We start from the raw sequence: 72,089 nt of genomic DNA on the forward strand, positions 1-72,089 counted from the left end.
TTTTAAAGATTTGACAAGGGGAGTGAAAAGAAAATATTTTTGAATTTAAAATTAAATGAGAATGCACCTAGGCATTAGGGAAAATATTCCAATTAGCTGATGTTGTTATATAATTAATATTGTTCTGAATAGCCTAACCCTTAAAGAAACTCTGAATATTAGCTATTGGCCCCAAAAGATGGGCAATTTTTGATGTTTTTTGAACCTGTCATTTTCAAATTCCAAATGACTGCACACAACAACCAAGTTGTTATTGCACATTTGAGTGGACAGGGAGTCATCCTAGTCATTCACTGTGAAATAATTTTCTTTCCCTATTGTCCTCATACGGCTTCATTTCTAGAAGATATATCAACATTGCACCTCTGGGAATATAATTCATAAAATTCTCAGTAGAGGACTTTTTAGAACAAAGCAGTATCTTGTGGTTAAAGAAAATGAGTAGTAATAATATCTAATAAGTGCTAAATAAAGGGGGAAAGAGAAGGGCTAAGTTTTGGAAAGTTCTTCATTCAAGAACTTGTTAAGCAAAGAATTGGGAATTGGAGGTTCAAAGATGAATAAAAGATGGTCTCTGCCCTCAAGGAAAAAGATTACTCTTTTTTAAAAACATTTTCTACCTGTTTACTATGTAGGCACAAATGGTCCCTAGGCACAGAAGGTAGGGTTTGTCCTACAGGTAAATCAAAACATACTGGTGGATGGTGAATAACACAACCTAACTCCAACTGCCCGGTCATGGTAATTGGAGAAAGTACAAGGCTCAATGTACAAGTACATTGAAAAAAAAATCCTTTATCTGGTCATATCACTTTGATATTTTTCAACCATTCCTCTAAAGAACAAGACTTGAACCTATGATTTTTTGGAAGATAAGTAACTTCACATCTGCCCCTTCTATCTATGAGGAGAAGCTATTACAAAGGACAGAGAAGAGTTTTGAGTTCCAACCACTTCAAAATTATAACTGGTAACAATCATCAATGGCTTGCCAAGGACAACAAACAACAGATGGTAGAGGTGTTACCCACTGAGAGTATAGGGATGGCTGTGAGGGTCTCTCCTTCTGAGGACAGGAGCAGGTCTGTGATATATTGGTGACTTTAACTTGTGTGCCCCTGTAAAATAGACAGCTATCCTCCTCTTCTGTTTTGACCAAGAAGACCTTTTGACTTCCTCTCTTTAATTTATCTCCAGTGAAGTTTCCATTTTCACAAAAATCCAGGATTGGGGAAAATACTGTCTAAATACTAAATATCTTCTTTAAAAAAAAAAAAAAAAGATTATTTATTTATTTATTTTTGACAGAGAGAGAGAGAGAGAGCACAAGTAGGCAGAGTGGCAGCCCCCCGATGTGGGGCTCGATCCCAGGACCCTATGATCATGACCTGAGCCTAAGGTGGATGCTTAACTGACTGAGCCACACAGGAGCCTCTAAATACCTTCTTTTGATCATCGATGGGGTTAAAGGCAGGAGGCTATCCCAGTCAGTGCTATGGACTGAATTGTGTTCCCCCTCCCACAATTCATATGTTGAAACTCTAACTCCCAATGTGACTGTATTTGGAAACAGGGCTTTTAGGAAGTAATTAAGGTTAAATAAGATCATAAGGGTGGAGTCTTAATCCAAAGGGTCAGTGGCCTTACAAGAAGAGGAAAAGAGATTGATGTCTCTTTCTCTTAAGCAAGCACAAAGAAGTCATGTGAGTACACAGCAAGAAGGCAGCCACCTCCCAGCCAAGAGAAAAGAACCTACCTTGTTGGTAACTTGACCTTGGAATTCCCAGCCTCCAGAACTGTAAGAAATAAATGTTTATTGTTGAAGCCATGCAGAGAATGGTATTTTGTTATGGCAGCCCTAGCAGAATTATACAGTGAATTTCCATGGTGTCAAGTTTGAAATAAAGAATGCCTCACTGGAGATGACATAGATAGATACCTAGCCTGCCAAGATGTGGGTGTTGAAATGAGCCCAGAAAGAAAATGATGCCTAATAAGTCAACAAAGATTTTCAAAAAGCTAACAGCAGGCGTTAAATGCTAGGGTGCTCCTAGATAGGAGCAAAACTATTGGATTAAGTATAAGTGGTGGTGGCTCGAGCCTGGTGGCTGAAGAGGAAAACCTGAGTCTAAAGGGTTAGAATTAGGTTGAACAACTCCTCATGTGCCATTTTCTGAGATGTGCAGACTCAAGAAATTCTGGGGTCACCAGGTAGAGACCCATTATGGACATTTGATCCTTTTTCTTTGGGTAGTAGGCTCTAGACCCTCTTTTCCATCCCTAACCTTTATGGTGAACCCAGTACTAGAACTGATATGGATGATGGCAGGATATCAGCGTTTCTTATTTTCTTGCAGGTCTCTCTTTTTATGTGCTGGGCCAAGGACTGGGCAGATATGGAGAGTAGGGTTTTGGTTGCCAAGGCACAGGTGAAAGCAATCAAACATGGATGGATAAAATTTGTAGAAACTTCTCTAGACCCATGTGATCAACCTAGCTGGAAATAGTAAACAAATAGATATGAATACAGAAGGTTATAAAGAGTTCTCTCTAGAACCAGAATATAGAATTGAGACTCCAATCAGAAGTCAGGTGACCAGGAAAGGTGTAATTACTTGATAGACAGAATGGTAGTGGCTGAGACAAATGAGGACTGGTGTGAAGTATGATGTCGCCATCTTGGCAAGAGTATTGTTCCCACAAAAATGGTGTCATGAATTCCTGTTCTGATGTAATCCCGAAGCTTTCTAGGTTGGAAGCAGGTGTGGTTGTTCAAGCCCATAGGGTTCTTCCATAGCTTAAATCAAAGGTATCTGCATGCACGTAGGTGTCATTCCCCTTCGGACAATGCTTAAGCATCTGTCTGGACTTGGTGATGTTGGGACACTAACACTGAGCTTGATGACAGGATTCCCCAGAAGAGCCAACAGAGCTGATTGAGGTAGGACTCCCAGCCCAAGAAGCATCATGCAATGGTTGAGAGCTTGGATGCTGGCATCACACAGACTTCAGTTTTAATATCTACTCTGCTACGTACTTGTTAACTGACCTTGAGCAAGTGAATTAAACTGAGTGCTGGTGTTCTCATCACACTCATAATAGTACCTATCTCAAAAAGTTTGGAGAGGACTAAATGAGATAGTGCTCATAAAACCTCTTCTAAAAATGTCAGGTACAGAAGCAATCATAAACGTTTTATCCCTTGAATCTAGATCAATTAAAGAACAAAAGCATTTAACCTGGTCAGCATTTAACCAATTTCTTCATCCTGCAAGGATATTTGCTCCTTTTTTCTTAACCCCAGATACCAGAGAAAAAAGCATGTGAAGTCTTGGCTAGGGCAATCTAGTTTTGATCATGAGTTGAATACAGAAGTTGATGTTCAAAGGGATTTTTTTTCTATTCTGATATAGCAAAGTAAGCTCCTTTTTAATTTGGTTTGTTGTTCTGTTATTCCATCAGTCACCTTTCATTCCCTCCTTCCCTCTTGGAAAGTTATGCTGTCACCAAGTCATTTACCTGAGAACATTGCTGATTTCCATCAATGATCCATACAGGGAATTTAGAACACTTTAAGAGATTTTTATGGTGTATATTAGCCTCTTTAGTCTATTCTGATATAAAATTTCATTATTTTAGTTTTAACTGTGCATTTTAAAAGTATAAACCTCTTTGTTCACATGAATAAAAGCATGAAATCTACACCTCAAGTGACAGTTCCCCTGCTATCTTGATTTTAGTTAGAGCGACAAATATCATTTCCTTGTCAGCCCAGGCTACAACAATCTGTTTCAGGTATACTCTCTTCAAAATGCTTGGCTTATTTGCCTACCTGGAGCAACAAATCTTGTGATTGTGTGGCATCTAAGTTGTTTCTGTGAGTGCAACATCAATGAAGGGCTTAAATAGTTCAGTGATGCTCAGTTATAATAACCAGTGCAGGACCCATCCTCTAGTCAAACAAGGATCAAGGATCAAGGACATCCCAAACAAAACGGCTTTCCCTTGAAGAGAAAACATTTTCCATCAAATAACTCAATAATACAGGTGAAAGTAAATGGGGGAAGAAACGAAATTAAACATGCATAATTTACAACCAGAAAATCTTTCTACCATCATCAAAATTATATATAAAATAACATTTGCAATTTGGGGAAGTTGTTTACATCCTAAGTATGCAGGAAATGGCGACTTTCTGGGTCAATATGATTGCTTTCTTTTTGTGCTTCTGCCTCCCTTTGAATGTGTACACACAGTATTAACTGTCTGCAGCACTTTTCTGGGGGCAGATCACACAAGGGGCCCACATCAGTCAGGGCTTCCCTTTGGTAAGAAAGTAGATTGCTCTTTTTTTGAAAAGCGCAGTGCTGAAGGACTGACTCAATCATACGAGACATATGGTGTCTCCTCCTGCTCAAAAAGGTCTTCTGGGAAAGCAATTTCACAATCTCCACTGATAACCTGTCTATTGTTAACCTTCTGCTGCTGGAGAGCAAAGCCTTGGTTACAGCCAGCCAAATAGACTCGTCACTGGGTAATAAAATGGAGACTTTCTTGTGAATCCTAAATACACTAAATTCACTGACTTTGAAAAGCCTGAATTTGAGAAGTAACTCTAAAAAGATAATTTTTCTTTAGGCAACGTACTAACTTAGTATCTAATTAGCATAATTAGTGGCTTGATTCTTCAATGAAAATTGGAGATATAAACAAGCCAAAAAAGGAAACAAGAACCAACTGATTCTTAAATGTAACTTTTTCCTTATATGGCTTGGGACATGGATTTTTAAAGTTGTCATAAGAATTTAATGAGAATGTGTGTTGAAAACACTTTGGGGGGCATCTGGTGCCTCAGATGGTTAAGCATCTGCCTGCAGCTTGGGTCATGATCCCAGGGTCCTGGGATGGAGTCCCACGTCAGGCTCCCTGCTCAGTGGGAAGTCTGCTTCTCCTTCGCCTCTGCCTCTCCCCCACTTATACTTTCTCTCTCTCAAATAAATAAATAAAATTTTTAAAAAGCACTTTGGCACAACAATATGTATGTATTTAATGCCACTTAAATGTATACTCAAAAATTATTAAAATGGTAAATTTTATGTTGGTACATTTTCCCACAATTTTTAAAAAATATTGAATTAGGAGGGAGGAACAAGACGGCAGAGGAATAGGAGACCTAAATTTCATCTGATGCCAGGAATTCAGCTGGATAGGGATCAAACCATTCTGAACACCTACAAACTCAACAGGAGATCGAAGAAAAGAATAGCAACAAATCTCTGAAGAGAAAAGCGACCACTTTCTGGAAGGTAGGACGTGCGGAGAAGTGAATCTGAGGCGATATTTGGGAGGATAGACGGCGGGGGAAGGGGCCTCCATCAGCCGCTTCTGTCAAGTGATAGAGCCCCGGAGCACAAAATCGGAACTTTTAGAAGTCTGCTCCGCTGAGGGACGTCGCTCCAGTGGCTAAGCAGGGGTGGAACCCTCGTGGGACAGTGTGGTCTCAGGACCCTAGGGGTCACAGACCGGGAGTGCCTGAGTGCGGCAGAGCTCCCAGGGATCAGAGCGGGGAAGCCGGCTGCAGAGACAGAGCCGAGGAGTGGGCTCTCAGCTTGGGGTTGCAATAAACCGGGATCCGGGGCACAGTTGGGCCACTGCTCCTCCAGCAGGGACCCAAAAAGCGGCAGATCCGGGGAGACTCCCCTTCCTCCCCCAGGAGGAGCGGCGCGGGAGCGCACTGCAGGGATCTGCTGGGTTTGGAGACTCCACACGGGGGCGGGTGTCAGAGATAGAAACGCTCAGTCACAGGCCGGGCGAGCACAGAGTGCGGCTGGAGACTGGGGAGACGGGAGTGACTGACTGCTTTCCTCTGGGGGCGCACTGAGGAGTGGGGCCCTGAGGTCTCAGCTCCTCTGGGGCGGAGATTGGGAGGCCGCCATTTCACTCTCATCCTCCAAAGCTGTACGGAAAGCTTGCAGGGAACAAGAGCTCCAGAGAGCAAACCCGAGCAGATTACTTAGCCCAGACAGGCAAGGGTGGGGCAATTCCACCTGCGGCAAAGACATTTGGGAACCACGGCAAAGGGCCCCTCCCCCAGAAGATCAGCAGGAACGGCCAGCCAAGACCAAGTTTACCCATCAATGAGAATGGCGGAACACCAGCACTAGGGGAATAATGCATATAGAATTCATGGCTATTTCCCCATGATTCTTTAGTCTTTCAAAGTTAAGTTTTTAATTTCCTTTCTTTTCTTTTTCTTTTTTTGAATTTTTCTTTTTCCCTTTTTCAACCAACATCTTATCAATCACTTTTTTAAAAAATCTTTTTTATTTTTCATTTTTAGAGTCATATTCTATCCCTTTATAGTAGTTAACCATATTTTTGGTTTATATATAAGTTGTTCTCTCTTTAAAATTTTGGGATACAGTTTCTTCTAACAGACCAAAATATACCCTAAATCTCCAGTGTATGGCTTTGTTCTAGTCTCCCGCCTGATCACATTCTCTCCCTTTTTTTTTTTTAAATCCTCTTCTTTCTTTTTTCAACCAAATTCTTACCTTATCAATTCCTTTTATAAAATCTTTTATGAAGATGGCGGAGGAGTAGGAGACCTGGATTTCGTCTCCTCTCAGGAATTCAGCTGGATAGGGATCAAACCATTCTGAACACCTACAAACTCAACAGGAGATCAAAGAAAAGAAGAGCAACAACTCTCTGAACAGAAAAGCGACCACTTTCTGGAAGTCATAGTCTATCCCTTCATAGTAGTTACCCGTATTTTTGGCATATATATATAAGTTGTTCTCTCTTTAAAATCTTGAGATAGTTTCTTCTAACAGATCAAAATATACTCTAAATCTCTAGTGTGTGGTTTTTTTCTACTCCCCTGCCTGATCACATTCTCTCCCTTTTTTCTTTCTTTTTTTTTTTTTTAAGCCTCTTCTTTCTTTTTTCAAACAACTTATCAAATCCTTTTTTAAAATTTTTTATAATTTCCATCTTTACAGTCATATTCCATCCCTTCATCATATCAATCCTTATTTTTGTACATATATAAGTTTTTCTTTCTTTAAAATTTTGAGAGGGACTTTCTTTTAACAGACCAAAATACACCCAAAATCTAGTGTGTGGCACTGATCTATAATCCAGCCTGATCATATTTGATCACATTCTGTTTTTGTTTTGTTTTGTTTTGTTCTGCTTTTGTTTGTTTTTATCTTTATCTTTTTCTTTTTTCTTTTTTTCTTTCCTTTTCTTTTTTCTCTCTTTCCCTTTCTTTTCCCACTGCTTCAGGTCTTTTCTGATTTGTTTAGAGTATATTTTCTGGGGACGTTGTTACCCTGCTAGCATTTTGTTCTCTCATTAATCTATTCTCCTCTGCACAAAATGACAAGACGGAAAAAATCACCTCAACAAAAAGAACAAGAGGTAGTACCGACTGCCAGGGACCTACTCAATACGGACATTAGTACGATGTCAGATCTAGAGTTCAGAATCATCACTTTAAAGATACTAGCTGGGCTTGAAAAAAACATGGAAGTTATTAGAGAAACCCTTTCTGGAGAAGTAAAAGAACTAAAATCGAACCAAGTAGAAATCAAAAAGGCTATTAATGAGGTGCAATCAAATATGGGGGCGCTAACTGCTAGGATAAATGAGGCAGAAGAAAGAATCAGTGAGATAGAAGACCAAATGATGGAAAATAAAGAAGCTGAGAAAAAGAGAGATAAACAACTACTGGATCACGAGGGCAGAATTCGAGAGATAAATGATACCATAAGACGAAACAACATTAGAATAATTGGGATCCCAGAAGAAGAAGAAAGAGAGAGAGGTGCAGAAGGTATAATGGAGCAAATTATAGCAGAGAACTTCCCTAATTTGGGGAAGGAAACAGGCATCAAAATCCAGGAAGCACAGAGAACCCCTCTCAAAATCAATAAAAATAGGTCAACACCCCGACATCTAATAGTAAAACTTACGAGTCTCAGAGACAAAGAGAAAATCCTGAAAGCAGCTCGGGAGAAGAGATATGTAACCTACAATGGTAGAAACATTAGATTGCCAACAGACTTATCCAAAGAGACCTGGCAGGCCAGAAAGGACTGGCAGGACATATTCAGAGCACTAAATGAGAAAAATATGCAGCCAAGAATACTATATCCAGCTAGGCTGTCATTGAAAATTGAAGGAGAGATAAAAAGCTTCCAGGACAAACAAAAACTAAACGAATTTGCAAACACGAAACCAGCCCTACAAGAAATATTGAAAGGGGTCCTCTAAGCAAAGAGAGAGCCTAAAAGCAACATAGACCAGAAAGGAACACAAACAATATACAGTAACAGTCACTTTACAGGCAATACAATGGCACTGAACTCCTATCTTTCAATAGTTACCCTGAATGTGAATGGGCTAAATGCCCCAATCAAAAGACACAGGCTATCAGATTGGATTAAAAAACAAGACCCATCGATATGCTGTCTGCAAGAGACTCATTTTAGACCCAAAGACACCCCCAGATTGAAAGTGAGGGGGTGGAAAACCATTTACCATGCTAATGGACACCAAAAGAAAGCTGGGGTGGCAATCCTTATATCAGACAAATTAGATTTTAAACCAAAGACTGTAATAAGAGATGAGGAAGGACACTATATCCTACTTAAAGGGTCTATCCAACAAGAAGATCTAACAATTGTAAATATCTATGCCCCTAACATGGGAGCAGCCAATTATATAAGGCAATTAATAACAAAAGCAAAGAAACACATCGACAACAATACAATAATAGTGGGGGACTTTAACACCCCCCTCACTGAAATGGACAGATCGTCTAAGCAAAAGATCAACAAGGAAATAAAGACTTTAAATGACACACTGGACCAAATGGACTTCACAGACATATTCAGAACATTCCATCACAAAGCAATGGAATACACATTCTTCTCTAGTGCCCATGGAACATTCTCCAGAATAGATCACATCCTAGGTCATAAATCAGGTCTCAACCGGTACCAGAAGATTGGGATCATCCCCTGCCTATTTTCAGACCACAATGCTTTGAAACTAGAACTCAATCACAAGAGGAAAGTCAGCAAGAACTCAAATACATGGAGGCTAAAGAGCATCCTACTGAAGAATGAATGGGTCAACCAGGAAATTAAAGAAGAATTAAAAAAATTCATGGAAACCAATGAAAATGAAAACACAACTATTCAAAATCTTTGGGATACAGCAAAGGCAGTCCTAAGAGGAAAGTATATAGCAATACAAGCCTTTCTCAAGAAACAAGAAAGGTCTCAAGTACACAACCTAACCCTACACCTAAAGGAGCTGGAGAAAGAACAGCAAATAAAGCCTAAACCCAGCAGGAGAAGAGAAATAATAAAGATCAGAGCAGAAATCAATGAAATAGAAACCAAAAGAACAGTAGAACAGATCAACGAAACTAGGAGCTGGTTCTTTGAAAGAATTAACAAGATTGATAAGCCCCTGGCCAGACTTATCAAAAAGAAAAGAGAAAAGACCCAAATCAACAAAATCATGAATGAAAGAGGAGAAATCACAACCAACACCAAAGAAATACAAACAATTATAAGAACATATTATGAGCAACTCTATGCCAACAAATTAGATAACCTGGAAGTAATGGATGCATTCCTAGAGATGTATCAACTACCAAAACTGAACCAGGAAGAAATAGAACACCTGAACAGACCTATAACCACTAAGGAAATAGAAGCAGTCATCAAAAATCTCCCAAAACACAAAAGCCCAGGGCCAGATGGCTTCCCAGGGGAATTCTACCAAACATTTCAAGAAGAATTAATACCTATCCTTTTGAAACTGTTCCAAAAAATAGAAATGGAAGGAAAACTTCCAAACTCATTTTATGAGGCCAGCATTACCTTGATCCCAACACCAGACAAAGACCCCATCAAAAAGGAGAATTACAGACCAATATCCCTGATGAACATGGATGCAAAAATTCTCACCAAAATACTAGCCAATAGGATCCAATAGTACATTAAAAGGATTATTCACCACGACCAAGTCGGATTTATCCCTGGGCTGCAAGGTTGGTTCAACATCCGCAAATCAATCAATGTTATACAATACATTAACAAAAGAAAAAACAAGAATCACATGATCCTCTCAATAGATGCAGAAAAAGCATTTGACAAAGTACAGCATCCTTTCTTGATCAAAACTCTTCAGAGTATAGGGATAGAGGGTACATACCTCAATATCATAAAAGCCATCTATGAAAAACCTACAGCGAATATCATTCTCAATGGGGAAAAACTGAGAGCTTTCCCCCTAAGGTCAGGAACGCGGCAGGGATGTCCACTATCACCACTGCTATTCAACATAGTATTGGAAGTCCTAGCCACAGCAATCAGACAACAAAAAGAAATCAAAGGCATCCAAATTGGCAAAGAAGAAGTCAAACTCTCACTCTTTGCAGATGATATGATACTTTATGTGGAAAATCCCAAAGACTCCACCCCAAAACTGCTAGAACTCATACAGGAATTCAGTCAAGTGGCAGGATATAAAATCAATGCACAGAAGTCAGTGGCATTCCTATACACCAACAACAAGTCAGAAGAAAGAGAAATTAAGGAGTCGATCCCATTTACAATTGCACCCAAAACCATAAGATACCTAGGAATAAATCTAACCAAAGAGGCAAAGGATCTGTACTCAGAAAACTATAAAATACTCATGAAAGAAATTGAGGAAGATACAAAGAAATGGAAAAACGTTCCATGCTCATGGATTGGAAGAACAAATATTGTGAAGATGTCAATGCTACCTAGAGCAATCTACACATTCAATGCAATCCCCATCAAAATACCATCCACTTTCTTCAAAGAAATGGAACAAATAATCCTAAAATTTGTATGGAACCAGAAAAGACCCCGCATAGCCAGAGGAATGTTGAAAAAGAAAAGCAAAGCTGGCGGCATCACAATTCCAGACTTCCAGCTCTACTACAAAGCTGTCCTCATCAAGACAGTATGGTACTGGCACAAAAACAGACACATAGATCAATGGAACAGAATAGAGAGCCCAGAAATGGACCCTCAACTCTATGGTCAACTAATCTTTGACAAAGCAGGAAAGAATGTCCAATGGAAAAAAGACAGTCTCTTCAACAAATGGTGTTGGGAAAATTGGACAGCCACATGCAGAAGAATGAAACTGGACCATTTCCTTACACCACACACAAAAATAGACTCCAAATGGTTGAAAGACCTCAATGTGAGACAGGAGTCCATCAAAATCCTAAAGGAGAACACAGGCAGCAACCTCTTCGACCTCAGCCGCAGCAACTTCTTCCTAGAAACATCGCCAAAGGCAAGGGAAGCAAGGGCAAAAATGAACTATTGGGACTTCATCAAGATAAAAAGCTTTTGCAAAGCAAAGGAAACAGTCAACAAAACCAAAAGACAACTGACAGAATGGGAGAAGATATTTGCAAATGACATATCAGATAAAGGGCTAGTATCCAAAATCTATAAAGAACTCATCAAACTCAACACCAAAAGAACAAAGAATCCAATCAAGAAATGGGCAGAAGACGTGAACAGACATTTCTCCAAAGAAGACATCCAAATGGCCAACAGACACATGAAAAAGTGTTCAATATCGCTCGGCATCAGGGAAATCCAAATCAAAACCTCAATGAGATACCACCTCACACCAGTCAGAATGGCTAAAATTAAGAAGTCAGGAAATGACAGATGTTGGCGGGGATGCAGAGAAAGGGGAACCCTCCTACACTGTTGGTGGGAATGCAAGCTGGTGCAGCCACTCTGGAAAACAGTATGGAGGTTCCTCAAAAAGTTGAAAATAGAGCTACCATATGATCCAGCAATTGCACTACTGGGTATTTACCCCAAAGATACAAAAGTAGGGACCCGAAAGGGTACGTGCACCCCGATGTTTATAGCAGCAATGTCCACAATAGCCAAACTGTGGAAAGAGCCACGATGTCCATCAACAGATGAATGGATAAAGAAGATGTGGTATATATATACAATGGAATATTATGCAGCCATCAAAAGGAATAAGATCTTGCCATTTGCAACGACGTGTATGGAACTGGAGGGTATTATGCTGAGCGAAATAAGTCAAACAGAGAAAGACATGTATCATATGACCTCACTGATATGAGGAATTCTTAATCTCAGGAAACAAACTGAGGGTTGCTGGAGTGGGGGGTGGGGTGGGAGGGATGGGGTGACTGGGTGATGGACACTGGGGAGGGTATGTGTTCTGGTAAGCGCTGTGAATTGTGCAGGACTGTTGAATCTCAGATCTGTACCTCTGAAACAAATAATGCAATATATGTTAAGAAAGAAAAAAAGAAGAAGAAGAATGTAGCAGGAGGGGAAGAATGAAGGGGGGGAAATCGGAGGGGGAGAAGAACCATGAGAGACGATGGACTCTGAAAAACAAACTGAGGGTTCTAGAGGGGAGGGGGGTGGGAGGATGGGTTAGCCTGGTGATGGGTATTGAGGAGGGCACGTTCTGCATGGAGCACTGGGTGTTATGCACAAACAATGAATCATGGAACACTATATCTAAAACTAATGATGTAATGTATGGGGATTAACATAACAATAAAAAAAAATTAAAAAAAAAATCTTTTATAATTTTCATCTTTACAGTCATATTCCATCCTTTCATTGTATTTACCCTTAGTTTTGTACATATATAAGTTTTTCTTTCTTTAAAATTCTGGGAGGCACTTTCTTCTAACGGACCAAAATACGCCCAAAATCTAGTGTGTGGCACTAATATGCACCAACCTGATCATATTTGATCATATTCTGTTTTTATATTTGTTTGTTTGTTCTTTTATCTTTTTCTTTTTCCTTTTTTTATCTTTTTTCTTTCTTTCCATTTCTTTTCCCCCAGTTTCAGGTCTCTTCTGATTTGTTTAGTGTATATTTTTCTGGGGTTGTTGTTACCATGTTAGCATTTTGTTCTCTCATTCATCTATTTTCCTCTGGACAAAATGACAAGATGGAAAAAATCACCTCAAAAAAAAGAACAAGAGGCAGTACTGACTGCCAAGGACCTACTCAATACGGACATTAGTAAGATGTCGGAACTAGAGTTCAGAATGACGATTTTAAAGATACTAGCTGGGCTTGAAAAAAGCATGGGAGATATTAGAGAAACCCTTTCTGGAGAAATAAAAGAACTAAAATCTAACCAAGTTGAACTCAAAAAGCCTATGAGCTGCAATCAAAAATGGAGGCTCTAACGGCTAAGATAAATGGGGTAGAAGAGAGAATTAGTGATATAGAAGACCAAATGATGGAAAATAAAGAAGCTGAGAAAAAGAGAGATAAACAACTACTGGATCACGAGGGCAGAATTCGAGAGATGAATGATACCATAAGATGAAAGTAGAGTAATTGGGATCCCAGAAGAAGAAGAAAGAGAGAGAGAGGGCAGAAGGTATATTGGAACAATTTATAGCAGAGAACTTCCCTAATTTGGGGAAGGAAACAGGCATCAGAATCCAGGAGGCACAGAGAACCCCTCTCAAAATCAATAAAAATAGGTCAACACCCCGACATCTAATAGTAAAACTTACGAGTCTCAGAGACAAAGAGAAAATCCTGAAAGCAGCTCGAGAGAGGAGATCTGTAACCTACAATGGTAGAAACATTAGATTGGCAACAGACCTATCCACAGAGACCTGGCAGGCCAGAAAGGACTGGCAGGATATATTCAGAGCACTAAATGAGAAAAATATGCAGCCAAAAATACTATATCCAGCTAGGCTGTTTGAAAATAGAAGGAGAGATAAAAAGCTTCCAGGACAAACAAAAACTAAAGGAATTTGCAAACATGAAACCAGCCCTACAAGAAATATTGAAAGGGGTCCTCTAAGCAAAGAGAGAGCCTAAAAGCAACATAGACCAGAAAGGAACAGAGACAATATACAGTAACAGTCACCTTACAGGCAATACAATGGCACTAAATTCATATCTTTAAATAGTTACCCTGAATGTAAATGGGCTAAATGCCCTAATCAAAAGACACAGGCTATCAGATTGGATAAAAAAATACAAGACCCATCGATATGATGTCTGCAAGAGACTCATTTTAGACCCAGAGATACCCCCAGATTGAAAGTGAGGGGGTGGAAAACCATTTACCATGCTAATGGACACCAAAAGAAAGCCGGGGTGGCAATCCTTATATCACACAAATTAGATTTTAAACCATTTACCATGGGGGGGTGGAGCAAGATGGCGGAGGAGTAGGAGACCTGGATTTCGTCTCCTCTCAGGAATTCAGCTGGATAGGGATCAAACCATTCTGAACACCTACAAACTCAACAGGAGATCGAAGAAAAGAATAGCAACAACTCTCTGAACAGAAAAGCGACCACTTTCTGGAAGGTAGGACGTGCGGAGAAGTGAATCTGAGGGGATATTCGGGAGGATAGACGGTGGGGGAGGGGCCTCCATCAGCCGCTTCTGGCAAGTGATAGAGCCACAGAGCACAAAATCGGAACTTTTAGAAGTCTGCTCCGCTGAGGGACGTCACTCTGGTGGCGAAGTGGGGGGTGGAACCCTCGTGGGACAGTGTGGTCTCAGGACCCTCGGGGTCACAGAAAGACCGGGGGTGCCTGAGTGCGGCAGAGCTCCCAGGTATCGGAACAGGGAAGCCGGCTGCAGAGACGGAGCCCAGGCGCGGGCTCTCAGCTCGGGGTTGCCATAAACCATGATCCGCAGCACAGTCGGGCCACTGCTCCTCCAGCAGGGACCCAACAAGTGGCAGATCCGGGGACACTCACCTTCTTCCCCCGGGAGGAGAGGTGCAGGAGCGCACCGCGGGGATCTGCTGGGTTTGGAGACTCCACCCGGGGTTGGGTGCCAGATAGAAAGGCGCGGTCACAGGCCGGGTAGCACGGAGTGTGGCTGGAGACCGGGGAGACGGGAGTGACTGACTGCTTTTCTCTGGGGGCTCGCTGAGGAGCGGGACCCCAAGTTCTCGGCTCCTCCGGGGTGGAAACTGGGAGGCCGCCATTTTCACTCTCCGCCTCCAAAGCTGTACGGAAAGCTTGCAGGGAACAAAAGCTCCAGAGAGTAAACCCGAGCAGATTACTTAGCCCGGACCGGCAAGGGCGGGGCAATTCTGCCTCCGGCAAAGACATTTGGGAACCACGGCAACAGGCCCCTCCCCCAGAAGATCAGCGAGAACAGCCAGGCAAGACCAGGTTTACCGATCAATGAGAACGGCAGAACTCCAGCGCTAGGGGAATACAGCACAGAATTCATTGCTTTTTTCCCCATGATTCTTTAGTCTTTCAAAGTAAATTATTTTTTTTAACTGTCTTTTTTTTCTTTTTTCTTTTTTTTTTGAATTTTTCTTTTTCCCTTTTTCAACCAACATCTTATCAATCCCTTTTTTAAAAAAAAAAACATTTTTATTTTTCATTTTTAAAGTCATATTCTATCCCTTCATAGTAGTTACCTGTATTTTTGGCATATATATATAAGTTGTTCTCTCTTTAAAATTTTGAGATAGTTTCTTCTAACAGATCAAAATGTTCTCTAAATCTCTAGTGTATGGTTTTTTTCTACTCCCCTGCCTGATCACATTCTCTCCCTTTTTTCTTTCTTTCTTTTTTTTTGAAATCCTCTTCTTTCTTTTTTCAAACAACTTATCAAATCCTTTTATAAAATTTTTTATAATTTCCATCTTTACAGTCATATTCCATCCCTTCATCATATCAATCCTTATTTTTGTACATATATAAGTTTTTCTTTCTTTAAAATTTTGGGAGGGACTTTCTTTTAACAGACCAAAATACACCCAAAATCTAGTGTGTGGCACTGATCTGTAAACCAGCCTGATCATATTTGATCACATTCTGTTTTTGTTTTGTTTTGTTCTGCTTTTGTTTGTTTTTATCTTTATCTTTATCTTTTTCTTTTTTCTTTTTTTCTTTCTTTTTCTTTTTTCTCTCTTTCCCTTTCTTTTCCCACTGCTTCAGGTCTTTTCTGATTTGTTTAGAGTATATTTTCTGGGGACATTGTTACCCTGCTAGCATTTTGTTCTCTCATTAATCTATTCCCCTCTGCACAAAATGACAAGACAGAAAAAATCACCTGAACAAAAAGAACAAGAGGTAGTACCGACTGCCTGGGACCTACTCAATACGGACATTAGTACGATGTCAGATCTAGAGTTCAGAATCATCACTTTAAAGATACTAGCTGGGCTTGAAAAAAGCATGGAAGTTATCAGAGAAACCCTTTCTGGAGAAGTAAAAGAACTAAAATCTAACCAAGTGGAAATCAAAAAGGCTATTAATGAGGTGCAATCAAATATGGGGGCACTAACTGCTAGGATAAATGAGGCAGAAGAAAGAATCAGTGATATAGAAGACCAAATGATGGAAAATAAAGAAGCTGAGAAAAAGAGAGATAAACAACTACTGGATCACGAGGGCAGAATTCGAGAAATAAACGATACCATAAGACAAAACATTAGAATAATTGGGATCCCAGAAGAAGAAGAAAGAGAGAGAGGGGCAGAAGGTATAATGGAGCAAATTATAGCAGAGAACTTCCCTAATTTGGGGAAGGAAACAGGCATCAAAATCCAGGAAGCACAGAGAACCCCTCTCAAAATCAATAAAAATAGGTCAACACCCCGACATCTAATAGTAAAACTTACGAGTCTCAGAGACAAAGAGAAAATCCTGAAAGCAGCTCGGGAGAAGAGATATGTAACCTACAATGGTAGAAACATTAGATTGGCAACAGACTTATCCACAGAGACCTGGCAGGCCAGAAAGGACTGGCAGGACATATTCAGAGCACTAAATGAGAAAAATATGCAGCCAAGAATACTATATCCAGCTAGGCTGTCATTGAAAATTGAAGGAGAGAAAAAAGCTTCCAGGACAAACAAAAACTAAAGGAATTTGCAAACATGAAACCAGCCCTACAAGAAATATTGAAAGGGGTCCTCTAAGCAAAGAGAGAGCCTAAAAGCAACATAGACCAGAAAGGAACACAAACAATATACAGTAACAGTCACTTTACAGGCAATACAATGGCACTAAATTCCTATCTTTCAATAGCTACCCTGAATGTGAATGGGCTAAATGCCCCAATCAAAAGACACAGGCTATCAGATTGGATTAAAAAACAAGACCCATCGATATGCTGTCTGCAAGAGACTCATTTTAGACCCAAAGACACCCCCAGATTGAAAGTGGGGGGGTGGAAAACCATTTACCATGCTAATGGACACCAAAAGAAAGCCGGGGTGGCAATCCTTATATCAGACAAATTAGATTTTAAACCAAAGACTGTAATAAGACATGAGGAAGGACACTATATCCTACTTAAAGGGTCTATCCAACAAGAAGATCTAACAATTGTAAATCTCTATGCCCCTAACATGGGAGCAGCCAATTATATAAGGCAATTAATAACAAAAGCAAAGAAACACATTGACAACAATACAATAATAGTGGGGGACTTTAACACCCCCCTCACTGAAATGGACAGATTGTCTAAGCAAAATATCAACAAGGAAATAAAGACTTTAAATGACACACTGGACCAAATGGACTTCACAGACATATTCAGAACATTCCATCCCAAAGCAACGGAATACACATTCTTCTCTAGTGCCCATGGAACATTCTCCAGAATCGATCACTTCCTAGGTCATAAATCAGGTCTCAACCGGTACCAGAGATTGGAATCATCCCCTGCATATTTTCAGACCACAATGCTTTGAAACTAGAACTCAATCACAAGAGGAAAGTCGGAAAGAACTCAAATACATGGAGGCTAAAGAGCATCCTACTGAAGAATGAATGGGTCAACCAGGAAATTAAAGAAGAATTAAAAAAATTCATGGAAACCAATGAAAATGAAAACACAACTAACTATTCAAAATCTTTGGGATACAGCAAAGGCAGTCCGAAGAGGAAAGTATATAGCCATACAAGCCTTTCTCAAGAAACAAGAAAGGTCTCAAGTACACAACCTAACCCTACACCTAAAGGAGCTGGAGAAAGAACAGCAAATAAAGCCTAAACCCAGCAGGAGAAGAGAAATAATAAAGATCAGAGCAGAAATCAATGAAATAGAAACCAAAAGAACAGTAGAACAGATCAACGAAACTAGGAGCTGGTTCTTTGAAAGAATTAACAAGATTGATAAACCCCTGGCCAGACTTATCAAAAAGAAAAGAGAAATGACCCAAATCAACAAAATCATGAATGAAAGAGGAGAAATCACAACCAACACCAAAGAAATACAAACAATTATAAGAACATATTATGAGCAACTCTATGCCAGGAAATTAGATAACCTGGAAGTAATGGATGCATTCCTAGAGATGTATCAACTAACAAAACTGAACCAGGAAGAAATAGAACACCTGAACAGACCTATAACCACTAAGGAAATAGAAGCAGTCATCAAAAATCTCCCAAAACACAAAAGCCCAGGGCCAGATGGCTTCCCAGGGGAATTCTACCAAACATTTCAAGAAGAATTAATACCTATCCTTCTGAAACTGTTCCAAAAAATAGAAATGGAAGGAAAACTTCCAAACTCATTTTATGAGGCCAGCATTACCTTGATCCCAAAACCAGACAAAGACCCCATCAAAAAGGAGAATTACAGACCAATATCCCTGATGAACATGGATGCAAAAATTCTCACCAAAATACTAGCCAATAGGATCCAACAGTACATTAAAAGGATTATTCACCACGACCAAGTCGGATTTATCCCTGGGCTGCAAGGTTGGTTCAACATCCGCAAATCAATCAACGTGATACAATACATTAACAAAAGAAAGAACAAGAATCATATGATCCTCTCAATAGATGCAGAAAAAGCATTTGACAAAGTACAGCATCCTTTCTTGATCAAAACTCTTCAGAGTATAGGGATAGAGGGTACATACCTCAATATCATAAAAGCCATCTATGAAAAACCTACAGCGAATATCATTCTCAATGGGGAAAAACTGAGAGCTTTCCCCCTAAGGTCAGGAACGCGGCAGGGATGTCCACTATCACCACTGCTATTCAACATAGTATTGGAAGTCCTAGCCACAACAATCAGACAACAAAAAGAAATCAAAGGCATCCAAATTGGCAAAGAAGAAGTCAAACTCTCACTCTTTGCAGGTGATATGATAGTTTATGTGGAAAATCCCAAAGACTCCACCCCAAAACTGCTAGAACTCATACAGGAATTCAGTAAAGTGGCAGGATATAAAATCAATGCACAGAAGTCAGTGGCATTCCTATACACCAACAACAAGTCAGAAGAAAGAGAAATTAAGGAGTCGATCCCATTTACAATTGCACCCAAAACCCTAAGATACCTAGGAATAAATCTAACCAAAGAGGCAAAGGATCTGTACTCAGAAAACTATAAAATACTCATGAAAGAAATTGAGGAAGACACAAAGAAATGGAAAAATGTTCCATGCTCATGGATTGGAAGAACAAATATTGTGAAGATGTCAAACCTACCTAGAGCAATCTACACATTCAATGCAATCCCCATCAAAATATCATCCACTTTTTTCAAAGAAATGGAACAAATAATCCTAAAATTTGTATGGAACCAGAAAAGACCCCGCATAGCCAGAGGAATGTTGAAAAAGAAAAGCAAAGCTGGCGGCATCACAATTCCGGACTTCCAGCTCTACTACAAAGCTGTCCTCATCAAGACAGTACGGTACTGGCACAAAAACAGACACATAGATCAATGGAACAGAATAGAGAGCCCAGAAATGGACCCTCAACTCTATGGTCAACTAATCTTTGACAAAGCAGGAAAGAATGTCCAATGGAAAACAGACAGTCTCTTCAACAAATGGTGTTGGGAAAATTGGACAGCCACATGCAGAAGAATGAAACTGGACCATTTCCTTACACCACACACAAAAATAGACTCAAGATGGTTGAAAGACCTAAATGTGAGACAGGAGTCCATCAAAATCCTAAAGGAGAACACAGGCAGCAACCTCTTCGACCTCAGCCGCAGCAACTTCTTCCTAGAAACATCACTAAAGGCAAGGGAAGCAAGGGCAAAAATGAACTATTGGGACTTCATCAAGATAAAAAGCTTTTGCAAAGCAAAGGAAACAGTCAACAAAACCAAAAGACAACTGACAGAATGGGAGAAGATATTTGCAAATGACATATCAGATAAAGGGCTAGTATCCAAAATCTATAAAGAACTCATCAAACTCAACACCAAAAGAACAAAGAATCCAATCAAGAAATGGGCAGAAGACATGAACAGACATTTTTCCAAAGAAGACATCCAAACGGCCAACAGACACATGACAAAGTGTTCAATATCGCTCGGCATCAGGGAAATCCAAATCAAAACCTCAATGAGATACCACCTCACACCAGTCAGAATGGCTAATATTAACAAGTCAGGCAATGACAGATGTTGGCGGGGATGCGGAGAAAGGGGAACCCTCCTACACTGTTGGTGGGAATGCAAGCTGGTGCAGCCACTCTGGAAAACAGTATGGAGGTTCCTCAAAAAGTTGAAAATAGAGCTACCATATGATCCAGCAATTGCACTCCTGGGTATTTACCCCAAAGATACAAAAGTAGGGACCCGAAAGGGTACGTGCACCCCGATGTTTATAGCAGCAATGTCCACAATAGCCAAACTGTGGAAAGAGCCAAGATGTCCATCGACAGATGAATGGATAAAGAAGAAGTGGTATATATATACAATGGAATATTATGCAGCCATCAAAAGGAATGAGATCTTGCCATTTGCAACGACGTGTATGGAACTGGAGGGTATTATGCTGAGCGAAATAAGTCAAACAGAGAAAGACATGTATCATATGACCTCACTGATATGAGGAATTCTTAATCTCAGGAAACAAACTGAGGGTTGCTGGAGTGGGGGGTGGGGTGGGAGGGATGGGGTGACTGGGTGATGGACACTGGGGAGGGTATGTGTTCTGGTAAGCGCTGTGAATTGTGCAAGACTGTTGAATCTCAGATCTGTACCTCTGAAACAAATAATGCAATATATGTTAAGAAAGAAAAAAAGAAGAAGAAGAATGTAGCAGGAGGGGAAGAATGAAGGGGGGGAAATCGGAGGGGGAGAAGAACCATGAGAGACGATGGACTCTGAAAAACAAACTGAGGGTTCTAGAGGGGAGGGGGGTGGGAGGATGGGTTAGCCTGGTGATGGGTATTGAGGAGGGCACGTTCTGCATGGAGCACTGGGTGTTATGCACAAACAATGAATCATGGAACACTATATCTAAAACTAATGATGTAATGTATGGGGATTAACATAACAATAAAAAATTAAAAAAAAAAAAAAAGAAGTCTGCTCAGCTGAGGGACATCACTCCGGTGGCTAAGTGGGGGGTGGAACCCTCATGGGACAGTGTGGTCTCAGGACCCTCAGAGTCACAGAAAGACCAGGGGTGCCTGAGTGCCGCAGAGCTCCCAGGTATCGGAGCAGGGAAGCCAGCTGCAGAGATGGAGCCCAGGCGCGGGCTCTCAGCTCGGGGCTGCCATAAACCGTGATCTGTGGCACAGTCGGGCCACTGCTCCTCCAGCAGGGACCCAACAAGCGGCAGATCCGGGGAGACTCCCCTTCCTCCCCTGGGAGGAGCAGCACAGGAGCGCACTGCAGGGATCTGCTGGGTTTGGAGACTCCACCCGGGGTCGGGTGCCAGAGATAGAAACGCGCGGTCACAGGCCGGGTGAGCACGGACTGCGGCCGGAGACTGGGGAGACGGGAGTGACTGACGGCTTTTCTCTGGGGCTCACTGAGGAGCGGGGCCTGAGTTCTCCGCTCCTCTGAAGCGGAGATTGGGAGGCCGCCATTTTCACTCTCCTCCTCCAAGCTTGCAGGGAACAAAAGCTCCAGAGAGCAAACCCGAGCAGATTACTTAGCCCTAACCGGGCAAGGGCGGGACAATTCCACCTCCCGCAAAGACATTTGGAAACCACGGCAACAGGCCCCTCCCCCAGAAGATCAGCGAGAACATCCAGCCAAGACCAAGTTTACCGATCAATGAGAACGGCAGAACTCCAGCGCCAGGGGAATACTGCACATAGAATTCATGGCTTTTTTACCATATTCTTTAGTCTTTCAAAGTTAATTTTTTTTTAACTGCCTTTTTTCTTTTTTTTTAATTTTTCTTTTTCCCTTTTTCAACCAACATCTTATCAATCCCTTTTTTAAAAAACATTTTTATTTTTCATTTTTGGAGTCATATTCTATCCCTTCATAGTAGTTACCCATATTTTTGGCATATATATATAAGTTGTTCTCTCTTTAAAATTTGGAGATAGTTTCCTCTAACAGATCAAAATATACCCTAAATCTCTAGTGTATGGTTTTTTTTCTACTCCCCTGCCTGATCACATTTTCTCCCTATTTTTTCTTTTTTTTTTTAAATCCCCTTCTTTCTTTTTTCAAACAACTTCTTATCAATTCCTCTTATAAAATTTTTTATAATTTCCATCTTTACAGTCATATTCCATCCCTTCATCATATTAACCCTTATTTTTGTACATATATAAGTTTTTCTTTCTTTAAAATTTTGGGAGGCACTTTCTTCTAACAGACCAAAATACACCCAAAATCTAGTGTGTGGCACTGATCTATATACCAGCCTGATCATATTTGATCACATTCTGTTTTTTTGTGTGTGTTTTGTTTTGTTCTGTTTGTTTTTATCTTTATCTTTTTCTTTTTCTTTCTTTTTTTTTTTTTCTTTTTCTTTTTTCTCTCTTTCCCTTTCTTTTCCCACTGCTTCAGGTCTTTTCTGATTTGCTTAGAGTATATTTTCTGGGGACATTGTTACCCTGCTAGCATTTTGTTCTCTCATTAATTTATTCTCCTCTGCACAAAATGACAAGACAGAAAAAATCACCTGAACAAAAAGAACAAGAGGTAGTACCGACTGCCAGGGACCTACTCAATACGGACATTAGTACGATGTCAGATCTAGAGTTCAGAATCATCACTTTAAAGATACTAGCTGGGCTTGAAAAAAGCATGGAAGTTATCAGAGAAACCCTTTCTGGAGAAGTAAAAGAACTAAAATCTAACCAAGTAGAAATCAAAAAGGCTATTAATGAGGTGCAATCAAATATGGGGGCGCTAACTGCTAGGATAAATGAGGCAGAAGAGGGAATCAGTGATATAGAAGACCAAATGATGGAAAATAAAGAAGCTGAGAAAAAGAGAGATAAACAACTACTGGATCACGAGGGCAGAATTCGAGAGATAAGTGATACCATAAGATGAAACAACATTAGAATAATTGGGATCCCAGAAGAAGAAGAAAGAGAGAGAGGGGCAGAAGGTATAATGGAGCAAATTATAGCAGAGAACTTCCCTAATTTGGGAAAGGAAACAGGCACCAAAATCCAGGAGGCAGAGAGAACCCCTCTCAAAATCAATAAAAATAGGTCAACACCCCGACATCTAATAGTAAAACTTACGAGTCTCAGAGACAAAGAGAAAATCTTGAAAGCAGCTCGAGAGAAGAGATCTGTACCCTACAATGGTAGAAACATTAGATTGGGAACAGACTTATCCACAGAGACCTGGCCGGCCAGAAAGGACTGGCAGGATATATTCAGAGCACTAAATGAGAAAAATATGCAGCCAAGAATACTATATCCAGCTAGGCTGTCATTGAAAATTGAAGGAGAGATAAAAAGCTTCCAGGACAAACAAAAACTAAAGGAATTTGCAAACATGAAACCAGCCCTACAAGAAATATTGAAAGGGGTCCTCTAAGCAAAGAGAGAGCCTAAAAGCAACATAGACCAGAAAGGAACAGAGACAATATACAGTAACAGTCACCTTACAGGCAATACAATGGCACTAAATTCCTATCTTTCAATAGCTACCCTGAATGTGAATGGGCTAAATGCCCCAATCAAAAGACACAGGCTATCAGATTGGATTAAAAAACAAGACCCATCGATATGCTGTCTGCAAGAGACTCATTTTAGACCCAAAGACACCCCCAGATTGAAAGTGGGGGGGTGGAAAACCATTTACCATGCTAATGGACACCAAAAGAAAGCTGGGGTGGCAATCCTTATATCAGACAAATTAGATTTTAAACCAAAGACTGTAATAAGAGATGAGGAAGGACACTATATCCTACTTAAAGGGTCTATCCAACAAGAAGATCTAACAATTGTAAATATCTATGCCCCTAACATGGGAGCAGCCAATTATATAAGGCAATTAATAACAAAAGCAAAGAAACACATCGACAACAATACAATAATAGTGGGGGACTTTAACACCCCCCTCACTGAAATGGACAGATTGTCTAAGCAAAATATCAACAAGGAAATAAAGACTTTAAATGACACACTGGACCAAATGGACTTCACAGACATATTCAGAACATTCCATCCCAAAGCAACGGAATACACATTCTTCTCTAGTGCCCATGGAACATTCTCCAGAATAGATCACATTCTAGGTCATAAATCAGGTCTCAACCAGTACCAAAAGACTGGGATCATTCCCTGCCTATTTTCAGACCACAACTCAATCACAAGAGGAAAATTGGAAAGAACTCAAATACATGGAGGCTAAAGAGCATCCTACTGAAGAATGAATGGGTCAACCAGGAAATTAAAGAAGAATTAAAAAAATTCATGGAAACCAATGAAAATGAAAACACAACTATTCAAAATCTTTGGGATGCAGCAAAGGCAGTCCTAAGAGGAAAGTATATAGCAATACAAGCCTTTCTCAAGAAACAAGAAAGGTCTCAAATACACAACCTAACCCTACACCTAAAGGAGCTGGAGAAAGAACAGCAAATAAAGCCTAAACCCAGCAGGAGAAGAGAAATAATAAAGATCAGAGCAGAAATCAATGAAATAGAGACTAAAAGAACAGTAGAACAGATCAACGAAACTAGGAGCTGGTTCTTTGAAAGAATTAACAAGATTGATAAACCCCTGGCCAGACTTATCAAAAAGAAAAGAGAAATGACCCAAATCAACAAAATCATGAATGAAAGAGGAGAGATCACAACCAACACCAAAGAAATACAAACAATTATAAGAACATATTATGCGCAACTCTATGCCAGCAAATTCGATAACCTGGAAGAAATGGATGCATTCCTAGAGATGTATCAACTACCAAAACTGAACCAGGAAGAAATAGAAAACCTGAACAGACCTATAACCACTAAGGAAATTGAAGCAGTCATCAAAAATCTCCCAACAAACAAAAGCCCAGGGGGCAGATGGCTTCCCAGGGGAATTCTACCAAACATTTCAAGAAGAATTAATACCTATTCTTCTGAAACTGTTCCAAAAAATAGAAATGGAAGGAAAACCATTACCTTGATTCCCAAACCAGACAAAGACCCCATCGAAAAAGAGAATTACAGACCAATATCCTTGATGAACATGGATGCAAAAATTCTCACCAAAATACTAGCCAATAGGATCCAACAGTACATTAAAAGGATTATTCACCATGACCAAGTGGGATTTATCCCAGGGCTGCAAGTTTGGTTCAACATCCACAAATCAATCAACGTGATACAATACATTAATAAAAGAAAGAACAAGAATCATATGATCCTCTCAATAGATGCAGAAAAAGCATTTGAGAAAGTACAGGATCCTTTCTTGATCAAAACTCTTCAGAGTATAGGGATAGAGGGTACATACCTCAATATCATAAAAGCCATCTATGAAAAACCCACAGGGAATATCATTCTCAATGGGAAAAAACTGAGAGCTTTCCCCTAAGGTCAGGAACACGGCAGGGATGTCCACTATCACCACTGCTATTCAACATGGTACTGGAAGTCCTAGCCACAGCAATCAGACAACAAAAAGAAATAAAAGGCATCCAAATCGGCAAAGAAGAAGTCAAACTCTCACTCTTTGCAGATGATATGATACTTTATGTAATAATAAAGTATCATGATTTGGAAATCATCCACCCCAAAACTGCTAGAACTCATACAGGAATTCGGTAAAGTGGCAGGATATAAAATCAATGCACAGAAATCAGTGGCATTCCTATACACTAACAACAAGACAGAAGAAAGAGAAATTAAGGAGTCAATCCCATTTACAACTGCACCCAAAACCATAAGATACCTAGGAATAAATCTAACCAAAGAGGCAAAGAATCTGTACTCAGAAAACTATAAAATACTCATGAAAGAAATTGAGGAAGACATAAAGAAATGGAAAAACGTTCCATGCTCATGGATTGGAAGAACAAATATTATGAAGATGTCAATGCTACCTAGAGCAATCTACACATTCAATGCAATCCCTATCAAAATACCATCCACTTTTTTCAAAGAAATGGAACAAATAATCCTAAAATTTGTATGGAACCAGAAAAGACCCCGAATAGCCAGAGGAATGTTGAAAAAGAAAAGCAAAGCTGGCAGCATCACAATTCCGGACTTCCAGCTCTATTACAAAGTTGTCCTCATCAAGACAGTATGGTACTGGCACAAAAACAGACACATAGATCAATGGATCAGAATAGAGAGCCCAGAAATGGACCCTCAACTCTATGGTCAACTAATCTTGGACAAAGCAGGAAAGAATGTCCAATGGAAAATAGATAGTCTCTTCAACAAATGGTGTTGGGAAAATTGGACAGCCACATGCAGAAGAATGAAACTGGACCATTTCCTTACACCACACACAAAAATAGACTCCAAATGGTTGAAAGACCTCAATGTGAGACAGGAGTCCATCAAAATCCTAAAGGAGAACACAGGCAGCAACCTCTTCGACCTCAGCCGCAGCAACTTCTTCCTAGAAACATCACCAAAGGCAAGGGAAGCAAGGGCAAAAATGAACTACTGGTGTATCTTTTAAATGAACAAAGCCTTCCAGCATTTTGGAATGAGTACTATTCTTTCAAGCAAAAGAACATCAAGTGTCTAATTGTGACAGCCCACGAAGGAGCCTGAAATAGGGATTCTTCTTGAACATTAGGATGGAAAATTGCTTCATCATTGTGATACATGTAATCAGTACATGTTTTATTTTACCACTGACTTCTTTTTTTTAAGATTTTTTGTTATGAAGCATCTCAGAGATATACAAAAGTAAACAAAATAGTATAATAACCAACTCCTCATGTACCTATCACCCAGCTGCAATAATTAAATTAGTCAATCTTGGTTCAACTACACCCCCATCCACTTTCCCTCTCCCATATTATTATGAAGCAAATGCCATGCATACTACAATTTTACCTGTAAGGTTTTCAGTATGCATTTTATCTGTTAAATTTCCAGTTATATTTTTTAACGGTAACTTATTTTTAACATTACCACAATATAACTAGCACACCAAAAAACAAAAGTGACTATTATTTCTTAATATCAAATATCCATTGTTTGAACACCTAATTTTTCTCATAAATATATTTTTATAGTTTATTTAGAATTAGAATCCAATTAATATCTTCACTTTGCAATTGGTCATGCCTGTTAAGTTTCTTTTATCTAAAATTTCTCTCTCCATCTGTCTTTTTTGCTTGCTATTTGTCTCTCGGAGAAACCAGATTGTGGGTTTTGTATGATAGTCCCACAGTCTGGATTTTGCTGATTGTACCCCCCAGGTATAGTTAAACTTGATCCTCTCTCCTACTTCCTATAAATTGGAAGTTGGACCTACAGGCTTCATCAAATTCAATTGTTTGTCTTGTTCTTTTTTTCCCAAAAACATACTTTAAGTTGTGGAGCTTTCTTCCCTTAGGAGGGACATCATACCTGATCCTCTCTCTTTTTATGAATTTAGAAGTCAGTGATGGTCATTACTTGGATCTGTTCGTGCATTAGGCTGCAAAACTGTGTTATTCTAATCCCACCATTTCTTCTTAATTTCTCAGCTGGAATATTTTACTAGTTCTTTTGTAAAACCGGCTTAGGGAGTTCAGAAAAAGAAACAAAAACAAAAATCTTTTCATTTACTTAAAAGAATACTATTATCTCATGACAGAATTTTTTAAAGTCTAATTTGAAATTCAAGAGATGAGATTGAAATGCAAAACTCATTAACATAACAATAAAAAATTTTTAAAAAAAGAAAGAAATGCAAAACTCATCATCAACTCTTCATTCCCTGGTGTAACAAACCTTAACCCTGAGTCCTAGCCTTCATAGAACAGAAGATCTGCAAGCAGGAAACAGAACAAATGACTGAGGAGGGGAAAATACATTGGGTGAAATTCCAAAACTTTATCCCACACATTTCTACTCAATTGAGAGATAGGAACATTTCTTTGGGTACCATAAGCACTCCTGTGCCCTGGTAAGGAGATGCATTCTAGGGGTTTTGGAAAACCTGGTATCTACACAGTAGTGCTGGTCCTATTATAGCAGAACGTCAGAAATACTCGTTTACTGTTTATTAAGATGAGAAACAGCTACACAGACCAGCAAAGCATCTTTCCTCTGTTAACCAAAGGACCTATTTTCAGTTGTCCCCGTGTGTCCTTTTCAGATCTGCGGTCTGACTGGAGATACAGAATTCAGTCTCAGTTCCAAAAGCAAGGTTTGTGTCCGTGGGCTGAGCTGTCTGCAGCTGGAAATGGTACAGGAGCTGCTAGGGCTCACATCTCCCTCCGGAGCATCTGCCCGCCCCTCCCCAGGTTAGCATCCTACCTACCAGAGAGACCGCAGCTCCCTGCATTTAGCTCATTAAGTCAGCAGGCAGTTCCTGAGGGAGACTAATTGCTGGCAGCTGGAGGGCCTGAGGCTGCCGGAGCCACTTTTAACTTTCGCTTTGCCAAAAGCCCAGGGGAAAACCAATGAGCTTTTTCAGAAAGGACGCAAGGAAACATAATTATGTTTGGGAAGAAAGCTAACCACAACCTAAGCACATGGTTTGAGTATGTTAGACTCAACCCCATCCCTTCACATCTCAGCCAGTTGCCCCAGAAAATAGCCCCAAGAAACCTTGTAGTCACTCTGCTCCTTGGGGAGAGGGTCACACAACACTGAAGTCACCAAGATTATGCATCAAACATTGGGACACGAGGTCTGATAAAGGATGTTTTCTCCAACATGTGAAAAAATATATAAATAAATTATGTTTATCTATGTATTATTTCATCATCTCCATCAGTAAGAATAGAATTAAGAAACAGGAATCATGACAGAAATTCAGGAAACAAGTACATTTGAACCACACCATGCCCACAAGCACCTTCATTAAGGTGCTCCGTGAGTAGATCATCCATCAACTTCTAATCAGTAAGACCCATCTATGTGCATCAGTTCTCTCTTCTCACTTATTTATAGACCCATCTAGAGAATACATCAACCAGCAGGCATCTTCTTGCCCACAGGCATGGCCTTATTTTTGGTAATTCTTCCTGCCACTGGCTTCTGAACGCTAGTTTCCCACTGGTCCCCCAAAGCCTCCCTGGTCTCTACCAATTCCGGTGCAAGCAGGTTAAGGCTCCCTGTGCATGCCATTTACAACACCTCATGTCATCACTTGGTGGGCTTAATCACTAAGGGCAAACAGAGCCTCCACATCCTTCATGTGCACCTCATTTTAAGAAAGTTCTTAGAATTTTTTTATCCCCTTAGATTATTAGATTTGGAGAATAGAAAGTGTGTTGACAATGCCTTCCCAAACTCAGAAAAGCATGGATATTATAGTTAGTGTTTCAGCTGGAAGCGTATGGCTCACCCTGCTAGCTCCCCTCAATTTTAGGGCAGGAACTCTAAAGTATGGTGGTAACTACCATTTACCTGGACAATGAAAGCTGAAGAGTCCCAAAACTGGTCACCTGTAAATTGTGATTCTCTGTTAGTTCACAAACTGGCCCCTGTACACACACGGCAGGGAGAGACTGGGAAAAAAAAAAAAAAAAAGGCAGACCACTTCAAGTTGGTAAGTGGCAGGTTTAATAAGCAAGTGTTGGGGAGCAAGAATTCCTATCCCCTCAAAGGTCCTTCTAGCTGGACTAAGAATCAGATAGATTAACGTAAGACAGATTAACAGGAGAAAATCAAATTGAATAGTGTATGTATAAGGGGAATCCACAGAGACATGGAAATTCCAAAGTCAGGCAAAATGAGGTACATCCATCATCCTGAACTAAGGAGAAGGGAATAGGGGTTAGGGACTTCAGAGAAAAGGAATGCAATTCACAGGGCAATATGTTCTTATAGTTAAAACGATATGAGCCATTCCACGTGTCTACTTATCTTCTCTCCCTGTTTGTCTGTTTCTCACCCTAAAGACAGGCTAACCTGCACAGTTTCTTTTAAGTTTGCTAAATTAACACTTTCTGGTTTAACCAGTAAATGTGATATCTTTCCTCTCTTCTTAAGCTATAGATTTCCCCTATGATCATACTTACTCACTACACACTGGGTGAACTCACTACCTCATCCTTGATTGTTCAGCCCTGAAGCATCCTATCTATGCCTCATAAGCTGAGCCAGCATGGTCTCAGCTTAAGACAGCACTCCTTCTCTGAGGCTTTCTTCGCCTGACCTCCACCCCCTCCACCCCTGCTGTAGGCTCCCCTTTGGCTGATCCCCACAGTGCTCTCTACTCTTCTTTCGCAGTCTTGCCTATCTTGTCCTTATCGTGTTGCACTATAATTGCTTCTTTGATCCTTCATCTCGACTCCTTCTAGACTATAAGCTTTTGGAGGCCATCAGCTGTAGCTTGCTGACATAACTTGTGAAAATGTGCAGCAGTTACAAGATGCCCATAATATTTGTTGAAAGAAAGAGAAGGAAGAGAAAGGATGGAGACAGAAGAGCCTGGTCATTCAGGCCCCAGGCACAGGGCTACTCTGGAGGACGTGCAGCATGGACCAACTCCCTGCCTTCCCTCCACATCAATGGAGCAGGGCAGGGGAGGAAAACGGGGTCTCTGGGTCATGACGGGAAAACACACCGCATCATCTATGTTGAATGGATTTAGAGAAAAGTGAAAAAAGACCTTCTTAAGGTCTCTCTTGACAACAACCTGTGGTGAAAACATTGGGAAATTTCCTTCCAGATAGACCTTCTCTACTTTTGCAATCTGATCTGTTACACTAACTTGTCTAGAGGGAAGAAATGAATAAACAAAAATCCATCTTTCTCTTTTTTTATTTTGGTCTGGCCATTTTTCCTGTGACAAATAAATCCTTTCCGTCAGGATACCCCATCCATTTTTTGTCAGTGCATATAACATAGGACTCAAAGAAATGCATTCTGTAGCACACTGCTTTATCAGCATCTCTTCCCAAAACTCAGGTAGCTTCAAAAGCAAATAATATTTTGCTTCCATTATTTTTTCAGTCTTTGACATGAATTGCATAAATATCTTTGTAATTAATTCCTTGTCTTTCTCATTAATATTTAGGAAAACAGCAAAAGTAATCAATGACAATTAATCAGAAAGACAAGCCACATTCATAATACAAGTCAAAGATTGCTCCTACCCAAAAAGTTTTCAGATATTCCTAATACAGAATCTACCTACCTCTAGTTTATTTTCTTGTTAAATAAGTTGCTAAGAAAACTAACCATTTTTATTATTATGTAATTCAGTTTGCTTCTATTAATAAACAATTCAATGTTGTTGTTTCTTGCTCAGAGGCAACAAGGGCAAAAGGCCCGATTTGTTTTATAGATTCATGTTTCTTATTTTAGTAATCATTTCACCACAACAAAGGAGAGAAGAGAAGAGAAAAGAAGAGAAGAGAAGAGAAAAGAAGAGAAGAGAAGAGAAGAGAGGAGAAGAGAAGAGGAAGGAGAAGAGAGGAGAGAAAGGAAGGGAAGGGAAGAGAAGAGAAGAGAAAAGAAGAGAAGAGGAGAGGAAGGAGAAGAGAGGAAAGAAAGGAAGGGAAGGGAAGAGAAGAGAAAGAAGAGAAGAGAAGAGAAGAGAAGAGAAGAGAAGAGAAGAGGAGAGGAGAGGAGAGGAGAGGAGAGGAGAGAAGGGAATAAAGAAGGAAGGAAGGAAGAAAAAAAGAAAATGTAGTAAAGGCTAATAAATACTGTTTTTAAAATCAAGAAAAGGTATTTCTGATTGCTGTGAACCAGCCACCTAAATCCCAGTACCCATGGCATTCTTATTGTATTCTCTAAAGGCAAGTGAAAGATAAAAAGTTCTAACCACTGGTGAACATGTCAATACATGTCACTAAGGTCATCAAAATGGAGAGCTTTTCAAAATTTCTTACCATCTTTAATTTTCGGTACAATAATTATCTGTTCCAAATGGAAATTATGAGCTCTGTCCATGGTATGACCGCTTGTGCTCTTAAGAAGTTTCCATTCTCATGCCTCTGACCAGGACACTCATAAATCCTCAAATACTGCCCCCTGGGCTGTTCAAAAGGAATGAAATTAATAACCCAGACTGAATATCCCCCTTATGTAAAAGAAAGTTTAAGAGCTGGGACAAAGGCCAAGAAAAGATAAGTCATTTGCTCCACTTTCTAGGGGTTTGAACAGAAAGCAGAGTCGGGATTGCACTTGAAATCACAAACCAAACATGATATAAAATGGAGCCAAGGTAATAAAGGTAAGCCAAGGAAGCTTGCATGTTTGGATCATATGTTCCCATGAAGAGGAAAGCCCAAGAAAAGCAGGTCCCTCCATGCATGACCTTGAGACCAGGGCAAAATAACCTTCAGCCCAATGGAGTCACACGTAAATATAAAAAGGGGAAAATCAAATAAGTCACAACAAGCACCACCACCTCTGAGTAATCTCAGAGACCCTTAGAAACTTGATCAGATCATTTGAAAAAGCATTTTTCTTTTTTTTTTAAAGATTTTATTTATTCATTTGAGACACAGAGATACAGAGAGAGAGAGAGCATGAGCAGTGGGAGAGGCAGAGGGAGAGGGAGAAGCAGACTCCCTGCTGAGCCAGGAGCCCAATGTGGGGCTCGATCCCAGGACCCTGGGATCATGACCTGAGCTGAAGGCAGACGCTTAACCATCTGAGCCACCCAGGTGCCCCGAAAAGGCATTTTTCAATCTTCTAAAGTAACTATTGCTCAAAGCAACCAAACTATGTTTTTTTTTAATGCTGGAAGTGAATTAAAAAGGCAATGTACCCCAAAATTGGCAAAAAAAATTTTTAAGAAGTATTCAAAATTCTCAGTAGTGCTCTCGAAATCAGGCCAGATAAGCTCCCTTTTTAACTTTAATTGTATTTTTTTCAGTGATTTTTTTTTGCCTCCCAGTGTTAAGTATTATTTTTTAAATGCCCTCAAAATTGTGACTAACCCCATAGTCATAATCCTTTAGGTTGTAATAATAAATACCATGTTCTTGGTAATTTTCAGGAAATATGAAAAAATGTTATGCAAAATTTTTTCCTCAACTTTTCCAGGCGTTTCAGAGTCTGATTCAAATGGCACTTATAATGTTATCCTGCTCTTTAACTGTCTCAGTTTAGAATCTTTTGTCTTAATCTCTTTGGACATCTCCAGCTGGGATGTCACCAGCCACATTTGGAAAAGGTGCTCTATGCAGGACTGGGCAGTCCACAGCACCTTGGGCATATTCTAGGGACAATGAGCAAAAGAACTGGAACCTGCTCTCTTATTTATGCTCCCCTGCCCAGACATCACTGAGATGTGGATGACTGCAGATACATAGCAATATATTTGATTCAAATTCTAATTCCCCCAAACATTCCTCAATGTCTTCTCGCTAATTTCAAATGATCTGTCTCCCCTAAATATCTTCAACCCTTATCATTGCAAAATGTAACTCCCTTTGCCTGATTGTTCTTATTAGATCCTATGCTCCCAGAGGTCTGGGAACTTGCAATTCATTTTATAGCTCTCTCCCACATCTGGCTAGGATAGTGTTTATTCCCAGTGAAAGTTCAATGACATTGTTGAGTAACAAATAACTGAATATACTGATACCTTTCCTCTCAAAGTCCTTCCTTCAATTATCTTACTGCTAATTGCCTCTCATGTGTTCTTATTTCCATTATCATGGAATAGCAACTCAGATCAGTTTCAGGCACCTGAGGTCTGAAGGGACTGGGCAGATTCTTTCCACTGGATGTGGAATACTGTGGGGAGGGCAGACTGAAGGCAAGGTACAGGTAGGATGTCCGTAGAAGGGATTATAAGTAGTGGATGAGAGAGAAGATGGAAAGGTGAGACAGGAGGTGGATTATGAGATGATGAAGAATAGGCTCTGAAGCCACACTAATTGGATACTAGTGCCAGTCTTGTCACTCATTTGGGCAAGATGGTTGCCTCTCTGTGACTGAGCTTCTTGAGTACAGAATAGACACAAGTAGTACCTCCTTCACAAGGTTGCTCTAAAGATTAAAAGAGTTAATACAGGTAAAGTTAACTCAAGTAACTTTGATTGTGTTTCTGAAAATGCTAAGCACTCATAAATGTCCTTTGGTGTTATTAAAGAAGAGAAAGTCATATCTAAAATTTTCTAATCAAAAGGCATAGAATGGCTGAATGGATTAGAAAAAACAAAGATCCAACGATACGCTATTTGCAAGACTCCCTTTAGCCTTAAAGACACACATAGACTGAGAGGGAAGAGATGCAAGATATTTCATGCAAATAGTAACGAAAAAAAAAAAAAGCAGGATAGCTATACTTATATCAGACAAAATAGGCTCAAAACTAAAAGTGTTAAAAAGAGACACAGAAGGTCATTATATAATGATATATAGGGGTCAATACATTGAGCTGATACAATAATCATAAATATTCATGCACTCTACACAGCACACCTAAATATATAAAGCAAAAAGTAATAGAACTAAAAAGAGAAATAACCAGTAATTTCGTAGTTGGTTACCTTAATACCCCACTCTAACCAATGGATGGATCATCCAGACAAAAAATCAACAAACAGTGACTTGAACAACATTACAGACCAAAGGGACCTGACAGACAAATATATAACATTCTTCTCCAGCGCACATGGAACATTTTCTAGGACAGACTCAATGTTAGGCCACAAAGCCAGTCTTAGAGAATTCAGGAAGACTGAAATTATACCAGGTATCTTCTCTGACTATGATGGCATGAAACTAGAAATCAATGCAAGGAAAACTGCAAAAGTCACCAACGCATAGAAATTAAACAACACTCATCTGGACAACCAATGGATCAAAGAAATTAAAGGGGAAATAAAAACTTTCTTGAGACAAATGAAGATGGAAACACAATACACCAGAGCTTATGAGATACAGCAAAAGCAGTTCTAAGAGAGAAGTTCATAGCAATAAATCCCTATATCAAGAAGCAAATAAAAGTTCCAAATGAACAACCTAACTCTATGCCTTAAGGGATGAGAAAAATAAGAAGAACCTGAGCCTAAAGTTAGCAGAAGAAAGGAAATAATAAAGATCAGAGCAGAAATAAATGAAATGGAGCAAAGAAAAACAAAACAAAAAATTAACCAGAGAGTTGGTTTTTTGAAAAGATAAAAAGGAAGCAAACCCTTAGACTAACTAAGTGGAAAAAAAAACTAAAACCCCAAATCAATAAAATTATAAATGAAAAGGAAATATTACAACTGATACCACAAAAATTCAAAGGCTCATAAGAGGCTACAATGAACAACTATACACTAGCAAACTGGACAAGCTTGAAGCAGAGAAGTTCTTAGAAATGTACAACATACCTAGACCAAATCAGAAACAAACAAAAAATCTGAACAGACCAATAACTAGTAAGGACATTGAATCAAAAATCTCTAAACAAAGAAGAGCCCAGCAGCAGATGGCTTCCCTGGTGAATTTTCCCAAGCATTTCAAGAACTGTTACCAATCTTTCTCAAACTCTTCCAAAAAATTGAAGAGGCAGGAACACTCCCAAATTCATTTTATGAGGCCAGTATTATCCTGAAACCAAATCCAGAAAATAAAACTACGAGAAAAGAAAACTGCAAGCCAATATCTCTGATAAATATAAGTGAAAAATTCTCAATAAAATACCAGCAGACCAAATTCAGCAGCACATTAAAAGGATCATTCACATGATCCAAGTGGGATTTATCCCTTGGATGCAAGGATGGTTCAAATGAATCAATGCGACACTTTATATTAATAGAATAAAGAAAAGACTCATATAATCGTCTCAATAGACATAGAAAAAGCACTTGACAAAATTCAATATCCATTTATAATAATAACTCTTAACAAATTAGGCAAAGAAGGAACATATCTTAACGTAATAAAGACCATATATAAGCCCACATCCAACATTCTACTCAATAGTGAAAGATTGAAAGCTTTTTCTCTAAGATCAGAAACAAGAGAAGGGTGCCCACTCTAACTAGAAATCCTAGCTAGAGAAATCAGGTAAGAAGAGACAAAGAGAGAGAGAGAGAGGGAGAGAAGGAGGGAGGGAGGAAGGAAGGAAGAAAAAAGGTATCAGAATTATAAAGGAAGAAGTGAAATTGTCTTTATTTGTAGTTGTCATTGAAAAGGCAAGCTGCCACCAAAATAATTAAAAGGCAGATCAATAAGTGACCTAAAGCTGGCGTCGAATTGTTTCTGAGTACTCTGAACTGAGCATGACAAGTATCCAAAGCTCCAGCTCTCCTAAGAGTTCAAAGGAAACTTCAGGAGGGCACACATATTCCTGTGTGTGACCAGTGGGCACAGGGAATGCTAGGTAAGACAGGCTGCCTGGTTGGCAATGTTTGGGGTTCCTGGCAGAATATGGTGAAGCTGAACAAACATACATTGCTCCAGAGCACGGTTCACTTGCATCAACTTGAACTTGAGAAATCGATTTTTCTAATACATGATAATTGAGTTTGTTTTGAAATAAAACTAGCACAAAAACAGTCTTTTCCTTTCTTCCCCCAAGGTTTAAGCATAGTTACGAAGCTGAGATTAGAGTTCCATGCATTATACTAGACGGTTCACCTGTCTGCAAGCTGTAGAGGGAAAGGCATTGAAGTCCAAACAAGGACTTCCTGGCCAGCAGAACACAGCAAGGGGAGAAAACAAACAAGGGACGAGTGGAACATTTGGAGATTATTTTCTCCTATAGAAAAAAAGAAAGGGATGGAGGCAGGAGATGGAAAGAAGGAGACATCTGAGCTCCTTTTAAGCAAAATCAAAGAGAAACTGGACGTTGTGAAGAGCTACAAAAAAGTACTGCCTTCGTAGAGAAAGGCAGAGAATGTGGGAGAATGATTTGCACCACTGGCAGGTGGAGTATGTGTGAACTTGCTCAGCCCATAGAAGGTTTCAATGAAATCAAAAGGAAGACAAGACTCAAGGTAACCATGAAATTCCTAAGATGAGAAAGCATACACTTTTCTGTAGTTAAATGAGAACATCTTACCCTGTTGTGACAATATGAATCTACCTTGATTCACACTGATAAGGTAAACAAAAAAACAAGAGGTCAAATATCAGTTGGCCACTTTTTTAAAGGGAAAAAAAAATGATCCTTACCAGTAATTACTACAAATATCTCTGCAAACATATTTGGCTTCCTAGCTACTGTGCCAAAGCCACGGCTTCTATTTTCATCAGTAACCACAGACAAGGCCTTTGGCCTCCTCCTCTGCACATTACTATTCACTAACTAGTACTCAGCATTGTGATAGGATCTCTGGGGAGTTAAGGAAAGAGGGCAATATAAATGAAGCTGGCCATCAATAATATGAATCATTTCTATGACAGGTGCTATAGAGTTTTCCTATAATTCTCTCAACAACCCTACAGAATGGGTATTAGACCTAATTCACATGGGGAAACCCAAGTTTCAGGGAGGTTATGTAATTTACGCAAGTTTGTGCAGCTGATAAATGACCCCTTCATCACTCTGCCATTATATAACTGGAGAAATAAAACTGACCCATGCAATGATTAATCAACCATATAAGGTAATACCCTGTTTGAATAAGCAAATGAATGACCATATGGGGAGAATTCAGAAAAAGAAGATGGCGATGCAGAAGAGATAAAAGCATTAGAGGAAAGTGCTTTTCAGAAGGAGTTTGCATTGATGTGGGTTTTTTATGGAGGAAGTGGGATTTGGAGAGGTGGAAATGATTGAGAGCGGCATTACTGATAAAAGGACCATCCTGAGCAAAGGCACTGTGGCAGTGGCTGGCATGCTGAGGGGACCGGGGTCCTGAAGTGGGCCCGTGCATCCCTGGAAGGTTTGTGTGGGATTAGGGGGCACGTAATCCCTGATGAAGGTCACCACATAATTGATTATCCAAATAGGAGCAGTTTTGAGAATGAAAGTGAACACTGGACATAACACCACAGTTCCAAGAGCAAGGCAGAATGGCCCAAGATAAACTCAATCCATACACCTGCAAGCCCAGCAAAAGGAAGTGACTTAAGCTCACCTCTGAACCCACTGTCATTGTAAGCAAAATTTTATGTGTATCTTTGTATGTACCTTTTTCTAGGGAGAAGATTCACAGTTTTCATGAGATTCTTAGAGATTTGTGCCCCCTCCCCCCAAAAATGATTAAAAGCTGCCAGACCAAATTAAAGGAGTACATGTAAATAGATTATAGCCAGATAATGGTTAATCTTAAAAGATTAGAGTTGATACAGTAGGAGATGGGGGAGGCTTTCAAATACGTGGCATGATGAAACCAATAGAATAATGTTTCCTTCAATGGGACTTATATCCCATTGGTACTTCGAACTCCACTTAGAGACAAATGCACTCATGAACTCTTCCTTAACCTGATTTTTCATTGTCGCCTGCAGTGGTAAATTGTACTATCTCCATCCACTCAGTTGCTGAAGGTAGAAACCTGGAAGAATTTCTTACTCCCTCTTCCTGACGACCAACACCTCCAGGAAAGCCTCAATCTCTAACTCACACCCTCCTCACTGTTTCTCTCACCAACCCACTTCTCTCCAACCTCACCATCATGGCATTAGACCACACCAACATCACCCTGCCTGAAGTCTTGTAATGGCCACTTAGTTATAGCACCAGAAGCCCCTCCCACCTCCTCCAGCCCATATTCCACACTGAACCCAAAACGTTCTTTTTAAAAATCCAAATAGGATGATGTTATTCTCTGGCTTAAAATCCTTTCACTAATTCCCTTGCCCCTCGGGCGGGGGGGGGGGGGAATCTTCCAAATCAATAAGCCACCTGAAAATTCCTGTAATTTCATTCCTTCCTCGGTGATGACATCTTTTGCCCTCCCACTGCCTTTCCCCCTGGTTTTCACACAGCCATGGCCCACCAGATGTCCATTTTGCAGGACACTTCCCGTGGGTGATTCCCTGCTCACATCTGTCTTCCTTGCAGGATTAGCATTCTTAGGGAGCCACCAGATCTCATTCCCTAACCGAGTACCTGAACATAGCAGTTGTTCTAGAAATATCTGTCCAATGAGTCAATGAACAAATTGCATGTGAAACAGTCTTACACACACACATACACACACACACACACACACACACACACCCCTGTGATATAAACTCTACAGTCTCTGAAAGCAAGTTTGAGCCCTGGTAGAGGAAAAAAGAACATTGGGGAGGGCCCAGCAAGAGGAGAGCAGCTAACCAACTTGTTTCTCAGGCCCTCATTCAAACTCCTGAACCACTTTAGTTTGTCACTGTCTGCCGCTCAACAATGGTCCTGGTGTCCTCACCCTGGGAAACAAAATATCAGCCGTGGGAATTTACACCTGGCCCACGTGAAAACATTGCTCAAAAATAGACACAAAAACTAATAAAACTCCCTGGTGCTCACCAATTATTTATGGGATGAATGAATGGATAGCCAGTGGCACTTGTCCAAACTGTGAAGTTGGTCACCTTCTCCTTCTACCATTTCCCTGACTTGAGTATGCCCCATGTATATTCCTGCGTGCTCCTTAAGTCTCTCATCTTGGAAGAAGAACCTGCAAACACAGGCACCCTGAAGGTAAACATGATTGCAGATGAGGATAAGCCTAACGCAGGGGCAATTCTGCAGAAATAGGAAATCATATTTTAAGCCAGATGATTGTATTGTAAATCGAAAATGCCAGCCATTCACAGGCTGACACTTTATGGAATAGAGTCCGTCCTGATGCCCCTGACCAACAGCAAGTGGGCAACTGCTTTCTCTGTCCATTTGGGAAGCCAGCTCTCCAGGATGAATTGCCTCATTTGCTCAACTAATTAGCTAACAGCTGTGCCTAAGAAGGTACCCTCGTTTAGACAGCTCATTTTTCTTACCCTTTTTTATTTTGCCCTCTGTTCCCATCACTCCACATCATATCCCCCCAAAAAAGGCAGTTTTGAGATCGTCTCTTCTGTGAAGAATACCCAGGAATCACTTAATAAATAAATACTTATGGAACTAAATTGTATGTCAATGAGTAGACCTCAAAATTGGCCATAATTTCTTCTTACTGTAAGTTTGACCCATTAAATTATTCAAAATTACAGGATTTTCACTCGTTCAAAACCATGAAAAGAATTTGGCAAGTTTGCTACGACCTAGATTAGTTCCAAATTAAAAATGTACCCTCTCTATAAATGGGCCAAATGATATCATGATATTTTTCTCTTTTCCTTTTTTATGTTCCTCTCTCTACCTGGGCAATGGGCTCCTAAAATTACTGCCTTTCATGACAGACTTCTTTGTTGACAGAGAAAAAAAATCTTAGTTGCTTTTAAGCGAAGCAAATTGTTCAGTAATTTTATTCATCCTCAGACTTGCCATTTGGGGGGACTGCTTTGATTTTGAGTAACAGAATTGGGCTAAATCCTAGAATGCTTTGAATCCTGGGACACCAAACTCTTTAGGGAGTTCTTTTGGCCTTCAATAACATGATATGGACATTTGAGGAGTTTCGAAATCACTTAACAATTTTGAATACCCCAGGCACAGTTTTATGTGTCAAGAATACAGCCATGAACAACAACAACAAAACAACAGTTCCTGCCTTTGTGGGTCTTCTAGTCTAGTGGGCATGCTTTTGAAAGATTTAAGTGGAAGGAGTGGATTGAAGGTTCGAGAGGTTTAAGGTGGAGAAATAAGTAACAGGCATTTCAACACCGCAGGCTACAGGTTGTCTGGACATAGGAGGATACACGGAGGTAGCATGTATGACTGAGACGTTGAGTCTGGAGAACTAGATAAGTGGTATTAGTACTAACAGAAAGATGAATTTTTTTAAAGATTTTATTTATTTATTTGACAGAGAGAGACACAGCGAGAGAGGGAACACAAGCAGGGGAGTGGGAGAGGGAGAAGCAGGCTTCCCGCCATGCAGGGAGCCTGATGCGGGGTGTGATCCCAGGACCCTGGGACCATGACCTGAGCCGAAGGCAGCCGCTTAATGACTGAGCCACCCAGGCGCCCCAGAAAGATGAAATTTTGAAAGAATCTGGAGAAAAAGTGGACGCCTCTGATGTTGGATATATTCAGTTTGAGGAAATATTTAAAAGTCCAGTTGGAAATGTCAATGAAAGTCTAGGACCTAAAGCTTGGGAAAGAAACAGTTGAAAATCCGCAGAACAGGGATGGAGCAGCCATTGCAGATGTACCCTGAGATGCCCAGAAAGAAGGTAGAAAAATGAGATGAGCCTGGAGCACGGAACTTGTCTCTGTAGTCTTAAGTCGAACAAAAAAATACCCTACATCATTTAGGATTTTCTGAGTTTCTGTGTGTGTTTATGCCCCACAGCCATGACACCCATGAAATATTATGATAAGGGCAGAGAGGAAACCAAAAATTCAGCGCCTTCTGTCCTCCCCACATGAATGGAAATCAGATAGATCCCCACCCTCAAAGGGTAAGGGCTGAGCAGCACTTTTTCCCACGTCAGCTCTTCTCCAGAGCCTTTGTTGGTCTGGAATCTCTCAGGGCACCAGGTCCCCAGTTCCTTGTGTATTTAATTAATAAGAAAGAGCACGATGTTCCAGGCCTATGTTGTTTGTGAGAGAGATGAGGTTAGACAGTTGCTGAATGTATTCCAAAGAAGGAATTCATGAGAGCAGATGCCTAATCCAGACACGCAATTACTACTGCAGATCCCACAGAGAGGTAGATTTGCTGGAGTGGGAAGTGGCATTTATCAGGGCATAGGAACTGATAAACTGCTGCTGTCTTCTGGAACACCGTCCAAAACAAGGAGCAGAGCAGAAATGGCAGGATGGTGGGCATTTAGAAGCCAAAACTATGTTGAAAATGAGCTCCTGAAAGAGCAGAGATCAAGTCTTCACCAGCGGAAGTGTTGGGTTGATGTTAGGATGAAGTAGAGGAGATTTAAATCATCTGGGAAGAAGTTTGCCCAGAGATAGATATAGAGGAGCCCTCTGAGTTTTAAGAATGTTTGATGAAGCAGGTATTTGTGTTCAGTTGTGCTACTCGGGGATCACACACGTAAGCTTTCAATATAAATATATATATAGTAGGACATCCCTTTAAGCCAATATTATGTGGGGGGGGGGGACTGGGAATACAGTGAATTTCAATAAATCAAATACTGATAGTTTTAACAGTCATGGGTTCAGTAAGGACTTGGAAATATAAAAGTAAGGAGGCAAGATATTTTTAATGCATCTTATAAATCGTGCAATGTTATAACCAAATGCTAGTGGCATAACAACGGTGACATGATGGTCCCATTCCAACCCCAACCTGGTCAAGATGCATCTGGACTATTGGTCAATTTTGATAGTGGCCCATTGGAATCCATTCAAATGAAAACAACCACAATAATAAACTCATCAAAAGCTATGCAGTGGAAGGAATTAATGAGAGGCTTAGGTGTTAATTCAGGAAAAATAAGATTTAAGAGGAATATGGTGTTTTAAAGGGTTGTACTTACTCTATATAACTATAGAGGGAAAAATAAGAACAGATTCATTCAGTTGAAAAGTATTTCTTGAGAATCTGCTATGTGCTGGAAATTTGGTACACCGAGTGAATAAAAATCCCTGTCCTCTTGAAGCTTGCATTCTAATACAGAAATAGTAACTAACAAAACACCCACATAAATGGAGGTGAAACATTTTACCCAGAAGAGGTGAAGGTCATAGGAAAGCGCCTAATAGAGGAATTTGACCAACTAGGCAGTTGGGAATGACTTCCAGATAGAAATAATGGGAGGAGATACTGATGTGGGTTTAATACAAAGAAAATAAAGAATCATTCCAAAAATAGGGCGTCACAGGAGGAAGTGAGCCTTTTATCACTAGATGGGTGGATGGATGAAATGGTCTGGTTGGCTGGTTGATAGATGATTTATAGAGGAAGTCACACATTAGGAAGGGCTATACTGGATAAATTAAGACCTCATCCAACCCTGAAGTTCCTGGAGTCTATCCACAGTGACACCAGGCAATCCCTAAAAAAGTCTTGCTAGAGGGCTTTTAACATGACTAGATTGAATATAGCCCTTTTTATACATGTACACATGTGCTCGTGTATATAGAGAGAGATATTACATATACACACGTGTATACCCATATATGTATGCATAATAACATCTATAATGTATAAAAACATATAAAATAAAGGTTTTTAATTGCAATAAGAAGTTAGTATCATCAGACCAATGCCATTACCCCCTGCCATTCACTTCACCTCTGTTCTGCCATGCTTGCCTTCTTTTCCTTTGCAAACTATTAAACAGAAATGCATTTTGGTAGGGTGAAGAGATAGAGTAAAGATTAAATGCACTTAATGTTGTTAATTTGCTCCTTTTCTCTTCCAACATAGGTTTTTCTTTAATACAGGGGTCCACAAATAATGCCTGTGGGCCTGATGTTTATAAATAAAGAACACAGCCACACTCATTCATTTACATACTAACTGTGCATGGCAATTGCAACATAGACCTTATGGCCTGCTAAGCCTAAAATATTTACTATCTGATCCCAACAGAAAACAAGGAAGCTATCACAGATTTCTAGGATTGTATCAAAAGGACCTACTATACATAAATAAGTTGATTTTAGTATCAATGAGTATAATACATGCAATGGATCAAAACTTATTAAATATAATTAAATTAAACCCACAAGTTCATAATTATACTTGAAAAATGCAGTCACTCTCTTCAGGAAAGCAAATAGAACCACTCATTATTTTAAAAACTGGTAAATCAAGAAATAAAACATTTATCCTGCCTTTTCTATACAACCCATATTTCAGGATAACTCAAGAATCAACAAGGGGAAATCTCTTTTTTTGGAACTTCACTGGCTAAGAATTAAGAGAAAATGAAATATTATAATTTTGTCATTTTGCAGTTTCTAAGAAAGTAATTGATCTAGGCAATACTCATCAATGGCTAGTAGCCTGACAAGAAAAGAGAAAACCCAAACATTGCATATCTTCTGATAAGGGTGGACAGCACCACATAGGAGGAAACCTTGTTTAAAAAAAAAAAAAATATATATATATATATATATATATGCACACATACATGCACACACACGTGTGTGTGTGTGTGTGTGTGTATATATATATATATATATATATATATATATATATATATATATATCTTGTCAAGCTTCTAGTTATAACTACCAATTTACAGAAAATACAAGGGCCCAAAGACCATCATTAATCCACCATGGGTATGTATGTAATCTACAAACTTATAGACATATAGACCTTGGGGAAACTCTACAAGACAAATGACCTAGTTACCTCAATTAAAAAAAAATTGCAAGGAGAGATGAAGAGGGGAACATACAGACTATTGAAAGAAATTAAGAAATACATCACCAATATCAGTGTATGAATCTGATTTCAGATTCAAACTCAAACATATCTATCAAAACTAATCTGAAGTCTCTTGGAGAAATGTGAATATTAAGTAAATATTTGATGATATTAATGAACCATTCTTAATTATTTAGATGTAACAATGGTCTTGTAGTTTGTTTTAAGAGTCCTTATTTTTTAGGAATGCATACCAAAATATGTAGAGATGAAGCATGATATATCGGTTTTACTTCCAAATAATCCCACCAAGGGGTAGTGGGCAGAGATATAGATGAAAAAGATGACCTGTGTTGACAGTATGGAAACTGAAAGCTGGTGCACCTGATTAATTGTACTACTGTCTTTATTTTTGTATTTGATGGCAAATTTTCAAAATAAAAAGCTATTGTGTTTCTTTTCATCTAGATCACATAGAAGTGTAGTGATTAGAATTACGATTAGGCATGGGTATATTTCAGAATGTTACTAATGGAAAGGAATACAGAAGTCAGCTCTTAACTTGAGAAGGAAGTACCAAGGAATCTATTCTGTAGCACACAAGATACATAATAACAGCAAACCGAGATTTTATTCTCCTTTATTTCTAGAGACAGTGGGGCTCTTGCAACTCCAGCCTGAGCTCTTTTCTCCACAATTATTTGACCTGGGGTGATGTGGTGGGCGGGAAAAAGCCAAGGAGGGGAGACACTTGGTTAGATCAGAGCGGATTTGTTTCCTGCCTATTGATTCTCACGAGACCTCCATGTAATCCTGCCAGTTTCAAGGGAAAGGAACCGTGACAGGGAGGGAATAAATAGTTCTTTTAAAAAGCAAAAGTTGTTTCTCAATTTCTAGAAGTTCATAATCCTGATCCCACTAATTTTTTAATGAATGAGTAAAGGAATCTGTCTTTTTCTTGTTCTGTATCCCTTAGCAAAGTGTGTAGGTATAGAGGAACTTGGTACCTTTCCATTCGGCCAATATTTATTAATCACCTGCCAAAGCCAGGACCTGTGCTAAGAACAGGAACATTCACTGAATGGAAGTCAGAAATGGTTCTGTGTAAACCCATCTCTCTGAATGCCCGGGAATTTCCAATTATGAGCGTCCAGGCAGAAGGGCACATGGCTCAGGGCACAGGCATCCTGTGACTTTATTCATTAGCTGTCTGTTCCCATCAGGCTCCTTGGAGGCAGATGGTAGGGATCTCCTTTCAGTGGGAGTCCACAGGATCAGGTCATTGCTCTTCTGTCATCCACGGAGAGCTTCTGAACTGACTGCCACGTTTAGCCAACGTCCATGTGGACCCAAGAGGTGAATAAGGGGCCAGTGCCCTGCCCCTTCCTTTGTACTTCGTATGAGAACCTATTCCTTGTTCCCTCAAAGGATCATCCTTTCCCACCTTAGGATCTCTGATAGGACTGATGCCAGGTCTGGCTATGGCTCTTAGGCAAGTGAAGTTAAATTCTTGATTTTGTCTGTGGTTCTACAAACTGTAGAATAAGTAATATATGCAGTATTTAAGAGCACCACACCTGATCTTCTAAAAACAGGTAATATATTGCTCTCCCTCCATGCTAGGAAAGGATGCTAAGTTCCCAGGGCTCCCCACAGGAGCACACACTGAAGCCCACCCGCCAGCCCCACGCTGTCCCCTGAGAGCATGCTTGTATTTATCCAACAGGGTGTTCCCAGTGCATAACACGATGCTTGACACATAACAAGTATCATGAAATCTTTGTGGAATGTACTGAATGGCTGTGTAACAAATCCCTCAACTCAGTAAATCGGCTGTGAGCTCAGTTTACAATCTGCCTTTCCCGTAGGTACACGGTCTCCAGATAAACAATTCTCTCTGTGTTATCACCATCACACGTGAGTTTCCGGGCATGCATTATTTCACGGTGGTCATTTGGAGGAAGAGCAAAATTTGAACACATTGAGTAATACGTTGTTTTGACAGGTGTCACAAATGCATTGTGATACATTCAAGATGCCATGAATTTAAATGGAAAAAAATTTTTTTTAAATTCTTTAGATAACCCTCAGCATTGAGTCTTCTGTTCCCGCAGAATTGGGAAGACAACAAATTTAACTAGGCGCAGCTTTCTGGAAAAAGCAAAGGCCTTACTATATGGAGAACAAAGTAATTTGGGGTGGCAATCTACTCTGTAAGTAGGACACATTAAAATGTAAAATATGGGAATTTTGAGATCAAGTATTTTCTTTGATTTTTTTTCTCAGTATTTCAAAAGCCAGGGGGAAAAACAGCACTTCTCTTTATATTTTTAATTGAAAAAAAAAATTTTTCAAATAGTTTATAGAGGATGATCTGATTTTTTTCCCCACTAAAACAATTACTTTTACCCCCAAACTATAGGTGGGCCCTTGGGTATAAAAAGAACAGTAAGATTAGAGAATCTCAACATCCAGCTATTGTACTTGGAGCACTATGTCCTGGAAAAGTTCTGGAGGGTTTGTTTGTTTTTTTAAGATATTACCCTGAAATCTGAGACATATTTGGACCTAAGACTTTTTCTCCAAGTTAACATGGGACAACTTCAGGGAAATCCAATTAACATATTGTTAATTACAAAAATGGGAACTTAATTAAATGCACCTTGTAAGACCTATATGGAACTTCAAACAAATCCTTCTAGAAAATAAACTTTTAACTTCTTTTTTGTCTAATTTCAAATCTATTAATAAACAAAAGAAAGTTTAAGTACAATAGATTTCATAACAATTTAATCTTACCAAACTTCAGTAATTTCTACCAGAGACTGTTTATGTAAGCTAACTTGGGAATGGAACTGTAATTGATATTGTTGAAATAAATTTACTTATCTGATTAAATATATTTCTTTGTGTCTTCCAATAAGGAGCTCAAGCTTTTGTCTGGAATCCCTAAGTAACAATTTTTTACTTTAAAAGCCTCTCATTATTTAATGCTCAAATGGTATAAAGCTGATGCTTTTAAAAAAGAATTTACTTGGGTCAGGAGTTTTTAAAAGTCTTCTATGAATTAAAAACACTAGTAAAATAGTGTCTGAGATCCAAAAGTATTCAATCTGTTTGGGGAAATATGTTTGTCAGGCATGAGCTTTTCCACTTAACTTTGTTTTACTAATTTAAAACTCAAAGAATTGTTTCTGTCATAATTAAAAGATTTTAAGCAGCTGCATGACTTTGTTCTTTCAGTGCTTGGAGGGGTTTGTTTTTCTGTAAATATGTAAACCTATCAAAGGAAATAAATGAACTTTATGTGCATCCAACATCTATTAGCTCATTAGAGACAGGAATTTAGCAAACACAACCAATAAAGGCAGTAAACAAATTGGCCCCCTGGTGCTCGGGGTGCCACAGTAGCTCCAAGGGCTTTCTTGAGGGGCTGTTTTCACCAGGGAGAAGGGATAAATTGCTCATCCTTAGGGGAATATTAATTTCTCCACAATGAAGCATTTGCTCCAGATTCAATGCTGAGATTAGGGACAGAGAAAAACATGCTTCTGGTCTCTAAAGACCCCTATAAAGCCTGGTGTAAATAAGAACTTGCTCTCGGAACTGTGAAAGAAGCAGGCATTCCATAATTCACCTGATGAATATGGATGAATGAGGAGAGCCCTCAACAAAATGCTGGTGTGTTCACCCTCCCCTTAGCAGCTCCTGTCTCCAGCATCGTCAGCATCATTACTTATGCCCTCTGGGTTTTGGGTTCCTCAACTATAAATGAAGAATATGTAATAAATGGTCTCCAAGTTGCTTTCAGCTCGAATATGATCTTAATTCATAGGAAGGAGTAGAGGCTGATAAATGCTTGTCATGTTCCCCACTCTCAGCCCTGGGGGATTTTTATTTAACAAGAGCCTTAAAGCTTTGGTATCTTTACCCCAAATCATAAATCTTAACCATAAAAATATAATAGAATATAAAGGGGGCCTTTAGAGCACCCCACAAATTATGTACTTTTCCTAAGCATGAAGTCACTCTTTGTACAAGCACAAGGATGTGTATGGAACCTCTCTATTGATTATCTAATCAATTTAAAGGTACTTTTTTAGTGATGGCTGACCTCACATGTATTCTTTTTTTCAGTGATAGATATTTTAGAAAGTTGCAAAAATCTTTGGGGAAGGGGCAGATTCTGAGCCTGTGACAACCGAGTAGAGGAGAGTAGAAATAATTTTATATGGGAATTTTGTCAAGATTCAGCACTACACTCTTTCAAAACAGACAAATTATCCATGTAAGAAGCTAATACATTTAGGAATTCTCTAGAACACTTCTAAATATCTCAGAAAATTTCAGGAGTGAAAATTTAAAAGACAATATTTGCGACAACAAAATGTAGTTTTAATGCCTATTTTCTTTGGCACTTTGTGAAGCAGAAATGACTATTACCACATGAACTCACTTTATACATTCTACTAACTACAAGATGTTCATAACTTTGGAGTGATTAACTCCTCTGGAATTGGATATAGTCACATTCATTGAAAAAGGCAGATACTCAACCACAATCTAATAGTTGGGAGAAAAAATAAACATCTTAAATCACCAAGGAATTGTTTATATTTTCTTCATGATGGGCTCATGTGTCTTATCTTGTTTGTATTTATGTTCCTTCCACCTCGAGTTTCTGGTTCATTTGCCAGATGGGGACTGGGAGTTCTGTTTCATTTGCATCCATCTCTCCACGACACAAAGGCATAGAATCCCGATGGACAGGGGTTCCCCATGAACTACAGGTAGATGACCTTGCCTGATAACTGGAGGACCACAGCCATTCTGATGAGGTCAAACACACATCCGCTAATTACAGGTCACAATGCAAAGCTGAAGGTATGCATATGCCAAGAAGTCATCCCTGTTTCCGAATGTCATATGGACAATCACAGGAAGGTTGCAGATCTTCAGCTCTTCTCTGGGGAACATGAAGGACAGGAAAGAGGAGACGCTCCTAGCTCGTCTACATGGAGAACACCATTGAAGGATTTTCTCACAGCGGTGCTGGGTCTTCCTGGACCAGATGGAGAGGGAGGAAGTGGACCAGGGCACACTGCTATTTCCAAGCACTCTTTCACCTAGAACCAGATTGTTCTTGGAGTTACCGGAAAAAGTAATTCAGGGGGATTTAATGTACAGGGGCAAAAAGAGAGAGAGAAAGGGTTACCAGAAAAAAAGGAGCCTTAAATTTGTCATAAAAGTTAAACCTGAAAGGGTATGAGGTCACCAGAACCATGAGAACACCATCTTCCTTCACATAACCCATCCCCCCAAAAAAGTCTTCTCCACCGAGTGCCTTTTTTATGACTTATGTAAGACGCACACACACGTCTATCAACAAGACAACTGCCATCGCCCCCAGCAGCACAGGCCAAGTCTTATCCCATGACCCTCAGGTATATCTTAGTTTCAGTTCTTCACTGAACACATACGGTCTACCTTTCCCTTGTATTACCTATTCCTGGCGAGGAGCGCCTCTCTCAGCTCCGGCCACAAAACCGCATATCTTCCCTTAGCTGGTGTAAATGAACAGGGCCATGGGAGAGTTTGCTCCTCTTCAGGTGTTACAAGATCAGTCTGCATCCTGTTGGGTCACGTGCAGCCAGGCTGGCCACACAGCCCCACCCACACCCTGCCAGCTCCTTGCCACTTTCGTACGTCTAGATGTAAGCCTCCTCCTCAGGGCACACAGCCCCTGTGCAGAAGTTTGTCTTTCCACCAGCTTATGCCTTATAAGGACAGCCCTCCCTTCTGCCTGCTCAGAGCCTCCTGGGGGCCCCGGGGCCCGGTGCTGCACCCAGGTCATCTCTGTGAGGGAGAACTGGCCTTGCCCAGCTGTCAACAATGCCATGTGTTTGGCTACAACTGAAAGGGCCAGCAATGGTGATCTTTTCCTCTGCACGCTGACATCCTCTTCTGTCCAAATAACCTTTGGAAAACTCACAGCTTCTCGTAAGCAAAGTTTCAGAGTTCGTGAGACCTCCAGAGGCTGCTGCTATTTCTGAGTGCAGAAGCACAAACACAAACACAGAACATTTTGTCCAGGCCCTGCCCCCTGAGAGCACCGTGACCAAACCTGGCCTTTGTTTCCCAGAGCTCGCTCACTCAGTGTCGGCCTGCTAGCACCTTCCACACCAGCTTGCCTGGGGCGTGGGAGAATTAAAAAGTTCAGCCAAGAAGCTTCTAGAAGAATGTGAGAGCCTGCGGGAAGAAAATGCCCTCCCACACGCACTTTTTTGAAAGTACCTCAGTAGACTTCAGGGAAATTTGAGATAAATATCATCTTACTGAAATGAGAGGAAAAATTTGAGTTTTATAAATATTCCTTTTCTCTCTCTTCAAATAACATTGTACCTTTCAAGAGGAGGGGAACGAAATTCAGGGAGACCAGAGTTCTATTTCCAATTCGGTCACTGCCTTCGGTTTTCATGGGCTTTGTTTTCAGGTCTCAACCTGTCTCTGATCTATCCATGTAATAATAATAATGATAATGATAATAGTAACAATAATAAGGAAAACAAACACTCAAGTAACATTAATTATGTCTAAGCTAAAATCCTCATAGCAACCTTAAGAAATACCATCTCCATTTTACAGATAGAGCAAGTGAGGCACAGAGACATCAAGTAACATACCGAAGATCGTACAGCTCACAAGTAGTGAGCTGAGATTCTAACCCAGTGTCCAGCACCAGGATCTGTGGTCTTAGCCAGTCTGTGAAGCACTACCGAGACCTGAGTGCTTCCTATTCCAAACTGAAAGGTTTAAGAATTTGCTTGGAGATGGGGAGAGAAAGTGATAAAAGTTAAGCCAAGAGTAACAAATGCCTCAACATCCATTATTAAGCTGTATTTGTAACCCAGGTGTCTGTCTGTCCTCCCTGCTATTTCAGCATCCTAAGATCTCAGCTTAGAACCCCAAATTTCTCAGCATGTGATATTGGAAGCACAAGCTAAGATTTCTACAAATTTCTAGGTGCTTAAAACATCAGGGAGTATTTTGCCTTTTGGTCTCCTGTTTCTATGACAGCACAACATTAGGTCTATTCTCACAAAACGTTTGTGGAGAAATAGAGTTCTAATGAAAAAGGACCTGTTCCTGAAATGACATTGGACACCCCCCCCCCCCGCCCTGGGCATTTCTCTGACTTGCCCTAATCTCAACCTCTTCCATTTCCATCCTGCCTCCCTTTCTCAGTCCCACTCTTCCAACCCTAGTAGCCCAACGTCCCCAGCACAAAGTATAATAAATCCTCCCTCAAGCCTCATTCTTAGCGAGAGAGTTTTGCTACTTGAGTCTCCTCTTCAAAGTCTCATCCTCTACCCCAAGTGGTGTATCAAGGAGATTCAGGTGCTAGCCATTAAGATAATTACATTTGTCCTATCTCCTTGCAATGTGATAATGATGTGCGTGCGATCAAAAAGAGAAGGTGTGGTTGCATAAGACAAATTCTTAAGATGCAAGAGAATGTCTAAGCCTAATGCAACCTGTTATTTGATATTTGATATTTGATCCCAATTAAAGGCCTAGAATGAGGACCCTTGTGGGGAGGGACATGGAGGTGAATAAGACAGACCAAATGGCCCCTCATGAGGCTTACCTTTGAGAAGCAGAGATGGACAACAAATAAGCAACTGACCATATAACACAATGTCAGGCAGGGAGAGTACCATGAAGGAAAGTAGAGTAGATCCAGAGATAGAAAATGAAAATGTAGGAGGAGGTATTCTGAATAAGGTGGTCAAAGACCTCTGAGAGGCTATTTGGGCAGAGACCAGAATCAGTAAGGGAATGAGTCATGTGTGTATCTGGGGAAGAACACTCCAGGCAGAGGGAACAGCCCTTGCAAAGCCCCAAGGGGAGACCAAGGTTGACAAATGTGTGAGAGAACAAGGCTGTAGTTGAGTGAACACAGCAGTAGAATTTCAGGGCAGAGAAGAGCAGTCAGGGTTTTGACCTCTCAGTACAGAATTCTTTTTTTAATCAGCAAAGTACCTTGAACATATGATTCTCTAAAGATATATCTTCCCTGCTTAGACCTAAGTACAGAACTTTATATTTGTATTTGTTAGTCTTTATATTTATATTTGTTAATTTTTTTGCCAAATTTAATCCATAATAAAAATGTTCAAATGCCATGGTTTGAATTATGGTTGTGTTATTTCCTCAAATTATTTTGTTACCTGAAAATTTGATCAGCCTATTTTCCATGTCTTTATCCTCAACACTGATGAAATTTCTGCAGTTTCAGTACATTGTATGCCATGGAATGAGAAATGTCCTTCAAAATTAAATGCCTCTTTATCAGACGATGCATTCTTAATGGTTATGGAACATGAAATATAATTTATTAGCCAATGCCCTATTGCAGTAGAGGCATTTTGTTTCCTTCTTGAAGACACTCCGTGTGTGTGTGTGTGTGTGTGTGTGTGTGTGGCCTCATGCTCCCCTTCCCCCAGAAAATATTTCTATCTACTCTTTCTCTACTCTTTACAAGGTTTTCTACTTCCATTCCCCTGGATGTTGTTGCTCTATTCTTGCTCTATTTGTTCTCCAGAAGGCTCTAGTAAACTTTTCAAAGTCAGACACTTAGCCAACTGAGCCACCCAGGCACCCTTTCTTCTGGTCGTCTCTTGATACGTACAGGTTGTGGCTATGCCTGTGGCTCTGGAGCGAGCCACACCACCTGAGTCCACAGCATGGTTGTCTCCCTGCTCAGCTGTGTAGCACTTCGGTAAAGTCATTGGATGTCTCTGTGCCTCACTTTCCTTGGTTGTTAAATGGAGATAATAATGGTAGAGTCTCAGGATTGTCATGAAGATGAAGAGAGTTGATAACTGGAAAGCACTGCATACCAAACCTGGCTCTTAGCAAGGGTTCTGAAAACATCAACTTTGATTAATAGCACACATTTCCAGATGGCTATTTGCCCAACCAAGGATTTCCCAGACTCAGGCCATGAATTCCATCCTCCATGTGATTGCAGTTGTATCTCTTTTTATGGCTGCCATTGAGGAACTAAACCACCGTTGTATAATAAAAAATCTGAATGGCCTTCGTCCTCAGGTCCTAGGAGGGAGCCTCTAGACCCTTGGGATAGGAATGGCCCTGGAGCCACACCTGAGTTTATGAGTTTATGCTAAAGACATCACTCAAGATGGGGTTTGGCCATGCCAGCCAGACCAACTACATGATTAGAGGTTTGGGAATTATCAAATATGGGGGGCAGGTAATAGGAGCCCCTGATTTGCAGCCAGTTGGCCAAATGTGTGGATGGTTTGGGAACCCAGACTTGTCGCTGACATCTACAGTGAGGGCAGTGTCACACTCATGCCCTTAACTTGTGAAGAAACTCAGAATTGCATTGTGACCACCAAACTGCCCTGCGTCATGCCTAAGTTCAAATGAAGTAATTGGACAACAACAAAAATTAATTCTGGTCTTGACTGTGGTCTGGAACCTGTTTCTCTGTTATTCCACCTAAGAAATAACATTTCTTCCTTCACAGAACTTGCCTCAGTTTACCACACTCCCTAAAGGGAGGGCTGATTGAAATCTACTTTCCTCATTAGGCTACAAACTTCATGAAGAAGCCTGGAACTCAGCAAATATGTGCTGGATTGGTTACTGAACAAAATTAACTAGCCTGAGAACTTCCTCTGCCCTAATACACTTATATCCAGGTTAAAAAATGCATGACAGATCTCTACAACTGATCCTCCCAACAGTGAGAAAAGTGATTCACATTAATAACTGTGAGAATAATTATTTTCTTAGGCACTGATCTAGGCATTGGGAATGAAGAGACAGTGAGAGCCCTTAAGATACTCAGGGGTTTTTTTTTAAAGATTTTATTTATTTATTTGAGATAGAGAAAGAGAGAGCATGAGCAGGGATGGGGAAGGGGTAGAGGGAGAGGGAGAAGGAGAAGCTGACTCCCTGCTGAGCAGGGAACCCAATGCAGGACTCGATCCCAGGACCCGGGGATCATGACCTGAGCTGAAGGCAGACACTTAACCAACTGAGTCACCCAGGCGCCCCAAGATGCTCAATTTTTATGGAAACTGCAGGTCAAGGGAAATGTCACATCTGCTGTTATCAAGCAATAAATGGGGGCTTCTTTTGGTGAGCTACAGACCTAGGGTGTCCTGGGCTCTTCAACATTAGAAAGTATGTGTACCTTTGGCATCTCACTACTTTGTGCACAGCATGACACATAAGAGGGGAGACGCCATTTCTGTGTCTGATGCTCAATATTCAACCCCCTCAGAAGGGAAAGGCTGAAGACAAGACAAAAGAGGTTGAGAAAAAAAAACATAAGATCCAGTCAATGAAAATGGAAGATTGAAATATAAAACTAGTAGGAAAGCAGGCATAGAATATTTTCACTTATTCAAAAATACTCATTAGAAGTCTATCATTGTCAAGCATTGTGTTAAACACTGGGACACAAAGAGGAAATGACATGTTCCCTGCCCTCAGAGAGCTTATGGGCCAATGGAGAGCCCAACAAATGAAGAAACAATTACAGATGTGTTAGTCCGCAGTTGTAATGGATGCATGTACCAAGTGCAGTGAGAGGAGAGGAAGAGGAGCCCTGAGGCTAGCCTGAGCTTGAAGGAAGACATTGCAAAGAAAGTAGTGTTGGAGTTGCAACTTGAATAACGTGTAGGAATTTCCCAGTGGCCAGGTGAAGAGAAGGTGTTCTGTTTGCAGAGAACCACACAATCAAAAGTGTGGGAGCACCAGGGAGAGTATATATTTGCCTAAATACAGGTTATTGTATGTTATTTAAATATAATGTGTGTGTGTGAGAGAGAGAGACAAAGAGAGACTGAGGAGGGGGAGAGAGAGAGAGAGAGACTGTGTTAGGCCACAGATAAGCCTTGGCAGCTATCGAGAAACTGGATGGTAAAATACTGAATGTGAAATGTAATAAAGTTTAGATCACAACTTCTAAAAGAATTAAAAAATAAACAAATGGATGAACTAGAAAATGAACTGGATTGTTCTGAGGATGGGAGTCTCATCACCATATTGGGAAGATTTGGATATCATAAACATTATTCTGAAAGCAATGCAGAGAAGTCCAGAGAAGTGAAACAGACAGAAGCAAAGTAACGTGATCTTTTAGTGCCACTATGTCGAGGGACATTGGAGATAGAATACAAAAGACAGACACAAAAGGTATTTAGGATCTGCGATCAACAGACTTGCAGATGGGTAAGAGACAGAAGGGGATAGTCTTTGAAGTGTCCAAGGTTTCTGGCATGGATTCCCAAATAGATCATGGAGCCATTATTTGAGATGGGAACACAAAAGAGCAATTGGTGAATTCAGTGTGGGAAAGCCACATGGAGTTGTCTCATGAGCAGATGGAGCTCAGAGGAACAGGTTCAATGGCGAGGAAGGCTTGTGAACCACCAAGTCTAGGATATAGCTGAGCTCACAGACTAACTAAGCTTGATCAGGGAGACCTTATAAAATGAGAAGAGAGGAGGTAGGACAGCCTGCTCTGAAGAGCTTAATGCAGACATCCTGACCTTGATTGTCATCTACAAGGAAGCTGTTCTAATAAGAAAACTAATAGTCTCTTGTCCAGAGTTTCATTCTGTGATTTTTCCTTTAGATTTCTTGTCCAGGTTGTCTACTTTCTTCTGTATATGCATATTTGATGAATAAATGCATGAAACTACTTGTTACTAACAGACTAAGCAATATGTCAGCAAGCTGAAAAAGAAGAACAAGGGAAAAATTAAAAAGTATTAAAAGAGAAGCAGCCTTATTGTATGTATATGTTAATGGAAGAGACATAAATTGTATGATATTAATCAGAGTTAGACTAATAAAAATAACTAGTAATATTATCTTAAAAGGAACCAAAAGAATAGGAATGAAAATGAGGTGAGTTAAATTTGACATAATTTCAGATACAGGAAAAATCATGTGTGATTAATTCTCTGAGTATAAATGCATCACATTATCTCTAAAAACAGTTAGTGTTCTGTTGGGTGGATGGACTGGGACAGCCAGGTGGTGATTTCTCTTTGATTAACCAATTCGTATTTTTCCGACAAAATCAGCAGTTAATTTTGAGGCATTTCAACAGAGATCAGAACACCTTTATTCAATAAAGCAGAGACAACTGTAGAAAAAGAAAAGAAAAGAAAAGCTGCAGAGATAAATGACAAACTGTAAGAGGGAAGAAATATTCAAATTAAGATAATTACCTTTCCATAAAAACACATGGAGAAGTTAAGTAAATTGCTGTATTTTTGTTCATAGCCAACTCAAGACATCTATTTGCTATTTTGCTCTCCAAGAAATGTTAAAACATAATTTGATTAATGGGGAAATATGATTTTAATAACAAATTTCACTACCAGAATGGAGCATTTTAAGAGCTGACAACTTCACTTGCAAGAGAGGTTTCTATTGTTTGGTTTGGTTTGGTTTGGTTTGACATGAACAATCCTAAGAAATTGCCTCTACTCTCTTCCTTCCCTATAAATGGAAACCTGGATCTTTTCTTCTTATTTGAATGTAATTTTTTGAACACAAAACCAGACAAGAGGATAATTAATTTATGAGACTAACTCACCTAATTAAATACAGCCCCATGTGTCTCTATAAATGAGCAGAAATCTCGAAGGGCCTCAGATTTTATATTTTTAAATGACCCTTGTATGATTAAATAAGAGAAATCATTCATTGAGCTAGCTTCTGTAAGACTATACAAAATGTCAAGATAATCAGGAGAAAAGAGAAAAGTAATAGCCAAGTATAACATTAAGGAGGGGGGAAATGACATGAACCTTGTGGTGTCTTATAGACAAGACTGGCTACATCACCTACAGAGTCCAGTGCAAAATGAAAATGTCAAGTCCCTTGTTCAAAAACTGGCCCCAAAGCACCATTAAAGTGTCCTAAAATTTGAAACTTGTTTTTGAATCTTTTTACTTTCTCTTATAGTCTTTCTCTTGACTTGTCATTGTGGGTTTTTTTTTTAATTTGCTATTTAGTGTTGTTCTAAGTAAATAAAACTTAAAAATTTTAATAGCACAAATTCTACCTTCCATCTTTACATTGTGCAATGTTAGTTTAAAATGTAAATATAAGAGCATTTAATTCCTATGCAGAATCACCAAATTACACAGTTTGCATTTTGTAGCTCTTCCTTGCATATGTATTGTTACCAGAAGAGTGGAAATGCTGCATAAAACTAACTCATCTGTTTTTATGTCACTCCTTGATATGCATACCCTCTACCAGCTCTCTACCTCAGGCTTATGGATGAGGAAGGAAGACTGAAAGGAAAAGGAACTATGCTTTCATCTGATGGTATTTTCAGTGTTTGGCTATTGTAAGGAAGTAACATGAGTAAAAAAGGACAAGACAAGCTTCCTTGGTCACTCATTTTTCTTAGAACACAACTGACTTCTTTCTGTGTTCAGGGTCAGTTCTGTTTCAAACAGAAAATGTGGCCTCTTGGGGCCATTAAGGCCCCCACATACTCGGCATGGATATAACACACTTACCTATACCCACTTTGAGGGACTCCCATGTGTTGTGGGTCTACCAGATTTCTTGGTTCTCACCAATTGGCTCTCACAATGCTATATGCAAATGGAGCAGCAAGGAACAACAGTCACAGATTTCTGGGACCTCATCTGCTCATATGCACTCTCCATTGTCCCACTGGACTTCAGCTACAAAATACAAGTGCAAAGATCAGGTTATTAAGAATTGCAGAACCCAGCACAGAGCCCTTCTAAGTGTGGGTCTTGAGTTGACTATGTAACACTTTGCACATCCATGAAGCCCATCCTGCTTACACAGCTTTGCACAGGTTGGGAAATCCACATATGACAGTCTATGGAGATGGGTTGGCCAACAAAGAAGCATTCAGTGACACATCATTGTGGAGTGACCATTTTCACCAATGCATCCACTGAAGGATGCCTCTGAACGATGCTGCTCTATCGTTCTAATATTGCCAAATTGAGATACTATTGTCCTGTTCCTCAGTGGTGTTCCCATCCCCAAATAAGGACATTAGTTTTTAAAAAGCAAATGAACACAAATATAATACATAAAAATACATAAATAAAACTTTAAACTCAGCCAGTAGGAATGAATAAAGACTACCAAATTATCTAACAGTGTTAGCACATTCCACTAACAACTCTGATGGTGAAATGTGTTTTAAATGTTATCTAATGAGCTACTCAAATGAGGTGCTGAATGTTTGCATATTGAAATGCATGCTTTTCTTCTGCTAACAGCTTTACTCATTTTGAAGTCATCCTTGTTCAGAGTAAAGAGAAAATTCTAGGAAAATGGCTCTTAAAACAGTTCAGTTTACACCCTTCATTGTAATTCAAGAATTTTTAAAAATAATATAATTTGATTTAATGTAACTTGATATAACAAAGCACTACAGATTAGGAAGACAAGTTGACCTCAGCAAAAATGAGACAATGAGACGTGGTGTAAGATTTGAAAGAGAAGATTGACAATTTTTCAGGTCACTCAGACTTGTTCAGTCTTACACACTGGACTCTGAATCCAGGCATCCAGGTTCAAATCTTGGTGGGATTTACCATCTACTCTGAATTAGAATATTGTCATTTTGCAGCCCGCATGGAAACAGGGATGTGGGCAATGAGAGTCAGTGGTGACTCAAACCATGAGGTGGAACACTGAAGGGAAGATGACAATGGATGGGGCAGGCTGATAGCCCATGAACTCACTGACCAATGTTAATATCTCTAAAGGAGCTATGTCTCCTTATAGAAATACACACTACCACCTAGGAAATATTAACAACAACAACAACTGAACCTGAATCTGACCAGATGTATAAATCTAACCAGAATTTAGAAAAACATGCCAATTGACACCATGAGTATACAATCATCAAAGTCCAGCTTGTGGGAGGCACTATGGGATAAACAACCTAGCTTCCACAAATGAATTGCAAGGAACCAAGGATGTCAGAGAGGGGAAACCTATGGGTAAGACAGGATTTAGCCTACATATCATATATACCTGCAATTTGTGAACCTTGTTTGGATCTTGATTCAAACACACCCACAGTGAAAAAAATATATGGGACAATAGGAACAGATGATAATTTGATATTATTTAGAAATCATTATTAGTATTTTACTTTTTAAATTTTTTAAAAAGATTTTATTTACTTATTTGACAGAGACACAGTGAGAGAGGGAACACAAGCAGGAGGAATGGGAGAGGGAGAAGCAGGCTTCCCGCCATGCAGGGAGCCTGATGCGGGGCTCTATCCCAGGACCCTGGGACCATGACCTGAGCCGAAGGCAGATGCTTAACGACTGAGCCACCCAGGCGCCCCTAATTATTAATATTTTAGGTGAGCTGATGATACTATGCTCTATTTTCAGAAAAAAAAATTATTAAATGTAGAGATTTAAAAAGAAACATTTACAGATACAATTAGATGATGTCTGGAATTCAAAACAATCCTGTAGTGGAAAGTGGGGAGGTCCCATCAAATGAGACTGGTTGTGAGCTGGTAATTGTTGAAATCAGGTGATGGGTATGGAAGGGGGGAGGCATCATTTTATTACTATACTCTCATGCTTTACACTATTCTCTCTACTTATATGTGTGTTTGAAATTTTCTATAATAAACAGTTTATTTATTCATTAAAGGTTTTTATTTATTTATTTGAGAGAGAGAGAGAAAGAGAGAGAGAGTAAGCTTGGGGGGGGTAGAGGGAAAAGGAAAGAGAGAATCTCAAGCAGACTCCCCACTGAGCACCCATTGCAGAGCTTGATCCCAGGACCCTGAGATCATGACCTGAGTCCGAATCAAGAGTTGGAGGCTTTATCGACTGAGCCACCCAGGTGCCCCTATAATAAAAGTTTAAAACATAAGGTTTTGAAAACAGTATTCAAGCAATTGTTTCACTGCATGAACTAGTCTCCTTATATATTCCACTTCTCTTCATGGCACCCACATTGCCCACTTTACGTAGCACACCTTGAAGCAGCTACAAGGTCACAAGTGTCCAACTTACAAGCCAGCCCCCACCGTATCCCCCTTGCCCTTCCTTCTTCTGTCTCCTACCTGAAAACAGATAGTCCAAACACGTTTTACCCATTAGATGTTTGCACCAGTGAACTTATTCTATCAGAAGTCAGTCCCCATTCATCCTGATCTTCCCCTCCCGTGTTAGAATACATGGATACCAAGTCTGCAGCACTTCTTGGTGTAAACAGATGCGAATAAATATACTTATCATCTACATCTGTCTTTTTTACTCAAACCCCTCCCCTCTGGCTTCATGAAACCCTTCAAACCTCCAAGTCTGGTGCCAAGATCCTTTTACACTTACCTCCATGCTTATTTCCCCACTAGAAAAGGAGAGTTTTAAAGGCAGCAAATGTTCCTAATTCATCCCTCTACCTCCAATTTAAGACACACTAAGAATTCAATAAAACTGGTTTTTGTGTGTCTGTGTGTTTGTTTTTGGTAAAGGAAGAAAGGGAAGGAAGGGAAAGGGGGAAGAAGAGAGAAAGGAAATGGTTAAATACATTTACACACTGAAGATTAACAGTGTCAGTGTTTGATTCGTGTATCCGGTAAGCCTGGGGGTTCATACTTTATATTTGAATAATGCTTTTACTGCTTACAACATGTTTTTACAAGTTCTCCAATCACAGAAAACAAGAACTATGGAAAAATCATAAATGTTGGTGCCCAGTGCCCCTGTGCTTCCTGGAACGCGGTCCCCTGCAGATCTAGATGTGATGTAAAGCAGGTACCTATACTCTAGCCCCTCTGCAAAAGGCTTTGTGTGTCCTCAAAGGGACAGCATGAATAAGGCATCTTCCCTATTCGGATGGCCCCAGAGTTGAGACCCTTAAAGTTCAGAATCCCAGAACAACTTAACGGAAGGTTATTGATCCCAAAACACTATTAAAATTCAATCTTTCTTTAATCCCTGGAACCTCCAGCAAAAGCAAAACTCAATCTTTCTAGACATAGATTTTTTTTTTAAGATTTTATTTATTTGACAGAGAGAGACACAGCGAGAGAGGGAACACAAGCAGGGGGAGTGGGAGAGGGAGAAGCAGGCTTCCCACTAAGCAGGTAGCCCGATGTGGGGCTCCATCCCAGGATCCTGAGACCATGACACGAGCCTAAGGCAGACGCTTAACTACTGAGCTACCCAGGCGCCCCCAAAACTCAATCTTTCTACACAGCTTTATGGAGCAACTACTACTGCCCTAGCCTTGCGCTCTGAGGGTAAAAACAAGAATGAAGCTTAGTCTTTATCTTGCAAAACCTGTCTGATGGAAATCTCTGTGCTTTTCCGTAGACATTGGGCTGTAAGCAGGAGAGAAATTGGAAACCTAAGAGTTGAAAACATCCTTCCTAATGCATGCACAGTCATATGAGTGCCTTTTCACCTTTTAGCTGACAGTCATTCATTCATTCATTCATTCATTCATTCAGCAGGTGTTTATCGCACATATCACACATATGCCTGGCCTTGTTCCAGACACAGGGAAGAGAGCCATGAATGGAAGAGACAACAGCACTGGCTCTCAGGAAATGTATCTTCTGGGGCTGGACACCAACCCTACTCCAGCAACAGGGCTGGGCCCACTCTTCCTCATGTTAATGTGCTCAAACTGTTATTACTCATAGACTCTACACGTGGCTAAAGGATTGAATGACATAACCTGAAAATGAGATGAAATTACTCCCATGTAAGATTAATAACTTGATTTTCATTTTCTCGAATACAAAAGCTACAGAAACTAATTATTTGTGTTTCTGCCCAGAATCTGCCATTTGAGCTTTTCTTTCTCTTCTTGGATTCTTCTGGGCCAACCTCAGGGATTCTGTCTTCCTGGAATATTTTAGGTAACTATCAAGCCTCCCTGTGATTTAGCTCATTATCCTTTCACTCGTCAGGGCTCAGACCAGTTCTCTAGCAGAGGAAAATCACCTGAGCACCGCATACACTCAAGATTCAATCACCAAGGAGGAAAAGAAAAACACTGGATAAAAATGACACTGGTACATATAATACATTTTGTTTGTCTTTCAGATTTCAATTCAAACTTCACTGACTGACCCTCAAACCAGATCAGAATCAAGACTGTTCCTTTAAAACACTTATAATAGAGTCTCATAACTTTAATAGCATATTTATTTGGGTGATTATTTGATGTCTGTTTTTCTTTTTTTTTTTAAGATTTTATTTATTTATTTGAGAGAAAGAGAGAGAGCACAGAGGGAGAGGGAGAAACAGACTCCCCGATGAGTGGAGGGCCCGACGTAGGACTCGGTCCCAGGACCCTGAGATCATGACCTGAGCAGAAGGCAGATGCTTAACCGACCAAGTCACCCAAGTGCCCCTGATGTCTGTTTTTCTTCCCTACTACAGGGCACAGAGTACCCAGTCCATGAACACGTGATGCATAAAAAATATTGAATAAGTGGTTCTCAGACCCTGCATAAGCTACATATTGGAGAAGAATTACAAAGTACAGGATTAATCATTCAAAGTTAATATTTCATAATAAATTATAACATAAAAATGGTTTTAGAAATACATACTCTTTTTGAATAACAAACTAAGTAAAAATAATTTTTAAAGAATTAAAATTCCTATTAAAGGCAAAAAAGGAGGAATTATATATATGATTTCAAAGTTTACCAAAATGTACGTTATTTAAAGATAATTTGGTCTGGAAGATTCTATATCTTAGCTGGTTTTAATTCTGCATGTTCAAAAGTAGCTAATGTATAATTTCTGGAACACAGTAAACATATATACTCTATTTAACCATCATTCTGCATGCCTTCCACCTGTCAGAAATAGATCATTTTTATCAGGTCTTGTCTGTTTGAAGTCAACTTCATTCTATTCATCAAGTTGACAATCTTAAATGAAAGTCAGTGTTCTATTTGATTTCCCACCACCATAATGTGCCTTCAGCCACAGCAACCTTCAAATTGCTTTTCCTAGGAAAGATCACAATATGATAAGCTCACAGCCGAAAAGCCTTAATAAATCAACTAGCATAGAGTATAAAAGTGAAAAATGTACTAAAAGAGAATGTCAGATCTCATTTATTTTTAATTTTAATCTTTCAGTACACAGATATCATTTTTATGTCTAAATATTATCTCCCAATCATCCATTCAAAAGGGGCTTTCAAACTAATTTAATTTCCGTATCCTGTATGAGCACTCACAATAAACAAAAACAATCTCTCAATGGCCAAACCACATTTTTCTTTTTCAGTGGATTAACCACACCCGGACTTAACTTCTGGAGGGGAGCTGATTCACTGTCTCAGAACTTAAATTTTTTGACTTGTACCATGGTAGCTGGAAGAAATTATTCTGGGATCTACCACAAATGAGGGATGCCTCTGCATCAGTTTGGACCTGTTCAGCAACAAGTAATGGCAAGTGCATGCACCAATGGTTCAAAACATCATTATTTTTTTTAAAAAGATTTTATTTTTAAGTAATCTCTACAACCAACAAGGGGCTCGAACCCACAACCCGGAGATCAAGCACGCTCCACTGACTGAGCCAGCCAGGCACCCAAAAACATCATTATTAACAGCAACTCGTAGGTAGGCAGACAGGCCCAGGGTTGGTCTGGCATTCCAGCAATGCCATCAGCCACTTGTACTCCTCTCCTTTTCACCATGACCTTCAGCATGTGGGCTGTTGCCTTGCACACATCATGTGCTCACACAACAGTGTCCAAAGGGAAGAAGAGAAGAAGGCAGAGGAGCTGTCTTCTTGCCCCGCTGTCTCCCGCCCTTCTATCAGGGAGACAAATCTTTCCCAGAATTCCCATTTGAGCTCAAAGGCCAGAAGTAGTTCCATGCACACCCTGGACTAATCGTTAGCAAAAGAAATGAGGTTACCGTGATCAGCCTGGATCAATTATGATCTGAGAACTCACACTAACAAAGCAAAAAGAGACTTTACTGTTTGTTAAATAAAGGAAGGACCACAACCAACCAAAAAAGATGGATTTATCCCTCAAGACCCCCATAATTCCATCTTTAACAATTTAATTCATTGAACAGGGACATGAAACGAAATAGGATAAGATCAAAATATACACGATTGATAAAATATTAGCCCTGAATAATTGAAGCTTTAATAAAAGGCTGAAAGAATTTCATTCTTACTTTTAAGATAATTCTAAGTGTGTTATACTTACAATAAAGGCTTCATTACCGAATATTAGAGATTTACCATTTTCCTTTCAGATAGTGACCTTTAACATTTACTAAATGACATTTATTAAATTAAATGAACAAGTCCTCCAAAAAGAAACATGCAATGGTAGAGAAGTGTCTAAATGTTAATGTTGAAAGCCCATGAATAATCTTTATGTCATCTCTGCAGAGGTATTTCGTGATAAAGTGTGACCAGGTTACTGCCACCAAAGAAAGGCATGCTGGGAGCACCTTCTTACTCTGCTGTCATCAACCATTATTCAGATTTCATACATACACTTTGCAACCACCTACTTATCAGTCTACCTAACTGTATCACCACTGTATCTATATTTATGATTTTGCCCACAAAGATATTAAAGGGGACTTATCAAGTCCTCACTTACACAAATTGACACCGTTTCTTTGGAGTACCAGTTCACCATTATATCCATCCTGGATATACTTTTTTCCTGAGTAAATTGGTGCTGAGTCCCAATGGTCAGCTCTTCCTGGTCTAGGTTTCCCCTAACCATTCCTTTGAGCATGGACCCATGGTGTTGCCTGGGCTAAGCTCTCCATCCATTGGTTCAAAGATGGTTTCCCTTTGGAAATGGGGAACATCTGCCTTCTTTCGCTTCTCTGGACCAATCATTTTCTCCCCCATTCTTCAAATATCACATTACAGTGATACCCCAAGGACATCCCTATCTGTGTCTGTCCTCAGATGAAATGCTTCAGGACAAGTTGCTTCAGATACTTTTGTCAATGTTTATTCCACTCTGAAATATCTTTCTCCTTGCCACAAAGCAGTGGAAGCCAAATGAAGGTTGAGTAGCTATGTTTTCTCCCTCTGATCTCTCACCTGGGCTACCTGCCCAAAGAATGAAACTTTACGATCCTTATACATTTTCTCGATCCAAATATAACATTGAAATGTACAATAATTTATTTTCTTTTACTTAGAAAATGAAGCATCTCTGACAGATTTGTAATGGTCGTCAATTCTGGATTGCTATACCATTTCTCTACTCCTGTGTTTTTACAAATTCTCTTTAAATTTTTTCTGGTGAAAAGCTAATATTTTTTTTGTTCCCACTATTCATTCAGCAAATATTTTAAGCACCGGCTACTACTAGCCAGGTGTTGAACTAGACACTTAATAAATGCCATCCCTAACCAACACCATTTGGATATTTTCCACATTTTTTGATTAGGGGTTGTATGCATAGAGATCTTAATTAACTTGCTCAAAGGCCCACAGATATTAAATGGAGGTGTCAGAAACCCATACTACCTCCCAGCTCATTTGGGTGTTATGTTCCTAACACTACTAATAAGCATTGTCTACTTTGTGATACTTTGCCTTGCTTAGATGGCTCTCTGCTATGGTTAGCATGTGTCCATTTTATTCCTGAGCTCAGTGATAAACTCTGTGTTTATGGAGTGGCTGCTTCAGGCTTTAGATGCTTCCCGCCTATCATCTTCATCAAGATCATTCATAACTCTGATAGTGGCATTTCATTTTTATTGTGTTCCAAGTGCCTCCAAAATTATAACTCTGAGCACAACCAGTACCAAATTTAGAAAGGCAAAAAGTCCAGGGGAAGTGGGATGGCAAACCCCAGAGGAGAGGAGATGACATCAAATTCCCCTCTACCCCAAATACCACTCTACCTGATTGATGCTCATCCTTCCATCTCCCTCCTCATTCTCATCCCAGATGATTTTCCCTGCTCTCTGCCCTGGGCAGTGATGGTAAACTCCACACTGATCCCATAAGCCCAACTGACTCTCCCTCTTTTGCTCTTTGACTTCAGCTCTGACAATTTGCAAATCTCCTGCTCCTTGCTCCAATCCCTCGCTCCCCCTCATTTTCTATGCTCAGAACCCTCTCATTGTGTCTGTGCTACAAACAAAACAAAACAAAACCCATGTTATAAAATGTCATCCTCTTGGATCACCTTTCTGTTAAGTGCTGTTGACAAAGGCATCACAGAACTTTTTTAAACTTACATTCTTAAATTCTTCAGTCCTCATGTAATGAAGTCTGTAATGCCCTTCCGCAGCAGTACCAGACTTGAAGATGATTTAATGAGGGTAGCCAAGAGTTGTTAAAAGCAAAGTTGTTGAAAGCACAGAGGCTAGAGCCAGAATCCCTGCAGAGAATCCTGCTTCTACCAGTCCCTTGCTGTGTAATTTTTGTGTAAGGCATTTAGCTTCTCTCTGCCTTGGTTTCCATTTTACACAAAATTCAATTAAATATAGATTCTACTCATAGAGAAGGTATAAGGATAAAATGAGTTAGGACTTATAAAGGGCTTAGAAAAGCGTCTGGCACATAGGAAGTACTACTTAGAGTTTATCAAATATATTTCTAAAAGAAAGAGAAGAGATAGCTTTACATTATTACAGAACACAAAGAATCTCTGTTATAATGACAGGTTTGGTAGTTGCTAGAATGTTACTTTCTGTTATCTGAGAAAGAGAAAACTTGATCCCCTTAAAATAAAGGCAGGCCCTTAGGAAAAGTGAAGATAGTCACGGTTAAGTAGGTAGCCACGAAAATAGTCATGAAGATAAGATTTTTGGAAACAAAGCTCTAGGTGTGGACTCAAGGTAGCCACATAGGAAAAAAACCGATCAGAACAGTCAGAAATCAAACCAGAATATAAGAAAGTAAAGAAGCATAGACAGTTCACGTCTGATGATGGTACTCTGTTAGGAAGTGGCTTTGCAACTGATGTATCTTTCCAGGTGGTTCACATAGCATTCTTTTTCCATTTACAACTCATGTAAAATCAAACTCTCTTTTATTCATACTACATACAGTTGCAGTTTGGTGATGGGTAATGTTAGCACCTCCCTGTGCGTTTTAAAGATTTATCTATCTATCTATCTATCTATCTATCTATCTATCTATCTATTTATTTATTTATTTGAGAGAGAGAGGGCATGAGCAGGAGGAGCAGAGGGAAAAGGAAAGAAAATCTCAAGTCGATTCTGCCCTGAGTGCGGAGCTGCTGCCCAATCTCACAACCATGAGATCACAACCAAAAGTCGGATGCTTAACTGCATGCGCCACCCAGGGGCCTCTTCCCTGTGCATTTTGAACCCACTGTCTCATTTAAATGCACTAATACTGCACGAGGGGTACTGCCCTCTGCATTTTGCATAGGAAGCACCTGAGGGTGGTGAAGGTCAATGATGTCTCTAAAAGTCACAGCGCTAGTAAGAGCAGAGCTGAAAGTCAAACTTAAAACCACCGGCCTCAAGACTCTGCTACCAACTGCTCAGTTTGACTTGCTATTCAATGCCCTTTCCAAAGGTCTTATGATGGCAAATGATTTGAAGTGGAAAAGATTTTAGATGGGGACATGAGAGGGCTTGCCTCTGGTTCTCACTTTGCCATAAAACAGCGGCTCAATTTTTACCTTAAGCACAGCAAGAAAATACTGAGGCTAGGCCTCTGATAGTCAAGAAACTTGAAACTCTGGTAAGGATAGGCAAAATTTTAAACTTATCTTTATCATATTTTATTTAGTATTTTGTTTTATCTTATTTTAACTGACTTTGGCCAAGTAAGACTGAGTTTAACCCAGAGACCTGTGGGTCTTAGTTACAAGGGAATAAGGAATTCATTCAATCAGGAGTGAGTCATAGTTTGGTGGAGATATATAAGAAATTCTCATTTCCTCACGACTACACAGAAAAAAAAAGTAGAGTCAATCAGGATGAAAATCAAATGTGCGTGTCCAAAGAAGAGTCTTCTGTGTTACCAAGAGTGTGTCGTCAGTGTCCAGGGCACTCCCCCAAGGAGCAGCACCCCGCCCCTCGCTGCCCTCCCTTGGGAAGATGGCAGGGAATGCTCTCTCCTGGGCATTTCTCTCCAGGACCCGCGGGCATCCAGAGGGCAGACAGTCTGTCCCTGGGAGCAGAGGGCGTGCAGTGTTAAGGACTGAGTCTGTTCATAGGGTAGGAATGAGTATCCCCTTTGGCCCACACATTAAAAACCCCCATTCTCCCATCTGTCCTCCGTGAGTCATAAAACTGGTGTTCTGATCTCTGCCTCTCTAGCTCCTGTATGTCCCCTAACTGGATCTGGCCCCTGGAAGAGAAAGGGGCGGATAACAATAGCAACAACAGTAACAATAATGAACATATAATTTTTGCTAGATAGAGCCCTTGATTTGGATTCAGTGAAACATGTATATTGATTTAGGCATATGTTGGCAAGACGAATTTTATTGCCCATTTTAAATACAAAAGATGATCTAAAACATGGCCCATTCTGATTCCCTGAACAATCTCAAGGATTGTTCTGGAACTGTACAAACTTAAACAGTTGTTCAACCACATTAGTAGTCATCTTGCCACGAGTACTAATGAGGGTCCAGGTCTCCGTGCTCATTTTTATTTCTATAAATTTTAGAAGTCACTGTGCCATTTCTTTTCCTCAGCACTGTGTTGGTATTCTACTGATGTCTAATTATCTTTTCAGTCTTCTTCTTTGAGAGGAACAATGCTGCTTTAGTTTTTCTAACAGACCATTTAAATGATAATCTCTTCTAGAGTTAATTGACATTTTCTTTATTAGTCTCTTGATTTAAGTACAACTATTTGAATATACATGCAGAAAACATCATCCCAGATTCCAAGGACTTGTGTGCCTGCTGAGGTTGTCCATAAATTCCAGAAGATCTCCCGATATAACCTCCATGCTGCTTTGGGAATGGTTATGATGATAATTCTAGGGCTTCTCATTCTGCCTAATTAGAAATTTATATTTCTCTGACAGACACTAATTCCAACGGTTCTTGACTAAACACAAATTTATTGAACAGGAAATCTTCATCCCTACTCCATGAGTAAGGGGAAGTGGAACTGAGCTACCAAGAAGCATCTAGAAAAAAAAGATTTATTGGGTTATGTTGTACATTTTTTTAAGGAATCATTTGTTCAATAACTGACAAAAGTAATCAAAAAGATCAAATAGAAAGTACAGATGTATTGGAAAATCTGACTAACCCTACAACTCTAAATTATTTGTGATAAGTAAAGGTAGTACATAGCGAGTAAAACATGCATTTTTTTTAACTACTCTAAGTTTCTTTTACATGAATAAAATTCGGCCACACTAAACTTTCTGGTTAATTAGCTCTCCCTGCCATCTATGGAGTAAGCACAGCCCACTGGAGTCAATGTTACAAGATCTTTTTGTTTTAATTTCTGTTTTCAGCAGAGAATACATAGTTCCTGTCTATGAGAAACAAGATGGATCTTATCCAGCAGTGTACCTGCAAGCTCAGAATAGATACAGTGTCTCTAAGACATTTCTCTGCCTCATCCAACTTCAACAAATCAAAGAAACATAAGCATTGAGATAGTCTCTCAGAGTTCATTCTCTTTTTAGTCCCCCTCTCTTGCACTCATGATGTTTGCCTTTTATTACATATAGAATTAATTCAATAAGATTTAATTAGATATTTTTTTAACAATTTTTCAAAAAGAGCTAATTGTTAGTTAGACAAAAAGAGAAGAAAAAAGTAGGGAAAAAAGAGAATAAAGCCTAAGTGTCTGGAAAATTTAATCCTTTTTTGAGTTAATTTTACTAAATTCAAACACATTGTCCCTGCGTAGACATAGTCCTGAAGAAGTAATCTAGGCTTTGTTTCCCGGTTCCTTCAACTTAGTCAATAATGGCAGTTATTTGCAATCGAACACCAATTAATTCATAAGGCTACTTGGAAAGAAAGCTTAGCGTGTAATGTATATTCTACCAGGGAAAGCATACTTATATTATTTATGTTTGTACTAATCTTATTTATGTTTCCTTTTTAAGTCTCCACCCTTGATTAATTTCTCCTTTTAAACCTTCTCGGAGTCTGGTCAGTTATACAAGTCGATACCCAGTGATCACCTTGTACCGCAGGGCAGGAGCATCTCTGCTACTTCCACGTGGTAAGGGAAATGCAGCATGCTGCCCAAGACATGGGCCCCGAGAGAGAAGATGCCCCACAGACTTCTCATGGCAGTGCCCTATGTACCGGAAGGAATGACGACTTCATATTTTTCTAGCCATAAACCCAAATTCCACAAAGTTGTTTCTTACAGTGTCCCTCCGTTCATGATTCACATCCCCAGTCCGTTGTAGGGAAAACAAATATAAAAAAGGCAAAAAGGAGGCAGTACAGGCTATCTTTAAGAAAAGAGGGGTAAGCTCTCGTGTACTTAGTATCATTCTGTTCTCGCCTTCCCTAAGTCCTACCTTATGTGTTTCATCTGTATTTCGGGAAGGTGTTTCTCTGACAGTAAATTTATCCCTCTGCTCCAAATTCACCCTTTCGGCTTGCTCTGTGAAAGTGGTTCTGAGCCGTCTAAAATTTCGTTGCTCTGCCAGCTGGTAGGATGTGAAGCTTTGTCGGTAAAGGCGATGGGCGACAGGCAGGAGTGTTGGCTTCCTGCTTCTGCCAGGGTCCTGCAGTGCAAACGCCTTCTCCAGCGCCCAGCTCTTGCAGCGCCGGCTGGCCACCAGCACCCAGCCGCCTCCCCCAGCAGTGCCCCGAAGGCAGGGTTGTGGCAGAGGCCGGTGCCTACAGGAAGACGTCACCACACACACTGTTCTGCTGCACCCTGCACAAAGGATTCCCCGCAAGCTCCAGAGGATGGGTTTCCAGCAAATTCCAGTGACTGGTCTGCCATCCAGTGAGCCAGGGCTGCACCTGCCCCACGAGGTCTGACTCGCAGCCCTTCTCTGGGTGTTTTTCTCAGCCCTAGGCTTGGCTGCCACTTAGAGCCACTATTCCTGTCTTCTTTAGAGCTCGCTTTACTTCTTTCCAGTCCGTCTTACTCCAATCTCCTACTACAGTTAACATTCTTTACCTTAAATCTTCCATGCTCAAATTTCTTTTTTTTTTTAAGATTTTATTCATTTATTTGAGAGAGAGCTCAACTAGGGGGAAGTAGCAGAGGGAGAGGGGGAAGCAGACTCCCCGCTGAGCAGAGAGCCCCATGCGGGACTCGATCCCAGGACCCAGAGATCATGACCTGAGCCGAAGGCAGACACTTATCCATGTTCAAATTTCTATGTGATTTCTCTCTCCT

The sequence above is a fragment of the Halichoerus grypus genome, chromosome 5, assembly GCF_964656455.1.
Source record: "Halichoerus grypus chromosome 5, mHalGry1.hap1.1, whole genome shotgun sequence".
Taxonomy (NCBI): Eukaryota; Metazoa; Chordata; class Mammalia; order Carnivora; family Phocidae; genus Halichoerus; species Halichoerus grypus.